Genomic DNA, 72,089 nt, shown 5'->3' with positions numbered 1-72,089 from the left:
CCTCCCATGTCCTCTGCCTCCTGACATCCATGCAAAAGTCCAGTGACTCAACCACAGAGTGGGCAATATTGGGACAATAAACTACCATTGATTTTGATAGGTTGCCTTCTACATGGATTGACTGCATTAGATTGAATAACCTCCCTGAAAGAATCACAATCTCGCTGCCAATCCCTAGAGACAAGGAGGCAACAAGCTGCAATTAATAAGTGATCTATTGCTGGCCCATTTCTTCATGGACAGAAGCCATATATATTACCATTAGCCATCTCTCTATTAAGTGCTTAGCATTTCATCACCAAGGATGAATGAGGGATAATAGGCATCCCCGTTATAGTGCAACCCAAGAGCGGAAAGAAGCATTGGGACCTCATTGACTAGAGAAACAAAATTAAGATCTTTGACGTATCCATTCACCCAACCAATCCCCTGATGCCGATGCTGGTATTGGTTGGAGATTAGGTTAGTGTGATTTCAGGGTGTTACCATACTAACACGTTGGACATGTTGGCATCCCAAAACTTACTATGAGAGGAGCGGGGGGATAGAGAGGGCAAACAGGCACAGGTGGAAGAGGATTAGACCGAGGGGACAAGTAGACAAGGGAAAGTAGGATAGGACAGGGAACATAGGGGAAGGGAGATGAATTTAGAGAAGAAACAAAAAGAAAGAAACAAGATGAACACCATCATCTACCATCCATCGCCATCCACTAGTGGCCACTATTCATTGACTGAATGCCTCACTAATGCCCTAGATTGGCCAAGAATTTCCTTATTCGACCAAATTAGGAAGAATGAGAGGGGAAAAGCATCATAAATATCACACCCCATATCTGTGTTCCATCAACCCATTTGCAAGGGCCTAAAATCTTGTGTGAGTCGGACAATAAGTCATAGGTCCAATCTAGAATGCCTAGAATGGACCAATACTAACCAGGTTCTCGAACGCTGATCAAAGATAAATATGAAGTTCAATTGGATGAGTTTATTTTAAATGCAAGATTATACGCCTTGTGGCTCACTAGGTAAAACAATATTAGGTAAAAAGATTTAATAAAATAAAGAAAATAACCTCAAGTATTAGATGCCCAATTTGCCTTTCCACCAATATCCTATTCCGCTAAATCATAGTCATGCTAGAGAGCAAGCTTTGTCGTATCGATCAGTACTGTACCATACCAATACCAAACTGGTATGTAATCTCGTACCATATTGACACTAGGTATGCCTCGTCACTTCTTACCATACCACAGGCACGTACCAACACTATAATAGGATGGTACCAATAGGGGTTCTGGTACCGAGATGGTGAACTTTGCTAGAGAGCCTTAGTGTCAAGTTATCCACATCAAAACTCTAAAGCTAGCAAGGACTCCCATATATCTATTATCATTTCGAAAAAGGTGATTCCTAAAGTCCAATATCATTTTCATGAGTATTTCAAAACCCTTTTTTCGATTAGAGATATTTGTTGGTGAGAGTTTTTTTTTTTTGGCTCTACAACTAAATTGAAAAATTGTACATCGTGCATCAAAGTATATCGTACTGTAAGTAAGATCTTGAACAAGCAGAATGTCAAATATGTTCAAATATTTAAAATCTATCTGAGGGAATGCATTTGAACAGATTATTAAATGGAGCATTTATTTAGTTAGACTAGCTTAAAGTTAGGCAGGCAGACATCTAAGTTGGAAAGTTGCAAAGTAAGATCCATATATTCAAAACAAGACTTTAAGTTTCAGCAAAAATTTACTACTTTTTACTAGTTTCAGCATTTAAGGATTAAACATATGTGCACCCATAAGTGATCAGCCATTTATGAGGGTTGATCTGGAATCTTAGCCCTGCTTAACAGTCTAGCTAATTAAATTAGTACAAGGCACATGGCCTGAATATTTATGCCATGCAGTTCTTTCCAGTTTGTTTAGCTTTCTTCTTCTCACTCCATTTCTCTACTTACCTTTGATCTTCCATTGTTCTTTATTCATTATTCTTTTATTCATTTGATCCTTTCCCTCCATTCTCCGTAACTGTCAATCTCGATGGCTTGAATAAATCAAGGATTCTGGAGATCAAGATTGCAAATGGCTACCTCTTGTAGAAGCCTTACAGACTTGATCAAATGTCCTATGTGCAAGATGTCAAATCCGTCCAACTCCAAACAAAAAGAACCCAATCATCATACTGAAAACCCTGAACCTTAAAGATTAAGAGTAGTAGTACCAGAACTAGAAATTGACATCACAAATACCATATCGAAAAAACTAGGAGAACACTGTCTTCCAACTTAGCTAGTTCCTTTTGTAACGACTGCTTCTATAGTTTGCAGGTTCAGATGGGTTTCCACCTCCAGGTTAACCAATAAATAAATAATCAAAATAAAGAAAACACCCAAAACAAGAAGAACCAAGCTGAACAAAAAGGCATCAAAACAAGCAGCAAACAACCCTAAACTCTAATCTCATCCGAGTCTTTAACCGAACTCTTCATGGCCTCCATATCCTGTTGAAAGTTCTCTTGACTTTTCACTTGTGATGTCCATGCCCTGCATTCTTAGAACCTTTTCAAATTCCCCAAAGAGATCTCCAAGATATTCAAGGTAGTTTCTGCATTGCCATATTTGAACAACCATCTTCAAGAACTTCCGCATCTCAGCAAAATACTGTTGCCTTTTAGATCTCCAGTCTAAAACCTCACGAAATTATCTCAATAGATTTTTGAAGAGCCATAAAAACCTCATAAGGATCGTGTATGTGGATTATTTGACTGTGCATCAGCTAAGAATCACAGGTAATGATGGTGGCCCTAATTCCAGTCATCCATCAAGATTTCAGGATTAAACTTCTGTTCCAAATGCATAAACAAAATAGCCAAGCTTTCTTCAATTAATCTTTTAGGTAACCGCATGAAAAGAAAAACACCGGCTGGAGGTCAGGTGACAAAATCCATACCTAACTCCAGGTAACCAAAATGTCAGTCCCAGTTCCAGTCTTTCATCAACCTTTTCACAACTAGCTTCTGTTCCAAAGACCTAGCCAAAAACACTAAAATTTCTCCCATTACCTCCTTTTCAGTATGACTTTTGAGCCTACGTAGCCAGGTGAAAAGGCCAAACTAGAATGAGGTAACCGCAAACTTTAACTTCGCTATTGACAAGCAATGCATTAACAAAAGAAAACAGCTTCTTCAAAGGCAAAGGCCCACTAGGCAATCATTCTAATTTCTAGAAGCTCATACTGCTGATCTTTCTATCTTCTGCCATTTATGACAAGAGCCTCTATATTACCAACAATTTATTTGTACTAGCATCATCAAGCTTGTAGGCAAAAAGTAAACAAGAACGTGTTTATTGGGATGTCATTTTTACTCCTTTCAATGATTTCCCTTGAACAGTACATGTTTCATGTTAAAACAACAAAAGCAGCATGTAAACCAAAACCTGGTCATCCTAAGTATCCAACATACAAAAGGTACATTTAGACATTCAGTAACATAAAAGTAATAACAGCAAGAAGATAGCAATGCCAAGACAAAGACAGACCAACAGCTAAGTAGCAGCATTAGAAAGCCATAAGAAGCAGGTAACAACCTTCATCTTGTTCCATGGCATCTGCTTCATCTTCAGAAGATGTCCATCCCCCATGCCTTCTGCTTGAAGAAGCTACATCATTCAAGGCAGTAAGAATTGCTTCCGCATGAGCAGATTCATCCAAGCATTCATCAAAAGCACAGTGTGGTGACAAAGAACCTACAAAATCAAGAATCTCATTATGTTGCTAGTTAAAAAAATTGTGTTATGATAATATAGGTTAAAGTAGATAGGGCAGATGGAATAGAAGTTGCACAGACAAACCATCATCATCAACAATCATAGGGTGATATGGTGTCTTAGGCTCAGTGATTTTCTGCCTTACTGGTTTATTTGCTTCAATCTCATCCAAGTTTGTCTCATTCCATCTCACACGACCCCTAGTAAAGAATAATCATGAACAGAATAAACTGATTACTCACATTGCGAAATTAATATAACATTATAGATCATAGTGAAAAGCTCTGAAATATGTCTAACGATAGCAAAATAATGCAAATTGCAATTTTATGGTTCCAGTCAACTATAAGCATCTGCCAATAATGAAGAAGTAGCAAATGTTAACGTTACAATAGAAAAATGGCAAATATTGATTTCAAGTATGACAGTAAACGGGGGAAAAAAGAAATCCCAGCTAGTCTACTTATGTCATCCTTCATCATATGTTTTTCATTTTTCTAGTCTAGATCAAAGTAGTGTATGTTGTACTGCATTGAAAAAAAATAGAGCATACAAACTGCAAAAGATCAACCAGCATAACAAACATTCTAAATAGAAATTCCTGTCTTCAATTATTCCAGTGTTTTGCAAATGCACATCCTTTCTCCTTGAGACCTATCATATTACCACACAACAATGTAGTATGCTGTTCATTGGTCAGTTTTCTAGGTATGAGTCCAGTTCTGCTTAGATACTAATATCAGATATCACACATTAGGAATAGGTATATGTGCGCATATTCACATTTTTTTGGAATAGTTAATAGAACACACACAGTTATATTTCTTGACAATTTACCATAGTAGAATTCAACAGAAAGACGATGTAAAATTATGAAATGTTGTGATGGACTAGCGTAAAATACAACATAGTTCATCCATAAGTAAAAAATATGTCTCATAGATGCAAGTGATCCATCAAAACAATAGATCTACATGTCCGCTGAGCCAAGGCATTCTATGGCTCATAACTAATTTTGTGTTTTAAGTATGTCAAAAGGAAAGTTGAGGGTGTCAGATTTTTGCAAGTGTTATCATGAGCAGTCACCTAGGAAGTCGACCTAAGAGTTTTAATGCAATAGGCCATACCACCATAGGCTGCATAATTTGTGATAAGGAGTCCCCTAAAGGTCTAACATGGATTAACAAAAGATGAGTGAATAATATAATCTATGACAATGCCCTTAATTGTTTATAAGCTACATATTCATATGCTCTGTTACTGGTCAAATGAAAGTTAGTGGATGGCTATGCACTTAACCAGCCAAACATCATCCAAAAATGGGGCAAAAAGTTTGCATGATTAACACAGCAAAATATCCTTAAGTAAACAAACTTATTTCACCCCTAACTATTGAACTCTCTTCTCCCTCTTTTTCACTTTTCCCCACAACTTATACTGCTAACCCTCAAACTTCAAACAAATAAGGGATAGTACAAATCCACAGATAAGTAGTTAAGGAATGGTTAAATGGAATTAAGAAAGTCCACCCACTGGTTAGCTATCCAACATCTAGTGCTAAAAAAGGATTGCACATAAGTATATCCATATTTATGTCCATTTTTACTTGTTGAACACAATCATGGGCATGGATATCAATAGGATGCTAAAATTCATATCCATATTTGTTTTAAATAAATATAAATACAAATCAAATACTAATAAGAGTGGATAAAAGCAGATGTAAACCAAGTAGTCAAACTTTATGACACAACAAATAAAAGATAACATTGTTGAACATAAATAAAGTTAAAAACATGTTAGAACTATTACTCATTTTCCGTTAGAATTCATTAAAGCTACTGGGGACTTGGATATAATCCGATAGTGTTATACACATTTGTATTCCATTAATCTTTGATGGATTTACGAATATGGATATGGATGTTAGTCGGTTGTTAAAATTATATAACTTTGGAGATCAGTTTCATGACTCGACAAGATTTTGCATTATCACGCCATCAAAAATACCAAACTGTCAGCCTAAGACAACTTGGAACTCTAGAGAACTACCTCAGGACATCTAGCAAATTATTGTGTTAGAAGTTCTTAAAATCCATGCTAAATCAGGGGTTTAAGCCCAATTTGACTCAGTCTATCCTCACCAAGGCAGATGGGGACCGATGCACCTCGCCACTTGAGACAGTTTGGCATCCTAGTAATTCATTAGGACAACATTTTAACTTCTCTTCTTTCTTGATTCTAGCATTTGTTTATAGTTTCTTGTTATGTCATTTAAATTCATCACACTTTTTGTTCCTGGTGGTGTTTCATTAAATATTATTATTTTCATTTTTTCTCAATCCACTAGAGCTCATGCCAAAATCCAACGACCAGCTCAAAAAACGTACCTTGACATGCAACTTCTAGAAAAATCTTAACCTTTTTTAAAAAAAGGATGTACTAGTTAATCACTTGGACACTGACCTATCCCAAGTGTCAGGATAGGAGTGCCCTAGTTTCAGCTCAACTCAGCCCTAGATCAGCAAGGGCTAGAGTCTGGGATTTAAACCTTAAACCCCAATAACTCTGATTACAAATTCAATCATTGCTAAACAATAAGCATATATAAGCAACAATACATCAAGACCTAGTAATCAATGCTTGCATTAGAATGCTACTTACTAAGTTTTGGAGAGCATGAGAACACATGATTTTCTGCACTATCAAGTCTCAATATGTAGTCCTAGATAATTTCAAAACAAATAGTCAATATGAACATCACAAACATAATATACAGGTTACAAAGTCACTCTTGCATGGTCTCATCAAGGTAATTTCATATACCACTATACTGCAGGTTAAGTTGGTCGATAATGTGTGGAACAATATTTGCCATACCACCCCGACCTCAGTATGGAGCATACTATACCATATTGTGTTGGAACCAGCACGAAAACACTATTCAGATCAGTACAGGCCCTGTACCGCCTTATACTGAACCGTATCAATTGGGACCATGCAAAACCAGAGTGTGTACCATACCATACTGACCCATGTCAATCCATGCTATCCAATTTCAAGTGATACCATGATAAAAAGTGACAAAAAGGGCTTGAGAGCTGTCTTGGTACAAGATGCATACTGTACCATACCAATCCATACCGTATCAAATCAGTAACATATCGACATAGTAGCTGGTATCGAGATTGCTGACCTTACCAATTATTATATAACACAAAATGCAACCTATGCATTAGTATATAACAATTAATAACTTTGGTTAGATGACAACCAGTATTGGCAAAATATAAGAGAACAACTATAGATGTTGCAACTAAGCCTTTTGAGAAGCAAATATATACTAACCTCATTTTTTTTGGAATTCTGGGTCACCCTAACCAACCAGAACTCCCACAGTCAAAGTGAAATCAACCTACATGTACAAAATCTTTTGTTAGTTTAAAGGTTTTGCCTCTTGATGCAATTATATGGGCAACTACTTTTATCATTCACGAATTACATCTGTCTTGAACGAAAAAATGTCAAATAATGAAATTGCAGAGTAAAAAGATGAATGGAGGTCTATACCACTGCATAAGAAAGATAAACATATTTAATTATGAAAAATATAAATAATTTACATAAACAACAAAGAAGACTAGTAGAAGAGGAAAAGAATTAATGTACTTGAGGAACCTCTCGAGGTAATTTGGCAAGAGAAATCCAATTAATGTCAATGGGTGTTTGTCTTTATTTATAATAATCAAACTAATATATAGTAAAAAACTAAACATATGATGAAGCCACTATGTTGTGATACATAGTAAAAGATAGTATATCAAGTTCTTAATTTCTGTAGGAATCCTACAAAAATAGTTCTAAACTACATGACTTAGTACATATAAATTTTTTGTATGAATTCTGTAAACTTGGCAGGAGCTTGATATCTATATATACTAGAATATGCCACATGAGTGGCATGTGGTGTGGGGACGGATAACACTAGAGCACAGCCTCACCACACCACTCAGGAGTTAGCTTTTAATAGTGGAATAGATGCCTCCATCTTTTTTCTAGAATATTTGCCAATATAGGTCTGAACTTCACACAAATCACTTAAGCAGATTCCATATTATAGCTTTTAATGTGCACAAAGATATTAATCCTTTTTACATCAGAAAGCTTATCTAACAAAGAATGAATTTTAATAAATGCAATAACTTTGTCACTATAATTGGAAAAACATAAAACTTTAGCTTGTTGATTCAAGGTACACTTGGACATGAAGTTTGATCACCGAAAAAATGTTCTATTCATCTTTTATTTTATGCATGTTCAACCAGCAGATGGTGATTGGAAATGGTGAAACTAATTATATTTTCACCTCTAACCAGCAATAACACTCTCCAACCTTCAACGACATCCAGGGTTTGCTTTTAATTCCTAGCCATCCTATATCAATCTTCTAAGCAGTTGCTAGCGCACCTAGAACTCTTCTTGAATCTTCCGTCTGCCAATCTAGATTAACTTGAGCTCAGTTTCGATTTCCAGAACCAATTCTAATAGTTCTGGGTCTTTCATATCTTAAACCTTTCAATAGGGACTACTACGTTTCATATAGACCCACTAGTATCTGTTCTGGTTTTGCAGGATTGAAGGAGTGATCCCCATTTTTGTGCAGTTTTCTGCCTGCAAATGCTTATCATAAAACAGAAGATCGATATCACACAGAAGACCCGATATCAGCCTATTTGAAATACTAATCCAAGTTATAGTACTTTTTCCTCAAAGCGATTGAACTATCCTTTTGACTAAATAGATATGAACGTAAAGAATCCCGAACTACAGGAAAAAAGGAGAGCAGCAGCCTCTATTTATATATTAGCAGGTAGGTTTTTCTTTTTCCTGAATTAGGCCTCGAACTGCTCAAGTTTAGAATCCCCTCATTAAATCTAAAATATTGCACTTTGGGGGGATTGTTATATGATTATCTCATTTCCACTTTAGTGCATTTTCAGTAAAATATTACACTCTCTTCCAATTTTGCTTGTACTCCAAAAATTTTATTTTTGTATTGAATAGTCTTTGTAACTCATTTGCATTATCAATAAATTTTACAAACATACTTTTTAAATGTTATTAAAAGGAATATATGGCCCCAGCTACCTTAAAACTATAATAAAATAACCCACTATCATCATACTCAATACCCCAGCTACAAGGAGACATGGACACAGAATAATGGACAAACCAGACCCAGGCCAAAAATTACTCTACTGATCATATGTTTGGCGAGCACCATATCCTTTGATTAACATAGCTTAAGATTTCATTATATTTACTCCACTAGATCCATAGTCACAAACTCTTCCTAAGCACAAAATGGAATAGGCATATTTGTCAGTCAAGTCGCAACTTAAGTTGGTGGAAGTGTACCCACTTTTGTGGCTTATATTTCAACTACCTCACCGTTACTTCCCCTAATTTAGGCACAAGTGTGCCACCAAGACTGTTCCATGTCAACGTCCTTTGTTGTTCTTGGCAATTCCACCATCATCTACATCCATTGTTTATAAATTATCTTTGGTTCATGAAAAATTCTCTCAAAGGTAACTATGATCAAAACTTCATTTCAAAAATTCAACTTAACCTACACCAAAATTTGAAGGAAAGGCAAACATCTTTGATTGAAAAGAATATAATTTCCATCTAAACTTTAGACAATTAGTGCAAAGTACAACTTCCAATCAAATAAAACTAGTTGTCAATAGAAAACCCTTGGTTAAGGGTCTAATTTTTTGTATGAGTTCTAGGGTAAAAACAAGAAGATTAAAGGTTTTCTTGATTTTTTTTTTTTTTTTTTTTTTTTGCATCTAATCAGACAAAAAATTGCACAAGATGATTTTTTTTACGAGGCTCTTTACCCAAATATGGAGAAGGAAAAAAAAACTTAAGACATGATTCCAAGAAATAATTGAAAGCAACCATAACAGGTTTGTACTTGACCACCAAATCTTCTAGGAGTCATATTGGATTGCATAAATGGTGATTAAGGATAATTTACGTATGGGCTAAAAATTTAATGCAACTAGACTTGTATTGGTAAGCCTATCACTTAAAACCAAGGATTGAGAACATATGGATGACAGCCCTACTGACCAAGAACCAGTAGACTGCGGTTTGTTACAACACATTTTTGGTAAACCAGGCTGAGGTGCCTCATATTGCACCAGACCAAGATACAAATCTAATAAGTCTTGATAACTTTCTTTTTAATTTTTTTTATTGCTGCTTGGGCATACTGAACCTGACTGAGGCACATAACATAGTAGCTACAGACTGGTACAGTTCTGTACCTTGATGATTTCTAAATCCTAGTCTACAACCAAAACTATGCTTTACTAAAAGAAATAAAAATCAAGCAACCACAAGCCATTACAAAATACAGTTCCAAATTTGCAACTTAAAATTGTATTGAACAGCTCTTCTTCATATTTGAAATCATGTGGAATTAGCAACAACTTTGAGAAGAGTGGTTTAGCATTTCATGCCCTCCAAGCTCGTGGAAACTCCTCATAAAATGTCATGCTAGCATGTACTTCTTGCTCCAATTCATGATAGACTGGTAACACACAATGCATCATAATTCATATAAACCTTTTATTTCATATGAAAGGAGTAAAGCTTTTCTGGCTTCCAGATTAGTCAAAAGTAAAAAGTTATCAAATAGTCAACTTGTGCAGCAGTAGGTTGTTTTTGACATGATGAACAACTTAAAATAGGCCTATTAGAAAACAATCATGGAATTTTTGCCTAGAAAGTCAAGTAAAAAATTTGGTATCACAACCAAGAAAGATGGTAAGGAGAAATAGTTTAAAGAAATGAATAGTATGGTAAATTAGTACATCCAGAACAACTATGAGATTTTTTTTTTCAAAAAAAAAAAAGAAAAATATAAGTACGCCATGCCACATGAGACACATATCTTGAAAACCTTGTATAAAATCCGTGGATATATTGCAGCAAAACAGAGTATAAATTAAAAACGCCTTAAAATCGACCTTACACCTCACTACGTTCTCTAGAAATGCGCCCTACAGAGCTATAGTTCTACCTAACTTACCAGAAATTATTTGCTTCTAGGCCATGATCCGCTAAACCAAGAACTTAATGAAAGTTTCTCATGAACACCACATGAGCCACGGTTTGACTCCAAATCCTCCAATAAAAACCAAATCCCTATGCACTCCATAAGTTTTAATCAAGACCATGGCCTTAAAAAGAAATGTAACCCTAAATTATGCATTAATTTCGTCGAAAGCCATCTTAACATAGGGTGGTAGATAATTATTTTATTTCAATTGACTTAAACAACAAAAGGAAGACCAATCTGGATAGGTTCATATCCAAGAACACAGATAGGGGGGAAAACAAGAAATTGAACTTACTATTCTGAGGACCAACAAGTTTTTATTGTTCGGTAAAATTTAACCAATAAATCCATGCATTCTGGTCCTAAAACCATCTTCATAAGATGGAATCCTAGGAATCGATTCTACCGCATAAAAACCTGGTAACCATGCATCTGATCATTTTTTTCATCATCAAAATACGAAAAATATGCTATGGAATGCACCAGAAGCTACAATTCAGGAATAAGAAATAGATAGGGAAATTAATAGCAATCGAATCCAGTAATTTTCTGTGCTTACCCGAAATCAAAGAGCCGAATAGAAATCGCACAGAGAGACGAATTTTGGGGAATTTCTTTAACTTCCGGTACCTCCAGAAGGGGCGAGAGGGCGACACAAGCGATGTTAACGGACCGGTCGAGCGGAGACGCGTATTAAAACTTCGAGGACGGAACGGATTCGCTCAACGTTTGAGACATTGGACCGGGTTTTCTTTTTGTTTTCCTCCCGACCGGGAGAACAATCACAGGGTCCACTAGTGCGGGGCCGTGGGCGGCCCGGCTTACTTTCCGTGTGAGGCTCACGTTGTCCGGTTCGGTTTTTTTCTGGACCGGGGGCGGCTGACGGGTCAACTGCAACAGAACTTTAGATGCTGGGAGTGCATGCTTATCTATTTATTTGACTATTTGAATGGTTCAAGTTGCCAATGAAACCACGTAGTGTACTGTTATTTTAGATTGAATAATTTAATTTTTGTAGCAGGTTGATGACTCGTATGCACAGACTCCTGTCGCTGGATGCGTGTTAGATTGAAATCCAATATTTATCCCCCACCCACAATCCCAAAAAGAAGAAAAAATTGAAATCTCAACCATAGTCTTAAAACTCTAATTATATCAATGAAAAATGAATGACAGATATAGGACAATTTAGCACCAGCATTGCTTTTATTTTTTTTTATTTTCTATTTTTAAAATATAACTCATAGAAATTGAAGGAAAAAAATATATATATGTTTGATACTATCATTTTTATTTCTTTCCAATGCCATATTCATTATTTCTAGAAACAAAATGAAAGTAAGTAATTCCTACTTTCATTATTTTCAAAAATAAAAATTTTATACTTTTTGATACCACCAACATTATTATTATCACCACCATCATCATCTCTCTGCTACCACTATAGTCATCACCTCCATTGTCATCACCGCCATCACTTTCAGCATTATTGCTATCTTTACCACATAATCACGACCATCATTGTTGTCTCTACTATATTACTAGCATCAATAATATTGCCATTACTATCATACCATTATTATCATACCATTGTTGTTGTCATCATCAACTCCACCATGCCATCATAGCCATTATCATCACCTAGGCCACATTGGTACCGCCACTACCACCACTACCACCATAATTATCATGTTGCTATCTCTATTATATCATCATCCTTGATATCATTTGCACCTCCATTCATTTGATCACTACTAATATCATCATTGCTACTATCACTGTTTATATTTTTAAAGAGAACTAGTTATATCAAATATATTTATATTTTTAAGAAGTTAGAAAAAAATAAAAATTTAGACATATATTGCAATAAAAGGTTTTATAACTGATTAAGAAATATGATGTTAGACCATCCTTAGTTGAACTAAGATAGTGTTTAGTTGCATAGATGGTGGATACCCCTCCCAATTCTCCCACTTATTCTGCCAAACATGGTTTGGCAGGCTTGGAATGGGCTTATCCCTTGATGGAGGGATATCCCCCAATCTTAGGGTATAAATCAATTTTGCCCGAAATCCATATTTGATCTATGGTATAAAATTGGAAAAAAAAATTATTCTACCCCATAATCATTTTATGCCTAGTAATATAAAAAGATATGCTAGTGTTTTCCTTCCCTCCCTCCTCACTGCCTTCCTATCTCTGCTCCCATCTTTCGTTCCTCTCCTCCCAATCTCCATTACTTGGAGCACCATTAACCACCATCAAGTGAGGATATTGGATATCTAATTATGGCTATTGGTGCTTTTGGCTCTTCTCTGAGCATCCTCTATTCTGTCACCTCCGATGTCAACTCAAGATGTTAGATCTGAAAGATTAATTAATATCTAGCAAGTCAATCGCATGGATAATGCGACAGAATTTTTCTATGTTATTATCCTACTAATATATATGATATTGATTATTTGATAATGATAAAAGGCATGTGCTTCATCATATTCTGTATCTTACTTTGTTTATGACTTAATTAAGATTATGATAAATCTCATAGATTATGATAATAATTTTAAGATCATGATAAGATCATGCCAATGATACCTAAAACTTTGATAGCCCTAATCTAAAAATATTTTTAGTCATAGGATCATTAAGTCTGAGATCAATGATATCGATAAGACTGGTATATCCTATATATGCTCGATGGAGAGGGTGATTAATTTCACAATCACTTATATAAGAATAATAATATAAGGATATGGGTGCTCATTGGAGAATGACTTTATTGAATCAATCCGCAGGAACATCATTTGATAGAGTCTTACTAGCATGTTAAAAGGTAGTTCTTTAGTGAAAGTAATGCAAGTGATCCTTAGATCGAAATTACTATGATACCTTATGCATATGGATCTATGCTTTGATCCACACCGTAGCATGACTCTCTGAGATATCTGTGGAATGTTCTGGATATAATAAAGTGTGCATAAAAATTATGAGTGATCAATGAAAAATCAAGCACTTCTTATAAGAGGAGATAACATCCTATGTGATCTTATAAGATGATAACTTAGAAAGTCTTTGGCTAAAATAGAATAAAAATTAGAAAAAATATATAATATTTCATCAATCGAGTCATTGTCATCAGATCAAAATATATATGGATAAGTATTTGGACTTGACATGATTATATCTCTATGGCCTATTTGGAATGTTGTGTGATCAAAGAATTGAATTACACAAAACTTTCTATGGAAAGATGTTTTGATTATTCTATCAAAATTCTACATTTCTGAATAGTCATGATATGTTGCTAGATGTCAATCTTGACTTATAAATTTTTATAAATTAAAAAGTATAATTTAATAATTAATTAGAAGAGTTCTATTTAATTATAACACATAGACTTAATATGTTTTGGGCTTAATAGATTAGAAGAGTTCTAATTAATTTAGATGCACATGAGTTTGGCTTACTGCTGGCTAGATGCAAAATCCAATGGATCAGGCACAAAAAAAAAAGATCAAGGGCTTAAGATTAGGCCTTGGAAGACCTAATTGGATTTATATGAAATCCTAATGAAGGCCATAAGCATGTTAGTATATATAAAATTCTAACTAATCTCTCAACTACTTTGATTTGCCAAAGATTGACATGTCAAAGTTTTGATACATCAAAGCTTGACACCATCAAATCTCCAAAGCACTTAGACTCCTAATAATCTTTGATAGTCAAAGGTTGATATGTCAAAGAGTTTGACACCAAGTGGAATATCGCCCTAAGACAAGTTGGCGTGAAAGAGGTTTCATACCTCATATCTCTCACATCTCGCGTTAAAAAGAGAAGGCAAAACTCTTTATGGGTTGGTTCATGCCCCACATGTCCTGACACCTAGAGAAAGCCACAATCCTTGGAGTCACGGTGTAAAAGGGCTTTCACATTCCAAATGCCTCAAGTCCAACAGTTGAACAGCCCAAGTTTCTCGGGTTTCCACGCTAAGAAAAGTTTTTGGTAAAGTGAGAAAAAAAAGAAAGAGGGCATGCTGATTTTCTTACGAAGGGAATCAAGAAAAAGAATTAAAGGAGAGTCTTTGATTCATTCCTATATAGATCATCATTGGAGGACATATGTTTGGATACCTTAAGAAAATCAATCAAACAGCGAGCAATCCAAAATCATTTTGGTGGTATATTTATTTTTTCTCTTGTTTAATTACTATTTAATTTATATTTGATTGTAATTATTAAGATGATTTTAGATTCTGGGGTTCGGATCTTATGTAATTAATTATTGATGTATGTTAAAATTTTAAAACCCCACCTTTTACTGTGCATCCAAATCCCAACAAGACCATTCTGAGTTGAACTAAGGCATGAATATGTAGTCATATATGCATAGAAGGGGCTAGGTGCAATATATGGAGGATAGGTTCTAGTTGTATCTTTCGTATGAGAGAATGATTCACATTCTTTTAAGATATCAACTATTGGATTACACAAAAGCCACTTCAAGATTTATATAGATGGAGGGAGGGAAGATGTTAGGGTGCTTTAAGAGCTATGCAAGATATAATTCAATGGTTAATGTTATGAAAAAAAGACCAATCATTCATTTGCATAAAAAATCCAACACGAATCCAGATTGGATGCTAATAGTCATGCCAATATTACTGGACCTGATGGTCCTGTACTCCAAAAATTAAGTAAATATTAGGTTTAACAATTTCTTTAAAAATATTAATTTTAACAAAATCATTTGATAAACTTGGGCTTGCCCCAATTTTTATACTTCTTTGCCCGAAGGTTTTGGATGGTGCATCATCCATTATTAGGTCATCCGCAGATCTTCCATCCTCTCTCTCAAAAAAAAAATGTTGCTCCATGATATTTTTTTTGAATGATGGCTAGTTTTTAAAATCTAACAACTTTTCAACTTCAATAAGAATTCTCGAAAATCATTCCATATACATGTCAAAAACTTCTAGATCATTGGATTTAGAAGCTATCATACATCAATTATGCCAAATAGTTTAACTTAAGGGTTATTCGGCTCACAACTGGAATCGAAATCAAAATGAGAATGAATTAGAATTAAAATCAAAATCGAAATGGCCAAATCCTCCAAAACATTTGGTTCGTATCCAATATCAAAATTGAAATCAGAATGAAAATTTGAAGTAGGATAACAATTAAATTTTAGATAGATTGAACCATTCTCATTCTACTCCAAAAATAAAATCGAAATAAAACCCCTCCAACCAAATGGTTGAAATAAAAGTCGCCCATTTTCATTTCCATTTCGATTCCAGATCCCGACTCCTTCCAACCAAATACCTCCTTGATTACTACCTAACTTGCATTCAAGTCAACCTACATAGAAATTGTTGGACCCATTTAGAACCCAAGTATCTAAGACAATTAAAAGAGACAATGGTTATCCAGAGCCATCCCATTCTTCAGCTCAGTATGACTTTAGAATGTTGAATCATAAATCAAAACTTCTGCTCTTAAAAACAAATTAATTATGTTATATTCATGGAGCAACAAATTATCAAGCCATGTTGAATTTGCACCAACGTAGAGATATAGTCAATAAATTTACAATCCATCCCCATTAACCGCTCCGACATCAACCGAAAAAAAATTAATTTTAGATTGATTGATAATCAATGATCAGCTACTTATCCTAAAAGGAAGTCAAAAGCCCACTGTCCTTTTGAAAGAGAGATATCCCATACCATTAGATGACAGGAGCATATCCATCATTTTATTATGATCATCATCATCATCATCATCGTCATAGTATTATCATACTATGAACAATTTTTTTGCAATTGTCAACACAATCTAATTGTATGACCAGATATAAAGAGTCTTTCCTACTTTTATGTTATGATTCCATAGAACTATTTTATTTGATGGTTCTTGTATGAACATATATGTACATAGATACATATATATGCACATATACGCAAATATATATGCATATCAGATATGTGCATTATGTTAATAATGAAAGATTCATGAATTGAATCAAAAACATCCTTTTAACTCACAGATAAAGCAACACCATGGTAAGACGTAAGTCATCAATTAAAATCCGATAAAAAACTTTTTTCACCAAACTCAAGATTTAGTTTACAATTTTCAGCAAATAATTTTTTTTTTTTGGAAAAAAAAGGAAGAAGAAGATAAACACTACTGCAACGAGTTCCGATTATTATGAGTTACAGTTAGAAAGTCGAACATTTATTTATTATCATAATAACTAATTATACTTATTAGAAGTAATCTATCCTATAATGATATAATAGTCCTCTTCATATATCATTATTCAAATTTTCGGTCCTCAAATATAAATATTCTAAAAAATTCTAGATATTTCAGCACAGAGAGCTGCCTGTTATAGTATACAACAAAGGCATTCTGTTGTATTCGTTTAATCATGGTTTCCTGGTGTTTGGGACCACCAACTCCACCTGCAGCTAAAAGAGGAAGTAATTTCGAGATAGGGGCACAGAGGATGCCGGCTCACATTTGAGAGCTTCACCATCGGCTGTCACCATGTACGTCTCAGGGTCAACGTCCATCTTGGGTAGTGCATCATTGAGCTTCATGTCCAGCTTCGTCAAGCCGCGCACATTACCAACAGCTTCCACCCTTTTTTTGAGGCCATACTCATTTGCAACGCCCAAATCTTTTGCAACCTGGAATCAGTAGCAAAATCCAGATGAGGTCATGTCATGCACAGATTACTGGGAGTTCAGTTGATTAAGAAACAAGGAGAAGCTTTTTTCTTGGACAGTCTTTAGATAGGCAAGGGCCAAAATGGCAAAGTAACCAGGTGCCATTGCCTATGGTGCAAATGTTTATTGTGTGGGTAAAATCTTTACTTCAGAGCCAGTAAATTTGAAGACACTCTCCTTGGCTAATGATTGTTTGCATATGGAAAAGAAGAGCCAGGTTTAAACACACTGAGCTCAGTATGTTTGAAGACACTCTCCTTCATGTGCAAGTTCGGCAATGCTGGAAACGTTGGATGCCCTACTTGGTCAACCTACTAGTACTTCTTTTTGCAACTTATGGTAGCATAAAAATATTCAAATATCGGTATATGTCAAGGCTGTGGGAAGAAAAAAAACAAAACTCTTGTTCGGCAACAAAACTCTTCAAACAATTTACTCATCGGGTAAAGGAGAGAGGTTTTCAATGACTTATGTTGAAGGACACCTTTAGAAATGAGAAGGCATTAGACTTCCCACTTGATGCCATTGTCAGGGAGCTCAGAACAGGCCACTAATATCGGTTTCCTTGTTGGAATTGATTATGGATGCTCGTCTATGTGATAAATGTAACTTGTACAGGATTTTTTCTTTTTTAGAAAAAAAAGGGCAAGTCAGATAACTTGCCTTGCTCACAAAAGCAATTGAGTTGGAGCTGGCAGCTTTCCCAAACGCACCAAACATAGGCCTCATCATCACCTGTATTAACAATCACATCAATTTTTTGATACAAAGACCTAAGAAAATGGAAACAGAAGTCCCACTAACAATATCATCTTAAAGTGGAGGTGTGAATCTGCAAAGAATCATCTGCTATGCATCATCAAAAAGAAAAGAAAGTTTGCCACCCATCACGTATTGGGTCCAATAATATGAAAAATTGGAGTGTGCTATTAGCACATGGTATACAAATTAAGCAGCAAAGGAGACTGTTGTTTCATAAATATCATAATAAGGGAAAAAAATAAATTTACCGGTTCTGGTGTAGGAATGCTAGCATTTGGATCACCCATATTAGCCCATGCAATCACACCACCTTTAATCACCATTTCTGGTTTTGCACCAAAGAATGAAGGTTTCCAGATGACAAGATCAGCAAGTTTCCCTACCTGTTCACAAACAAAGTTAATTGTTTAGAGCCTCCAAACTTGATATCCTAACCAAAGGGATCTGTCATAGGGGGGGGGGGGTTGGTTTGCGGAGAGAGAGAGAGAGGAATATCTTCTATAGAACAAATATATTAGATTTCCCAACACTTGCCAGTAACTTTGCTTGAGAATTCACATGTTTTTTTTCCTTGCATGCTGTTTTATTTGAAAGTTATCCTAACTTATATTAAATATTATCTTCCCTCCGTAGTCTTATAACCTTCAAGCAGCTATACAGTACAGTATAACATGCCAAGCTAGTATGTGCTAGCCATTGACAAACCACACATTTCAACACCATTTGATGTCAAAACACATAATCCTGTGATAGTAGGTGCCTTTGTGGAAGATGGGGGAATGTAGGAAAAGAGAGAAAACTGACTGATGGAGACAGGCTTTTGGACTTGAAATGTCTATAACTTAGGGAGAAGATAATCATCTTTTTAATGGAATCTAGCGCCTGAAAATTCAGGGATCATAGTTTCCCTAGGTTCTCTTGATCCCACACTATTTCCCTCTCCACGCTACCTCTCCTTTCCCCTTCTCACCAACATGGGTATTATTAGGTTAAAAAGTAAACAAACATCCAAAAAGAGCCTTCACATGCTAGATTAGAGCATCTCATTCAGTTGAAATAACATCATAGGTGACCTCAGATAGGAATTCCTGGTGTAACGACTTGGGCCTAAATCGGGCTACCCAAGGCCGATAAGCCTAGAACCCAACCAATCTGCTCCCAAGCTCCTTCTCCCCTTTCTCTCACATGGGCAACCCTCCTATCGCCTCACCTTCCAACCCACCCCACTTGCCGCCTCCTTCCATTCTTTCATTTCTTCCACCCATGAGCACTCACCTCACCACCACCTTTGCCTCTCGAGTGTTGCTGTTAGCCAACAACCTTTCCACCGGCTTCCTCCTCCTCCCTCAATCTCTCCATCTCACACTCACTCTTCTCCTTCATCTTGCTCACCACCCACAACCACCCCATCTCTCCATCTCTCGCAATCCATCCTCTTTCTCCCACCTCTTCTCCCATTCCTCCTATTCTTAAATCTGGTACGCTAAATACTCCTCTCTCTACCTCTCTATTGTGGTTTTTATTCCCCTCAATCTAACACTAATATAGTTTTTAGTGTGTTGGGAGAAGAGACCACCACATTGGACAAGAGAGTTGGCTTTGAAGCCCGTCTTCTAGATATAGGCCTGATTGATGTAAACCCCAACTCTAGTACATTTAAATTAATGAAATATTGTAGATTTGTGGTTACGAAAAGCCACCTCCATACTTATATTGCCGGTCATCTTTGGTGAGTTTCCGGTGACCGCCTACAGTCTTGGAATCTTCATGCTCTAGGGATTGCAAGAATCCTAATATTATAAATTTTACTAAAGAATTTTTGATAATTATGGACAATTTCCTGCAGGGAAAGCCTGAGCCTAAAATTGGATCCATCAAGACCGCTTGATTTGGCCAAAGGTAAATCTGCTCTCCTATTTATTTAAAATGTTCTACACTAGGTTTCATAACTTTTGGAGTTTTACTTTGTTTTAGTTGTGAAATTGTGTCTTGCATGGACTTATGAAGGTTAATTGGATTATAGAAATAAAGTGGTTTTGATAGGGTACTTGGGCCTATTAAAGGACTCCAGAAGCTACATTTTAATGTCTAGATTGTTTATAATTGTTAGCTATTTGAGTATTGTGTTTTGAGTAGAAGGGCTCTTGTCTTTGACTTAGCATGTTTGGTAAGTTGGTAAGTAACCTCAGCCAAACTAGTATGTTTTAGCTACATATTTCTAAAATATATTTTTATGTTAATGGCCACAAAATATATTGTGAACTATATATTCTATATTATCCAACACTTCTTTGAAATAAATTGCATGTTTCCCTATCAAATGCTTAGAGTTTCAGACTGTATCGGTCCAGATTGTGCCAAGCTAATGCGGTGCCTACACAAGCATGGGTTGGCATGAGATGTGTAGCATCACTAGCATACATCTGTGCTAGTGCTCTCTTGTCAAATGCCATGCTTGTTACAACACATCATGATATTATTAGCCATTAGCACAACACCAAAACTAGATTTTCAACCTTGGTTCTGGCTAAATGTTCTTTGTATAAATGTAATTTGGATCAAGCAAGATAATGCTATGATATGGAAACTCTTGGATATCTTTGAAATTTATGTGCATTCACAGTTATACACTACTGTCATGTTTGTAAGGAACTATTAGTATTATTGCAAACCTTTGCATGAAACCTTGAACCTAAACCTTGAACCATATATTTTTGGAAGTGCTTGATATGCTTCTTTGAAAACCATGCACAAATGTCAAATATTTGGAACTCTTTGGATAATCATGCACAGGGATAATGCGCCCTCATCCTATGGATTGATGAGCTGAGAAACTGTTCTGTAAAATGGTCATAAATTTCATGTTGAAAGTATTGACATATAAAACTTTTATTTGTGTAGATGACTTATATAGTACTCTTTGGAGTCATAAGCAAAATCCTGATTCACAAATAATTTACAGCACCTTGGAATTATATGTGCAATTTTGATCATGGAAATCCCATTTTTGTTAAATCCACATTCTTTATCGTGCACCCATAAATTGTTCAAAGTTTATTTTGTTATGCTTGCTTGATCCCTTTGGTCATGTTTGTTGGTCTTTCTTTCTCTTTTTTAAAAGCCCGAGGCATAGGAGATGATAGGTAGTGAAGGGAAGTGAGCTTAGAGCATAGTTGGGCCAACCATGCCTCAAGAGTTCTGTTTTTGAATCCTTTTTGATATTGTGGTTCTGTATAGTTTTGTTTTTGAACCCTTTTTGATATTGTGGTTCTGTAGAACCAACTGGACCTCTTAAATATTTTAAGAAGTGGTTATGTTTACTAATTTGTAGTTCTTCCTAAATGCTTGAATTTGTGGTTGTTTTGGGCTCGGTATGTGGCCAACTCAAGTTTTGGAAATCTTGCTAGTTCTAGAAATTTTATCCTGTCTATCTTGTTGGATAGATGTTATTCCAAGATATTGGGGTTCATCACTTGGCACCACTAAAACCTTGCCTTCAGAGAATTTAAACGCTTATAAATAAGCCTAATAATGGGCCCAATGCTTGACAAGGTTAGGCTATTGTCTAACCAAATTTGATCATAGATTTAATGAACTTTAGACCTAGGCTGGACCCTAAGATTTAGACCTCAACTGATGGTGGGCCTGGGTTGCCTTAAGCGTGACCCAGGCCAATCCAAGCCTAACTAGAGCCCAAAAGTATGAATAATTATACCTTCTCTCAAGTATTCACTCTCCACCAATCCATTGATACTCCTATCTTTAATGGATAGATACGTCATTTAGGTAAGAGCAGAAGCAACTCAAACAACGAAATACACCAACCAAACTTGTGGTTTACTCACCAATGTACATAAATAACCCAAAAAAATTCACAATTTAATAAAATAATAGACATCAAAATCCCTTCATCTGAACTATGCTCTCCTCTCTTCTCGTCTCTTCTTTATCTCTATTACTACACAATACAACTACAAACACTGCTTTCTCCCTCTCCCTGCCCCCTCCATCCCCCATCTCCCAACGAAAAAACAAACCAACAAACAAACAAACCAAGCAACAAATAAACCAACCAAGCAAGCAACAAACGCACCAACCAACGAATGAACCAATAAACCAACAAAACCAATGAATGAATCAACCAACCAACCAACCAACAACCAAACAAGTAAATAAAACTTTCTTTTGCTTCCTTCCATTCCAAACTCTCTCTTTGGTGCCCAATGGCAAGGTTGGTAACCCACAACCAATACAGGTTGGCCTAGATTAAGGTGTGCCTACTTGAGCCTGGGCCATCAACAAGCTTACTCATAGGGCATCCAAACAACAACACAGATAATAATAAAAATCATCTAATGGTTGAAAAGGATAGGAATTTTTGATCCATCACAAGCATTGTTCATAACTCTTTAATTAACTGTATTTACAAAGTAGCAGAATAAACTAGTTACTATAAGCCATTAATAAGGCAAACCATCATCATGCATGACGAATAACATAAAAAAAAATTAATCTCGTTTAACCATGCATCCTTGTCGACAATAAACAGCAAAAAGTCTAGAATTTATATGAAGAGTATTCAAGTTTCATATTTACTTAAGCTTGAGATCAGCAATTTTTCCAGCATGTCGAAATAGAAGTTTTATGTGTCTTGCATATCAAAACTTGAGACTCCAAGAAGAAGGTGTATCATAATACTTTCTTCCAATTTACCATTTTCCAAAATCCCGGCAAAGTAAACTTACTTAGGGTAAAGATTCATCTTCATTACTAATGGAAGTATAATTAAAAGCCAACTGCTACCTATCACATTCGGTAACCCAGGTGTTTCACTCATGTTATATCATTTTGACTTGTCTTGACTTCATTTTACAATTGTGCCAGTTAATCCCTCCATCATGTTGGTATTATGAATAAAGTAACTTGGACAGGGGAACATGCCAAGCAACTATATATTGAACCATAAATGGTAGATCAGAAATGTAAATGATAGTGACTTACCTTATCCCTATCCTTGTCACTGACAATACATAAAGAAAGTTGAACCTTCAAATTATTAGATTTCATATCCCTAAGGGCTTGAGCTTAGCAAGTCCATGCATCTTGAATAAGATGTAACTAGAATGCATGATGACCCTAACTTTTAAACTCTAATGTTGGGCTATAAAATTATTAATGGAGGGAAAAAGGAAATCTTATTCAGTAGAATAGGCAAATTAGATCTTGTGGCAGTCTTAGAAAAATTTGTTCCACCTAACCATATCCGGAAAACATGCCACTAACACCCATTGCATTGAACATAAATAAGAGTTATACAAAAGCCAACTATCATTTATGATAGTAAAAAAATAATTTTTGTTCACACGGATGTTTCTCTTACTCATTATATCATCTGAAATTTGTTTGTGAAATGATTCGCCATACCACCCAAAACTGCATGGCTTGGGGCATACTGAACCGACAGGGAACCGTGACAGTTTCTCCTATTGGCTCGGTAAATGGGCCGAACCAACTCAAATGGTGGTGGGGGCATGTGCGCTCGTGATTACTGGGAGCACACCCCATTGAGACTTGATGCTTGCCCTCTCCCGCTTTCCCGGCACCACCGGTGAGCATTCTCTTCCCCTCTGCCTTAATCCTATGGCCTAGGGTTCTACCCCCCCAATGGCAATGAGGACTTTCCAGCCGCATGCCAAACTAGTCACCAGCTGGTACCCCTTCCAGTACCAGTTTGAAGAACCTTGGTTTGTGATTTGTCCTGAATTTAAAACATACACTTATCAATCAACAGCTTCCAACACCTCCCATGCTATACTAGCATATACTAGTAAATAGTTATTGACAAACAAGACTTTTTAAATGTCTGGCTAGAATGCAACACAGCAATCAAGTCTCACACTCTGAGTCCTTGTCCCACTAAACGATACATAAAATTCAAAAGCAGTTTAGGTATGAAAGATGTGTAATCTGAATTACATATAATACAAATTTGTGTCCATGTGCACTGTTGTGTTTGTACTTAGTTTTAGAAGCAGCACCGACCACTTGATACAGCTGCTTCTAATCTAACATCATGAAAATTTAGAAATCAAACTTACCTCAATGGAGCCAACGTGGTTAGAAAAACCATTGGCTATGGCTGGATTTATAGTATATTTTGCTATGTATCGCTTGATTCGGAAATTATCATTGTTGGACCCACTGGATTCAATTGATCTTCTTCTTTGCATCTTCATCTTATGAGCAGTTTGCCATGTCCGAGTAATCACCTGACAAGAACAGGGAAGCAACCTAAACCTTGAAACAATTCAAAATCAAAACACAATCACAGAAGCAGATATCCCTATGACAGTAGACATCCCTAATATCTAGACGAAGTTCTAGACCATATGTGTGGAAGGAAAGAAAGAACTACGTAACATATATAACAGACATCCTGGCTGGGCACATAATTAACAGAAATCAGCCGAAGAGGTTTATTGGTAACTCTATTTCAGTTTTATTTTACATCTAGATCCAGATTTAAAAATGGACTAGATTTCATGTATGTGCATTTGAATCTAAAATTGATTCGAACTAATATATAATGCACCTGTATTCAGCTTAACAGGATATGAATGTAGAAATGAAACAGATGCAGTCAGCACCATTTACATCCATACTTGTTTCATGTAACTTAAGCATCCCTTTGATTCTCCAACTCTATTATTGTTATCAACAGAGTTTATTCACATCTTTAAGAAGATTCATTGCTCCTCACAGTTTCAGTATTTATAGGGCAAACCCTTGATCTATGAACACCAAAAGTTTCATGGAAGTAAAAGAACACACACATAAAAAAAAAAAAGGAAGCACAACATGTCTGAAAGTTTCCATAGATGATTATGCTCATCATAGAGTGTATATATAGGGATGCACTATGCTCCTCTTGAGAGGAGAGTATATCGATTCCTCTCAGATCCGAAATCAATTATCGGCATCCACATCGAAAATTCACATCATTAATCATGATCTACATTACAAAAAATGCCTATAAATCAGAATTTTTTATGTGTTTTGATGTTTTCTAACATATGAATCAAGTAGACCCAAAAATGGATAGTTTCCACCGTGCTAGTGTGATAAAATACATGATAAAATATTTAAATTGAGAATCCAACTCCAATCATGGTATGCACATGTTAAAACATGCATAGATTGAAAGTCAATAGGGCAAACCCTTGATCTATGAACACCAAAAGTTTCATGGAAGTAAAAGAACACACGCACGCCCAAAGAAAAAAAAGGAAGCACAAGATGTCTGAAAGTTTCCATAGATGATTATGCTGATCATAGAGTGTATATATAGGGATGCACTATGCTCCTCTTGAGAGGAGAGTATATCTATTCCTCTCAGATCCGAAATCAATTATCGGCATCCAAATCGAAAATTCACATCATTAATCATGATCTATATTACTAAAAATGCCTATAAATCAAATTTTTTGTGTTTTGATGTTTTCTAACATATGAATCAAGTAGACCCAAAAATGGACAGTTTCCACTGTGCTAGTGTGCTACAATACATGATAAAATATTTAAATTGAGAATCCAACTCCAATCATGGTATGTACACATGTTAAAATATGTATAGATTGAAAGTCAACGAACAGACGGACGGACGGACGTACGTACGCACATGTGTGTGTGTGCATGTATGTATATGTGTGTGTGTATATATGTGTATATATGTATATACATATATACACACATACATACATACATACACACACATACGTACGTATGTCTGTCTATGTGTATGTATGTGTGTGTGTGTATGTATGTATGTGTGTACACACACACACATATATATGTATGTATGTATGTATATGTATGTGTGTGTGTGTGTGCGTGTGTGTATGATTGTATGTATATCGTACATTTTTGCACCCACTTGATGTAAGGGTTGGAGACTACCAAAATATGTGATTTTTGACACACACACATATGTATGTATGTATATGTATGTATGTGTGTGTGTGCGTGTGTGTATGATTGTATGTATATCGTACATTTTTGCACCCACTTGATGTAAAGGTTGGAGACTACCAAAATATGTGATTTTTGGGTTCTAGGCATTTTTGCTAGTGTAGAACATGATCAATAGTGTGGATTTTCGATTTATGTGTCTAATCATTGATCCTTGATCTAAGAGGGTAGATAGTGGCTCCTCTCAAGAGGAGCACAATCTATACACATTCATATACATGCCTATACATATGCATGCACATATGGGTTTGTATACATATAGAAAGATAGATAGACATAAAATTGGGTAACCAAATGCTCATTTTCATTTGCAAGTGTGTTCCACTTATTTCGTTGTATTACTTCAGCACACCAACTTTTCTTCTCATGGCAAAGCGAGCAAATAGTACAAGTTATCATTAGCAAAAGATGGAAAGTATATCAATAAGCAAATGTGGGGACTTCACAGACCTCACCAACACGACCCATAGCTTGTGAATCAGAAGATATGATACTGATGGCCCCCATGTCATGCAAAATGTCTTCAGCAGCAATTGTTTCGGCCCGGATCCGAGACTCAGCAAATGCTACATCTTCGCAAATGTTCTTATCAAGGTGATGACAAACCAGCTGCAAGAATTCATCTTCAGTTTAGAGGTGAATTCTAAGCAATACCTAGTGGTAGAAATAAGATCCATCATACCAGCATGTCGAGGTGCTCATCTACGGTATTTGAAGTAAAAGGTCGAGTTGGATTTGTTGATGAGGGTAAGACATTTTTTACACCACATACTTTAATGATATCAGGAGCATGACCACCACCTGCACCTTCACTGTTTATATGACTTGTGAGATACCCATTCAAAATAGCTCACAAGGAGTAGATTAAGACAGATACTTGAGATCTGTACAAAGATATCATCATATATTTTCTTTTTTGCATATATATCAAGGTCTTGATGATATTACCTGTATACAATTAAAATTTTTAAGCCAATAAATATACAAATCATGGTTTGCAATCTTGGACCATACCACCTGTTGCTGCCAATCCCCGATTGCGTCTGACTCTGGCGAAGAACAACATGCAAAAGAAGTCCACTGACCGGAATTATATCCGACAGAGACCCTCCGATACTTAAATCAGTGGGGAATAACGAACAACAGATATTTTAGAATTGAATCTGATAGAATCTAGTCCAGAAGTATCTTACCCTTGCTGTTCCCTTACCTTCCCTTTATATAGGCAATCTGGGTGTAATTGTTTGCGATGGTTCGGCACGTGAGGTCCCACTTATTCCGATATTATATGATCGTGGGGTGGACAGTTAATCTCCACCAATAATCGTGGTATGTAACCGCTACATGCTCTTTGCGTTGGCGATTTCTGATATACCGACTGTGTCGGTGATGCGAACGTACCTACTGTATGTCGGTGCTTGTAGTATACCGACTGACCATCAGTTTATGACTCTGATATTCTGACTGACCATGGGTTATGAAGTCGATCGAGCCATTATGGTTGACTTGGATCCGCCAAGAAAGTCGATTGGGAATTACCGACTGTATGTTGGTGTATCGACTGATAGTCGGATACCGTGTCCATGGTGCCGATAGAAAGTCGGATGATGGACCTTGTAGATGTTGTAGTCGAACCGAAACTCCTTCAACGATCTGGCTTTGACGGTTCTCTACAGCATACCGACACATATTCGGATGGCTGATCGTGAATTGACGGGAGCAGATCCGATTGGCCCAACAGTTGTCCCCCACTCCAAAGTCCAAGATGGCTTGACACGTTGGATGAAGAGAGTCATCACGTGTCATTTCGAGCTTCGATTTTGCGATTGTTTCGACTGCAGGCATTAATGATCCCCTCAAAAATCAAAAGGTCGCTAGCCATTTTGTCGTTTCGTTGATCGTGCAATCATCATTGGTATATCGATTTGAGGCGATAGTTATTTAATGTTGCAGTCAGCCAAAGCAGAGCCAGCTACTGTCGAAGACCAGGAGACCAGAGCTGCGACAGAGAGACCGAGCAATGATCGGAGTAGATATCATAGGCCTTTTTTTTTGTTATTGGACTGTATTTCGATTTTTTCCTTTTTGTAACCGGACCTTGGTCCAATTTTGTAATCCTTTGTTGATAAATGAATGAATGAAAATTTTTCTAGATGTTAAACTTCTTGAATGTGTTATTTGTCATAGATAATTGTTGCCATTGTAGACGAACATCTATCGAACATCCGACTATTAGTCCGTATGCCGACTAACAATCGGTAGTTAAAGTTGTAAAATTTGCCTGTTAGTCGGATATCAGCCGATTAAACTTTAAACATAAATTTTTTCAAATATTTGATATACTGAGACTAGTCGAATATCCTTCGATTGATCAGAGTCAAGTTGGTATATTTTTCGCTCGATCAGAGTTGAGTCGGCTTATTGTTCCACTCAATCATAGTTGAGTCAGCATAATATTCCACTCAGCCGTAACTGAGTCAACGTAATGTTCCGCTCAACCGTGGTTGAGTTGGCATATACAGTCGTCTACTTGGCGTTGACATGTAATCATCCAACCAGAGTTGGGTCGGTATGCATGTTGGCCGATGAGTCGTCGGTCAGACATTACATTTGTAGATAGTCGAATATTCAAAGAACATTGAAATCTGATCATATCATTTCAAATATGTCGTACATGTGGACAACTTTATTGAGTACATTCGAAGATTGTCGGCATTCCACATCTGGGGGACAGTCGTTCCATCAAGGATCTCTAATCGGTATGCACCTAGGCGAAGTGTTTCGGTCATCCTGTAAGGTCCTTCCCAGTTTGGAGATAGTTTTCCTTCATTCAAAGATTTTGAAACTTCTACTTTTTCAGAACCAAGTCACCAGGACAAGATTTTCGGTTTGACCCTCGCATTGTAGTATCGGGCCACTCTTTATCCGTATGCGCTATTCTTATTTGAGCTTGCTGCCGAACCTCTGAGAGCAGGTACAAATCGGCTCTTCAGTGGTCGGAGTTGCTAAGCTCTACATACTATTCGACCCTCATTGATGGCAGTCCGATCTCCAATGGGATCACTGCTTCCGTTCCATATGCAAGGTTGAATGATGATTCTCCTATTGAGATGTGAGGAGTTGTCCGATAAGCCCCATAAGACCGGATATAATTCTTCTATCGACAAACCTTTGGCTTCATTCAGTTGAGTCTTGAGATCATATAAGATTGTTCGATTTGTCACCTCCGCTTTACCTTAGATTGTGGATGGCCGATAGAGGTTTGTTGTGATATGAAGCTTTGCACAAAATTCTCTGAAATTTTGATTGTCGAATTATCGATCATTTCGGTGGAGATGGTATGTGGCAATCCGAATCTGCAAATAATAGACTTATGAATGAAATCTTCCATCTTGCCTTCAGTGATTTGCGTCAGAGGTTCAACTTTCACCTATTTGGTAAAGTAATCCATGGCAACACCAAAAACTTCCTCTGACCAGTCGTTGGAGGGAAGGGTCCAAAAATAACGATTCTCCATTGTACGAATGGCCATGGTGCAATAATCGATGTCAACTGGTTGGCCGATTGATGCTGTATATTGGTATATTTCTGACATGCCTCGCACCTCTGAAAAGCTTAGCTGCATCTTTCTTCATGATGGGTCAGTGTATCCCTATCACAGAACTTTATAAGCCAATGATTTACCCCCAAGTGATTTTCGCAAATCCCTTCGTGGACTTCTCGGAGAGCAGAGTCAGCTTCGATAGGTCTCAGGCACTTTAGTAGAAGAGAGAGGACCGTTAGTATAGTTGCCCATTCATCAACACATACTAAGAAGCCATCCATCTTAGACGTTTGGCTTCTAATGAATCTCCGAGAAGAGTACCGTCGATTAAGTACTAAATGATCGGATCCATCCAGCTTGGTTCATCATTTATTTGATCACTTCATCAACCTTGTCGATACTCGATGGTTCGAGATATTCGACGAAGTTCGATCGAATAGTGGAAGTAGTCGTCAGTCGAGATAGTGCATCGGCACGTGCATTTTCACTTCTCGGAATGTAAGAGATCTGGAAATGTTGGAAGACTTGAATGAGATCCCTCACCTCCAAGATCTCTTATCTTCTGAAGGTACTTCATCATGGTCACATCTCGAACTTTAAATTCGACCTTAATCTGACCTGTAATCAGTTGTGAGTCGATGAAGACCTTCATGTTGTTTGTACCAAGCTCTTTAGCAATCTTCAAGCGGCTAGCAAGGCTTCATATTTGGCTTGATTATTGGATGCTTTGAAATTGAACTGGACTTACTCAGTTACAGTCCCTTCGGAGTTGGTAAGGATAAGCCCGACCCCACTCCCTTGGACGTTGGACACTCCATCAACATGTAACACCCATATCGATTCAGATTCGGCCTCTGAATTCTCAACTGCTCTGACTTATCATCGGACTTATGATTAGGCCTGTCGTCGGGTACAATGCACTCGACGACAAAATGGCCAAGACTTAAGCCTTCATTGATGGTCGTAGGCAATACTGTATGTCAAATTCACTGAGTTTGATCATCCACTTTGCCATCCGACCATAAATATCTGATCGATATAAGATCACCTTCAAAGATGATCCGTCAAGACAATTATCGAGTGAACTTAAAAGTACGATCGAAGTCGTTGAGTTGATATAATCAAAGCGTAGATCATCTTCTCTGTCTCAAATATCTTATCTCGACGTTGTAGAGTATCTTATGGTGTAGTAGATAGCCGTTGGATTCGATTTTCATCCTCCAGACGAGGACCGAACTAACTGCTTCTGATGATGTGACTAAGTAGAGGTACAACATTTCTCCCTTTTTGATTTTGTTAGTAGGGGAGACATCAAATACTTTTCAAATCTTCGAAGGATTGTTGGTATTCATCCAACTATGAGAAGTCCTTCGTTTGCCGTAAAATTTTGAAGAAAGGTAGACACCTTTCTACCGACTTCGAAATGAATCGACTGAGTGCGATAATCCTTTCATTTAATTATTGTATCTCCTTCTTGGAGCTGGGATGCTTCATGTCGATAATGGCCTTTATCTTCTCCGGATTGGCTTTGATTCCTCATTGCGACACGAGAAATCCGAAAAATTTTCCGACAGTCACTCCGAACGCACACTTAGTCGGATTCAACTTCATCCGATATTGTCGAAGTGTGTCAAAGGCTTTCTCTAAGTCTGGACATGATCATAGGTCTCGATGCTTTTCATCGACATGTCGACGTAGACTTCCATATTCCATTCAATTTGTTGCTTGAAAACTTTGTTGACCAATCGTTGGTAGGTCGCTCCAGCATTTTTTAAATCGAATGGCGTCACTTTGTAGCAGTAGATACCTTTGTTGGTTGTGAAGATTGTGTACTCCTCATCTTTGGACGCCATTCGGATCTGATTGTATCCTGAGAAGGCATCCATGAAGTTAGAAGTTTGTGCCCAGATGTCGCATCGACTAACTGATCGATCTTCGGTAGAAAAAAAACTATCCTTCGAACATGCTTCATTCAAGTTAGTATAGCCAATGCAGATCCTCCATTTTCTGTTGGCTTTCCTTACCATCACGATGTTGGCTAGCCAATCTAGATAATTGACCTCTCTAAAGAAGCCCACCGCAAGAAGTTTGTCCACTTCTTTGTCGATGACCTTCTCCTTTTTGGAGCAAAAAATCTTTGCTTCTGTCTCATCGATTTAACCTTTGGGTCGACGTTCAACCGGTGAGTTATTACTTCTGAGGAATCCAGGCATGTCGACTACCGATCAAGCAAAGACATCGACATTGGCTCTCAATAGTTTTACCAGTTGCTTTCGCTCCGACTCAGGTAACTGTGATCCGATTTGAATAGTTTTAGTCGAATCACTTTTTCTCAATGGGATTGAAATCAGTTGTTCAACCGGCTCTCTCCTTTCTTCAGGCTTGCTACCTTCACAGAAACCATGAAACAGCGTCAGGTCGGTTGATGATCCTCTCGCATCTCCCCGACTCCTTCCCTTGTTGAAAATTGGACAAGGAGATGATAAGTCGATACTACCGCTCTCAAGCATTAAGTTCCGATTATCCGAGTATAGCATTGTAGGTCGAAAGGACTCGAACCATCGTAAACGTTAAGAGGACGGTGCTTTATCGTGGATCTATTCTTGCAGTTAGAGGGAGTAATTTTTTCCTCCACACTGACCGCATCTCTAGTGAAGCCACTAAAGGCGTAGAGATTCTTTGAGTCGGTCAGTCGGTAGTCGTATTTGGAAGAAAGAGAGTAGAATAACACATCTGTAGAGCTTCCATTATCTACAAAAATTCTTTTTACATCATAATTTGCTATCATCGTCGAGACGACGACAGTGTCATCATGAGTTTGTACTCCTCGAATATCATCATCCGAAAAAAGATTACATTATTATGTCGTTGCTTTTTCGACGACTGTTCTTCGAAACTTGCCCCCCAGTCTCTCGATCGTCCGAAAATCATGTTGATGACTTCCGTCATTGATCGATTGTCATTTGCTCCCTCAGGTTGACACTGAGGTTATTGATCAGCAAGAGGTTAATCGGACGATCACGTCGAAACTTTTCGAGATAGCCTCATCAAATCAGAACTTTTATTTCATCCCTGAGTTGAATGTACTGTTCAGTGTCGTGACCATGATCACGATAGAATCGACAGTACTTCTTATCGCGACTCCTCGACTGTGTTTTCCTTAGTGGAGATCACAGAAGTACTCTTCTCCCTCGATCTCCATCAGAATCAATGCATGAGGGATAGAAAGAGGAGTGTAGGAGTCATATTTGGAACCAAAATTATTCGGTCTCGGACTCCGTCGGTAGGATGAAGCTCCTTTGTTGGTTGATGTCCGACTTGGCTCAGTCGGAGCTCCACTCTTTTGTTTCTTCTTCTGACTTTTTCTTCCGATTGACACCAAGCAATAATGCCTTCATCCACCGAATATACTTATACGCGCGCTCAAGAAGCTCGACATATGTCCGAGGAGGTCTTATTCAAAAAATAGGTAAATTGGATCCTCTCAGATCCCTCTTCATGATCGAGATGGCCATATCTTCAATGAGATCCCAGATCTCGAGTGTGGCGGCATTGAAATACACCACGAAGCTTCTCAGGATCTCTCCTTCATTTTGCTTGATGGAGAAGAGACTGTCGGACGTTCGTAGCATCCTCCTGCTAGTGCTAAAGTGGGCCACAAATGACTTTCCAGCTGCTCGAAGGAATGGATGCTTTCCAACTCGAACAGCCTTCCGAATGGTGGCCGAAAAGTCAAGGCATAAGAGGACGTCGGTTGTCCCCTGAATCATCATGAGAGCTTTGTAGCTCTCCAAATGATCGACGGGGTCAGTGGAGCCGTCATAAGGCTCCATTTGTGGCATCTTGAATCGAGCTGGGATCGGTCGTCCAAGATGCATCGGAAGAAAGATAGAGTGGTGTGGATGCCAAGATCATTGGAAGACCCTCGACCATCCACCTGAAGCTGGTTGAGTCGGCGATCGATTTTTTTAAAGTTGCGCTCATAATCATCGAGCCATCTGCTGAGAGAATGTTGGGGTAGAATCCCCTGAAGAATTTAAGGAAGAAAAAGTAGAAGGTGAACGCGGCCTCTTCCCCTTCTTGATGCTATAACGGAAAGAAGACCGTCGCTGTCGGCGGATGGCACGGTGGGAGTACTGGAAAGGTGGTGGCTCGACATGATGGGAATGTTGAGCTGATCGTCGTTTGGAGACAGAAGGAGATTGTCGAAGGGCGCGATGACTATTCTTGGATGGCACTGTACACGCCGCCGGCTCCTTCGCCACCGGTTGTTACTGTTGTTGCTGTGTTTGTTGCTACTGGAGCCTATGCACTACCTCCGTCAGTATTATCATTTGCTGCATTAATACACTGAATTGTTGTGCGTCCATGGTGACGATTGGAAGTGAGGAACTGGACTCTGCCGATAGAGGTGGAGATGAGAGATCTTCTCACGGAAAAGTGCATCGCGGAGCGGATAGAATTGTTTTGAGCACTCATTTTCACATGACTGAATTCATTTTCCTACTACTGGTACGCCAATCTGTCGCAGCCAATCTCCGGTTGCGCCTGACTCCGATGAAGAGCAACCTGTAAAAGAAGTCTACTGACTGGAATTATGTCCGACGGGGACCCTCCGATGCTTAAGTCAGTAGAGAGTGGTGAACAGCAGATATTTTAAAATTGAATCTGGCAGAATCTAACCCAGAAGTGTCTTACCCTTACTATTCCCTTACCTCCGCTTTATATAGGCAATCTGGGTGTAACTGTTTATGATGGTTAGGCACGTGGGGTCCCGCTTATCCCGACATTATGTGATCGTAGGGTGGACAGTTAATCCCCACCAATAATCATGGTATGTAACTGTTACGCGCTCTTTGCACTGGCAGTTTCTGATACACCAACCGTGTGTCAGTGATGCAGGCGTACCAACTGTATGTTGGTGCTTGTAATATACCGACTGACCATCGGTTTATAACTTTGATATTCCGACTGACCATCGGTTATAAAGTCGATCGAGTCGTGATGATTAACTTAGATCCACCAAAGAAGTCGATTGGAAATTACTGACTATATGTTGATGTTGGTATACTGACTAATGGTCGGATACCCGTATCCATGGCACTGAAGAAAGTTGGGTGATGGGCCTTATAGATATTGTAGTCAAACCAGAACTCCTTCAGCGGTCCGGCTTTGATGGTTCTCTACAGCGTACCGACACATATTCGGATGGCCGACCATGAATCGGGGGAGCAGGTCCGATTGCCCCAACACCACCCAATACAGGACATACCATACAGTATCGGTATAGTGCCGAGGTATATACCATGCCAATGCTCAGTATGGGGTGCATCAGTTAGGCAAATCACAAAGTGCAGAGTGCAGACCATTCTAGAGAAGCTTTAGATTTATGCGGTGAGAGCATATTCAGCATTAGATGCATCAAAAAAAAAGGTCGTTCCTTTGGAAAGCATGTTTTTGCAATCAGAGGCATTCAGAAAATGCTCTATTTTGTGAGTAGCTTTTGTGAGTGTATGTGGCACTCACTGTGAGGCAATCTGATTTTCCTCCCTGGCACCTCCTTCTCATACTGTTTAATTTGTTCATTTATAAATATGCCTGTCACTCAGCAGAAAGTAAGTTACAGGGCGACAGAAGCAGAAAAATAGTACAGAAACAGTGAAATGAACATGTCTTGAAAAGCGAAATGTACACCTGTTGAAATCAATGAGGTAGCATCTATAATATGGGTAAGTATTCCGTTTAAATTGATACACAATGTTAGTGAATTCTGGAGCATGGCTACCTGTGATAGGTATGTATTGTCCTATCCTTAAATGCAGCGATTGTGTGTTCCACACATCCCGATTCATTCAAGGTGTCTGTGTGGATATTGACCTGGTCAAATTAAACAGGGGTCAAAGAAATGAAGCCTGGCCACACTCACATGACTTGGAAGGAAAAGAACAAGTCAGTTACTTGAATATCAAAAGCTTCTGCAACTGTTAAACAGTTGTCTATTGCAGCAGGAGTGCTTCCCCAGTCTTCATGCAGTTTCAGACCCATTGCCCCTGATTTTATGATCTCAATTAACCCATCTGGTTTTGCACTGTTACCCTAGTTAATTCATCAGGAAGAATGATCAGTCAGAAGGAATGGTCATTAGTGAATATGTTATAAACATATCAATCAGTGCTTACACGTGATTTGTTGCAGAACTTCAGATAAAAATGAATATAAACAATGAACACAAAATCATCAAAACAACACTATTCAAGTCCCAGTGAAGTAATAAAACCTATCAAATCCATGGTGCCAGATGCAGTAAAACTTGTACAATAACGAATAAGATAGCATATCCATTCTAAAATTGGCTCTGACAGAAAGAAAGTAACCATGCGAAAAATAGTACAGTTTATAACTTTTCAGAAAAAATTATAATACCTTGCCTGTGAAGCCAATATTGATTGGCAAATCATCAGTTGACTGCAGCATCAATTGCATTTGGAATGGTGCAGGAGTACAGGTGGTTGCACGAGTTCCATCTGCTGGTCCTGTCCCACCTCCCACCAGTGTTGTGATACCTATACATGATATCGAGTTGTCCAGTTTTTCAGTGAAATAAGTCCAGCAGAGTCCATTTAGAATGCACTTAATAGATAATTGTTAAGAATCTATATATCCACTACTTCCATATATGCTCTATCCAAGGCTCGCCGTGCCAAAACTAGACCCCATGCCAGTTGGCCAGCTGGTACGATTCATTACGCCTCTTGCGGTTCCATACTAGCCTTGCACCAACACGGCAAAGCAGGGAGAGGGAGAACCTGAGAGAGATAGAGAGAGAGCAAGGGGAAGGGAGAGAGAGGAGCGAAAGGAGGGGGAGTAGGTGGGGAGGCTTCCGCCCTCACCAAGGCTCACCGTGTCAAAACTAGACCCTATGCCAGTTGGCCAACGATACGGCTCAATATGCCTCTTGCGGCTCCATACTAGCCCTACACCGACACGACAAAGTAAGAGGGGAAGAGGGAGAACTTGAGAGAGATAGAGAGCAAGGGGAAGGGAGAAAGAGGAGCGAAAGGAGGGAGAGTATGTGGGGAGGCTTCCGCCCTCCATCTCCAGCGGCCACCACCAGCCTCTCCACCCACTCCCCTCCTGCTCCTCTCTCTCTCTATCTATCTCTATCTCCTTCTATTTCCCTCTCTATGGAGGACGACAGAGCTTCAGAGGACTCGATGGGCCTCCAGCGGCCTCTCCGACCTTTCCTCTCCTTCCCTCTCTCTCTTTTCCTCTCTTTTCTTCTCCTCCTCACCGTGTACCGATTTTGACACTAGAATAATGTCGATCAGCCGCCAGTACAGTTTGGCATATCCCAAACCGGCCGGTTCAGGATGGCTCGGCAAACGCTGGTTGGCTCTATCATTGACCAATCCAAAACATGCAAAATGTAAAATAAGCCAAGAGACCGAAAAACCATTTGTTTTGAACCGTACATTGTAAACTGAAATCTTGTTAGACAAGTGAATTATTCGCCCACGGGGGGGAGGGGGTTGGTAGGGATTCGGCAACCAAATATATCTTAAAAATAGTTATCATATGAAGAATTTTTTTACAGAGTACAACAATTAATTATCAGAGCTAGGGATGCATACGACTTGGGCTTAGCCCGACAAATATCTAAAATTGTTTCAAGGATTGGCCCAGCAACCTAGTCCAAGCAATGCAAAATTTGGCCAGTGGGTTAGACATTCATCCTTAATTAGATCTCTCTTTTTTTTGCCTTTCTTGATATTTATTTGCAGATCCAGTTCATGGCTGTGCCAATAAAACCACCCAATACAGACATTAATGCCTCAAAAGTCAAAACCATTAAACCAAGATTTGCTTAACCGATACCGCCGGCCATATCGACCGGTCGATGGTACGATTCGTATGATTTCGTACCGTGCCAAACCAAGGCGAACCGATGAGGGAAACGGGAGCTGAACCGGGAGAAGAAAAAGAGAGAAAGAAGAGAAATAGAGAGAGAGGGAGGAAGAAAAAAAAAAGGAGGGAGGGGTTGGGGCCGCCGGACGACTGGCCACTGTGGCCGCCCGACAGTGCAGTCCGCGCAGGCGGCGCCGCGGGCGTGAAATAAGGGCATCAGCCCCTGTTTCACAGGTTTTTTTAAAAAAATCGTGAACAGGTGAAGTCAGCAAACCAGTTGCTGACTTCACTAATTTTTTTTAAAAAAAAATCATGAAGTCAACAACTGAGTTGCCGATTTCACGTCTTTAAATTAAAAAAAAAAACCACGGACCCTATTTTGTTTCGAAGGAGGACCGACGGAGCCGTGGAGACCCTCCTCCCATTCGACCACCCTCAGGCCTGTCGACGTGGGCTCGCCGGCCATCGAGGGCCTCGCGATGGAGACAGCATCCGTCCGGTAGGTCGCCCCCCAGGAGCACTCTCTCTCTCTCTTTCTCGCTCTCTTGAAAGCCCTATTGGGCGATACGGGGCTCAAAAGCCCTCGACGGCCGCAGCAGGCCACCGCCAGCCTCCAACGGCTCCCGCCTCCCTCCCTCTCCTCCTCTCTCTCTCTTTCTCACTTTTCCACTCTTCCCTCCCGATACTGCAGGTGTCTCAAATTTACCGACCGAACCATATCGGTTCCCTGCCGGTTCGGTACGATACAGGATGTACCGGTCGGTTCGGCATGGTACGGAAAACCCTGCATTAAACAATTGGCCCAACCAATCAACCCTTGGCATTTAGCTGTTTCCTTGTCAGATTATTTAAGTGTGGGCATTTAGCTGTTTCCTTATCAGATTATTTAAGTAGATAATTCATAAATACAATATGCTAGGATTTGTAATCATCTAATGAAACAAAAGGACAAAGTCATGAAAAAAAGACCAGACTTCCACGAAGTGTGTGAAAGTCAAAGGATTATATTCCAGGGTTTTTCAGTTGTCAAATACTAGTCAATTTTAGCAAATGGTAAAGAAAAGGAAAAAAGAAATTGATCTAAGTTTTGACATATAGGCTCAACTCCAGGACTTGTCTAAGTGGTCAACTTTCATGCTCAGGAAGTAAAGGAAGACCTGACCACTTGATATTGCCTCTTGTGCTAATTGAGGGCATATGAAGTGGATATGACAATCTATGCCTCCGCAGTTACAATCATGCCCTCTGCTGCAATAACTTCAGTACCAACCTGTACCCAGTGATAATACAGTTTGTAAGTATGCTGAATTTATGAGATCTATTATTACCCATAAGTTGAGCAAAAGGAGATGAGAAAAGAGGTTACCCCCACAATCATGTTTTGCTGCACACCATCCATGACATCAGGATTCCCTGCCTTCCCAATGGCAACAATAAGTCCTCCTTTTATCCCAACATCTGCCTTGTATATTCCTGTGTAGTCAATAATAACAGCATTTGTGATAACTGTGTCTAGGCACGAGGATGTTGGATAGCCTGTAGCCTGTCCCATTCCATCACGTAAAACCTTTCCACCTCCAAATACACATTCATCACCATAAACTGCAAAATCCTTTTCAATTTCTGCATATAGCTCAGTGTCACCAAGCCGTATCTTATCGCCAGTAGTGGGTCCATACATGTTTGCATAGGCTTCATGTGAAACTTCAACAGTAAAGCTAGAATTTCCTCCAACAATTCCTTCACTGCAACAAAAATTGAATTAGTTTACAACAAAAAATTATCAGAAGCCAAATTTAACTGGCTTGAATGTAGTTGATCTTTGTGCCTGAGTGCAATGAATATGCCACAACCTTGCATCTGGCTGATGTTCATTCCCCAAACCTTTTACAATCACATCTTCCATCACCTTTTCAAGTTGGGAAGCATCAACAGGACCATCTGCAATGCCATTTCCACCTCTAATAACTTTGCACCCCCAATGCTGACAAGAGATACACATTTGGCATCACCTGGCTGCAAAATTTACATAAATTAGAAAATGGATGGAACGTGTAAAATATCATTTCCAAAACAAGGCAAGAATACTCAACGCGTTCATCTTCGCCTTAGAATATGGAATCTTTCAGGGGCAAGTAGGCATGCAAAATTTGCAACAAGATGAGAGCTTGTCTCTTTTAGGTGTTAAAATGGTCCAACTTACGATGGTATCAGTGAATGTCTAATTTCAATGTCCTTCCAAAATATGAATGGAAAAGAAAGAAAGACAAATATAAAGCATAGGAACCTTAAAATAGGAGTCTCTATGTAATGAAATATCCCCATTGAGCAGCACAAGAAGCTGTGTTCTCAACTGTTAAATAGTAGCAGTTATCAAATTTACAGTTTAATATTTAAATACTGCACACAAAGTTAGAACCTAAATATTGTTTGAAGGATGCAGTTTTGCAGCAAGAAAGATGATATAAAATAGTATAGTCGTCATTGGGAAGAAATATGAAGTTACAACATGTCTTAATGTTATATAAGTTCATGCAGTGCCTGCTCTTGACTGTTTCACAAAAAACATAACCATCCAGCCTCATGCCAACTACTTAGGGTCAGTTTTATGGATCCTTGTTCACCAAGCATTCCTAGTTTTGGACACGTCCGATGTTATTTCCAGCTTTTCCAATTCCTTTCTCACAACCTTCATCCATGCAACCTTAGCTCTTATTCTCGATTTTTTTTTATGTTTCCTGTACGTACCACTAAATTAAAAACAGCAAGCATACAAATATACTGTAATATAGAAGGTAAATGAAAGAAAACCCCAACCAAATCTGCTTTTGATATCACATGTGGAAAAGGACATCCAAGGAACTTTAAGCAGGTTATGGTGTTGAAGCATGGATACCAACCATGAATTGAGTTAGAACTTGATAGTGCTATACAAAAACCATTTATTACATTTAAACCATCTCAAATTTCAGAGAAAAATGAGCTAAAAATCAAGAAAATTATATGAAAACCTTCTCAAAAAACTGGAAAAAAAAAGAAACTTGATAGATGTTATGATTATGAGTAGTCTAAACCAAAGATTTAAGTCCCACGGGACAAGGGCCGTCCGGCCGTCCTGTCCCGTTCCTTTGAGAATCCAGCACAGGGATGGGTGCGGGACCCCGAAACTCATTTCCGGCCTTCATCCTGCCGTTCCATCTTAATTCCGATCGGAATGGGCACCGATACGACCATCCCGGTCGTGCCTTAATTTTTTTCGTTGTCGAATGCAAACGAGCCATTCATCATCGGAAGGGGAGAAGAATGAAGGAAAAAGAAATACTAACCTATTTTCCGCTGTGCATCGGCCTCGGTGTCGGCGTCAATGCCGGAGGGAGCACAATCTTCTCCCTTCGATTCGGTTTTTCGAGAACATGGTATGCCAATAGGTAGCTCATTGGGGAAGGGGAAGGGAGGAGAGAGGAGAAAAGGAAACCGTCGGATTTTCCGACAAGGAGCCCAACCTAGAGGGAGGAGGGAGGAGGAAAGGGCGCGGGGCCTTCCGAAAGGCTCTCAGGGCAAATCCCGAAGCATTTGCACAATGGAGAGTGCGCAATCGGAAATTAGTGACATAGAAGGGAGCGTGGCATGCTATCGACCGTGGGATTTGATGTGGTCCAATTACGCCAGGCGCATGCAATAAGGAACCCAAGCCCACGTCCGATCTCGCGCCTTCCTCTTCATGCCCGCACCTCTTTACACTTGCCGGGATGTCCGATCGGGCCACTGAAATGGGACAGGATGTGGGGGTTTCATTTCAGACAAAATCGAGACGCTCCCGTTTCACGGGATTTAAAATCTTGGTCTAAACAACAACTGGCAACATTTCCTAAATAGTAATTAGTTTCGATAACTCTAAAAGAGTTATACTGAACCACAAACTTGGTTTAAAAAAAAATGCAGGTCCACGTACATATGGACCACAAGATGTTAATTTTAGAAGTAAATTTGCAATGCTACCAAGTTAAGCTGTAACGATTAATGGGAAAAAAGGGGCAAGACTACGTAGTCTACAAATCACCATATGCCTTACTGTTGTTCATTACTTCATTAAGACATAAAAAAGTAGTACAGAAACTTTTAGTCAGTCACTAATACAAATCAGATATATAGGGTCATCACCTCAAATCGTGTAGCTGCTCCAGCCAATATGTTTAGTCTCATACCATAGGCTCTTCTTCTATCAAAAACCAAGTAGGGGTTCACTTCAATAAAGTGATAATGGCTCCCGATCTGCATAGCAAAACTTTATGTCAAAATAATCTCAATGTGGAGAAAAAGGATATCCAGAACAATTGGAAGTTTAGGATGGAAATAGTCAAACAACTTTAAAGTTGCCCATCTACTTTCCTATATTGATTCCGATCTTTGTTATAAATGTGATTTGAGTTCATAATTCATACTCCTAGCACTTGAAAGATTCTTTAGCTAGAAATAATATATTTTCTTTCATTCCATAAATTCCAATAGTTAGAATTAGGCATGTTAGGCTTTCCAAGCTTGGCCTCTAGATCCTATACTATGTGTGACTCAATGATGCAGGACCAAGTAGAAATTATATGCAATAAGTGGAGGATCTAAAAGTGGAGAAATCCTAAGGTTTAGGCTCTTATATGCATGCTTGTTGTCCCAATTCACAATCTCAGCCCTCCATGAATCTGAACAGCTTTGCCTTCAGATCTGATTTTTAAAGCCACCATGACCTCCCTTTAGCCTTAGAGGGTTTGGGTCGTATCTTTCACGGAAAGACTAATTGATCTTCTTTCACGATGTTGACCGTTGGATCACACCTGCACAGACCTCAAAGCAATGATGCACGATCCAACTGTGGATTTGTGCAAAGGGGAATCCTTCTTTTGCACAAAAAATACAACCCTGTCCAGCCTTAGAAGCTGATATTCAATGATGACTGCATCAATTCCCCCCACCCGCTTAAAATACCCAACCTCATCGAGTTGGGAAAATGGCCTAGGACGCCATCTCCTGATAAGTCACAAGTTGAAGAAGAAAGGAAACCTCTTGTCTTTTTAAGCTTCTTCACCGGCATATCTCTAACTAGCATATACCGCATAATGAGGTCTCCATGCTGAAAAGAATAGGTATTCGCACAGCCACAACATGTACCTTGTGATCAAAAAGTCATGGCCTACCCAACAAGAGGTGACACACCTTCACAGGAAGCACATCCTTTACACTATATCAAGAAGCCCTCCAGTGAAATAAGTGACCAAACAGCTCTCACTTTGAGATCAGTGTTATTCACCCAAGCTATTTCGTGAGGACTTGGATGAGGCTCTATCTTCAACTTGAGATTATTATCTGCATCCTACAACACAAATTTGTGTTGCAACCTAAGTCAATCACCATCGTGCACAATTTTCTATTGGACTTCAGACAAGCATGGAATATATTGGTCCTTCCCCAATCTTGTTGTCACCTTACTGATGTGCAGTCAATAACGGTCTCAAACAACACAATGATGTACTGCCTCCTCACAATTGTCCTCACTCTTGTCATTATCACTTTTTGGTTCTGATTCTAATACCCCAATTTTTTTTTCTCTTGCCTTCTCCTCAGGACACACAGGAGCAACAAAGGCAGAGTTGTCTGCAAAAGTAACCAATTAGGTGGGGCATTAGGCTGGAAAATGACCAAACGCTTTGCATGTATAGCACGGATTGCAATTCTTGCTTTACAATCAGACCCTGAACCACTATGGACACCAGCAGAAGAAGAAGAAGAAGATCTAACTGTTCTATTAGTAGAAGCAATATAACCAGTTTGAGACTTCGCTAGGCACAAATCTGCAACAGACTGATCATCCCTTAAGGAAATTTGAGAAAAATTCATTCTTGCTGACTTTTTTCTTCTGCGCTCCTTCCATTTGATAAGACACCTAAATTGCATCAGCCATGGTGCATAGCCCACTAGTAGATAACCCCAACATGATGGAAGGATTTAGCCTTTGGTGATACTGGAGATCATGACAAATACATTCCAAGGAAATTCTGAACATGTTGCCAAGCTATAGAATTTAGTGGTGTATTCCTCTACTGTCATACCCTTGCACATGTTGTAAACTGAATATGTTGGTTGTAATTTGGACAAAGTGGAAACTCATGGTTGTCTCCATGCTATCCCATGATCTAACAGCTGCATAGTAGGTTTGTTGGTATTTTATCCACCAATCCCTTTCTGCCCCTTTAAGATTAGCCTCTGCAAGCAACAATTTTCTTTCATCCTTGAGCTTAGATTATTGAAAGAAGCCAAAATGTGCAGCCAACCAAAAAAATGCCTCACGGTTATGATCTCCATAAAAATCAGAAACCTCAAGCTTTGCTCCTTGGTCCACATTGACAGAAGCTGTTCTTCGAGCAGTCAAAACTGAACATGCTAAATAGAGATGTGCCTTGTACATGATGGTCATTCAAAGCTGTTGAATGCTCTAAGGAGAGATGTTCTTTTGCATCCAGAGTGGTTTTCAGATCAACAATTGAAGAAATCAAGGACGTCATCTCAGCCATCACTGTTGTGATTTCTGCTTTCACAGTCATCATGCCATTTTGTGATTGCTCATAGTCTCGAGAAAAATTCTCATAGCAACCATTGAGTTCTGAATCGGGTACCATTTTGGAGAGAGAAGATCAGGTTGATGTGAGGAGGAAGAAAGGAGGGAAGAACAAGGTGAAAGAAGATTGAAAATTGAGCAGGAATTTCGGCTCTAATACCAAATTGAAGCAGGATCAAATAGGAAATGCATGCAATGAGTGGAGGACCTAGAAGTTGAGAAATCCTAGGGTTTAGTCCCTTGTGTATGTTTGCTGTGCCAACTCACAATCTCAGCCCTCCATGGGTCCAAACAGCAATCTGATTACTTTTGGATCCAATTTTTATAGCCATTGTGCCCTCCCTTTGGTCTTAGCAGCTGATCTTCAATGATCACTGCATCACTCAATCAAAACACATACAGAAAATTCAGATCATTTTCTCATAGTATATAATAGAAATGAAAAACTCTCCTCTCTTATATGTAGATATAGGCAGACAATCAAGCTTTAACTTGAGGAAAATAAAAAGGATTCAATAAGCAGTTTGCGGATATTACAACTTATCAGAATGAAACCGAAAAAGAATTCAATAAGCAGTTTGCTGATATTACAACTTATCAGAATGGAACTCATTCTTTTGATACTAAAGTCATTGACACATTACTAATTAAATAAGTATCATAAAATCCTGATAACTTAAGGTTATATGGTTAAGTGGGAATGGTAACAAAAAAGAAGGATGGATTAAATTGGCCCAGATATCATAGTTTGTATAAACTTGCAATCTATTAAAAATAGATTTAAGCATATATTTTAAGCTTTGCTTACTAATCTATAAACTGGCATGCAATATATTTTACTTTGTAATGGAAACATAAAAATCACTATTCAAGCTACAGGAGAGGCCAGATCGCCAATCAAACTCTATTCCAGGTTGAAATTCAGGCTTGGTTCAGGCCATTACATGCCACAATAAATGAAATAGAACAACAAGACAAATAATTTGAAATACAATAAAATCCTGGGTTTTGTGCTTCTTCCCTCAACAGAAACCTTGCTGATAATACACCCTGCTAGAATTTTGATGTATGCATATTGTCATTCACACTATCAAGAATTCAATAGGTGGAGAAGCTTCACCAGTGTAATGAAAATTTTCTAAATCACGCCAATGTAAGATCCAAAATACTAGATAAGCAGGATTCATTTACATGACAAAGCAGAATTAAGTACTCAACAAATGAAATAAGAACAAGGTTATGTAGTAAGAAATTCACCTGAATGGGCCTATCTGCCTTGTTGACAACTTTCAGTGTCACAGTCTTCCTTCCCATATTAAGTATGATTTTCCCAGATCCAAAAACTATGACACCAGGATGGCTATCATCTATATTCTGAACAAACTTATCAAGTGACGGGACTGCAGGAAAAAAGAATGACAAATAGTTGTATTAGATGAAGAATGAAAATCTCATTGGCTCATTGCACTTAAACCAGCATTGAAGTGTTTCCCCATTAGACTCTTATATTTCTCCAGTATAGCTCTTTTAAGTAGATAATGTATAGCATACATAAGAAATGCGAGACATTCCCTACAGCAGTAAGGAAAGTTGAGTGAAACAAAATCCTTCAAGTCTTTCCTTGGTTGGCAAGTTATAGGCAGCTTCTTGCAGGGATCATGTATGATTGTCAATATTGGATATCCACTATTTATGAGGGCATTCGACAGTTGATGAGACATGATACCAAGGTACTCATACTGGAAAGATTTCATAAGAAAAGGGGAAATAACTAAATTATGTAATAGTAAGTATAGGAAAATATTACAATTGATATGAAAATTAGCTGGAAAAAATACAAAGAACGATAATGTACTCAAGCACCTTGCACCTAATAGAAAACTGCAGAACTTTGAAACACCAATGCTAACCAAAATAAGGTCATGGTTGCAGAACCCAAGCCTCTTTATAACACGTGTCATCTAGATCATAAAGAGAGAAAACATTGAATCTTAAGATAATGCAAGCTTACAAATGATGAAGGCCCCAAAGAATTTGCAACTCCATCATTTGACTAAATACTAAATTTACCCTTAATAGTTAGATTGTAATGTAAAACTTTCAACTGACACATCACATTTTCCAATTGCCTAAGTGCATCTAAAATCCTTTTTTTTTTTGTCTTTTCACATTACACACCCAAAATTCCACTAGAAAGGGAAAAAATAAAACAATCACTTAAAGCCTGAAGTTTGTCTTTTACTCAAGATATTTTCTTGCTCCACCTGAAATTCATTTTTAACACAAGAAGAACAGATTTCATGGAAACCATAACAGAAGAAAATCTGTAATCTATATATGTGCAGATTGCTAATCAAATATTAGATTGCTGGCCACCTGAAACAGAATCTGTAATTTGCACTCTCACAACGCTATGGTATAGGTGATTTTATGAACCTAAATAATATCAAAAACAATTGCAAATATAGTCTCCAATCTAAAATAAGATCAGCAAATATTTGCCAAAAAATAAGATAACCAAACAGCAACCACATAGACTCTTGAATTTGATGCAAGAAAAGTGAAATCAATGCTGTGACATATTTGACAATTTTGAAGCTCAACAGCCAATGAGTTGAATAGATAGGAACAGCCAAAATGATGGCATGTATGCACACAAGCATGATATCCAGGTACAAGGTAATAATATAAAGTATATTTCCAAACAAATAATTAAGTAGACCATGAATGAAACAATATACTAGTCATCATGAGGATAAAAGAAAGCTAAATCCAAGTCTCTTAAAGTCTTTGCATATCTTAGTTCAGCTATGCTCCCAAAATCAGAATCTAAATTTAAAAAATATGCGTAGGAAGAGCTATCCAGAAACCTTAGGTAAATCATTGTTTTCAAAAGTACTACCTGATCAACAAAATGCATGTCACATGAGAGAATTTATGGATGTATATGACAGTCTAATGCATTCTTCTAAAAGTTGCCACAAAAAATTGTGGAATTGAATTTCTCAAAAGAAAAAGAGGTCCATTGGATATTCTAGATGAAGTTCGCAAAGAAAATTAGGAAAATGTGATTAAGCAGAGACTCTGAATATTCTAGATGATCATCCTAAAGGTTAATGTCCTTTGCTCATGTGGTCCAAGCAAAACAAGGAGCTAACCTCAAGTAATTATGTGCATTTGTTTTCTCTCAAGTCTCAATAAATCATTTACCCATGTGGAAAGACAACAGTGAATACTAAATACCACCTTTCTATGTGAAACATTCTTCCTATGCAAAAACACAAGCAACCAAATGAGTCTTTTGCCCCTTCAGTTATGTACAAAATGTGTCCAAGTATTTTAGAGTCACATGCAGATGGCTGGAACCTTAACTATATGAAGGTGAACTAATATGTCAAAATACATTTGTCCTAGAGGGAAGCCAAATTCCACTTTTGCTACTTTAGAATTAATGAAACACTTCATACTCCTCAGGCACATAAGCATAATACAGAACACTCAGAAAAACATACGATAAGAAAGAAAAAGCTAATGGAGACAACATTTTCAAACTCACCAATATGAAGCAATACAGTCATTGTAAGCCACGGGAAATGGACATTCAATGGGTTGGCTTTACATTAATCAACATTACTTTGAAGTTCTGGTTCCTCTATTTTCTTCTTTAAAAAAAAAAAAAAAAACTACAAAGTTTGAAAGAAGGTTCAAAATGTTGCAGTACAGAGGCGTATCAGTCATGTACTGACAGGAAATGGACATTCAATGGGTAGGCTTTACATTAATCAACATTACTTTGAAGTTCTGGTTCCTCCATTTTTTTTTTCTTTAGGAAAAATTACTATGAAGCTTGAAACAAGGTTTGAAACCTATCAGTACAGAGGCGTACCAGTCACATAGCAGTACTATGTGCAAACCATGCAAATCGATATGCCAACCACACACCCCCCCACCCCCCGGTCAAAAAAAAGGGATAAAAACCACCACCACCAACCCACAGGTATCTACCCACCATTTTACCAGCATGGACAATATATCCATGTCAATATGGATCAATATGGGTAGATAGGGTGCATGGAGTATGATGCGCTGCATAGTAAGCATTTCAAAACTATCTTTGAATGTATAAAAAGAAAAGAGAGAATTACAAAATGAAGAAAAATAATAAAATAAATAAGCTACATTTAGACATTTAGAAAATGGGCCTATTCGGAAATAAGAGACAAGCGGTATGAATTGGAAAACAAAATGAAAACTGAGTTTTAGGTAGAAAAAGAGACAAGGTGGTAGGAGGTATGCTGGTTTTCACTGATTTGAACAGTAAAACAAGCTGCAGATCAGAAGTTCCATTCAAGATGATCACATAAGCTATACTGCTCAAGCGCATGCATGTACTTCTAGTAAATATGAACCAGAAAAAGAAAAATAATATTAGATGCAATAAATTGAAACAAGAGTAGAGTATAAATGTTCTCACTTCTCAGGTCTATGAACCATTTGAAGGAGGAAGAATGAAAAGATTTGAAGAAAGATAAAATACTATTGATTGTCAATCAGAAAAAAATAATAAACAATTGACGCCAGGGGGAGAATAAAAAGATTTGAAGAATGATAAAATACAATAAATAATTGATGCTTATGATTTATAGAACACTTGTAAATTGTAACACTCTATTACTTTTGTATGGTGTTGGAACGTTTAGAAGAAATTGTAGTGGTTGAAAGAAAGGTCATCAAACAAAAATAACACAAGACTGTTCGAGGATATGGATCATAACCTCGTTACTGCTTAGGACATAATAAAAGGAGTTCGGAAGGTTGCTGGGGGTTGGTACCCGTGGTCAGGGTTCAAGTCTCACCTTCATTGTAATAAAAAGGAGAGGCTTAGTTCTGGCCCCGTCAAGTTAAAAATAAACTAAAATATATATATATATGTATGATTGCTCAGGACTTATATGCTTGCTTATATATTACAAGCAAAATATCATTCTATATTTCCAGGCTGATTGGGCAAAGAGTAAAAGCAAGCGCCAACACAGGTCATATTTTAGCATAGCAGTATAGTGGCTAATACTATGAAGGACATCTTACTAGATATTAGGATGCCAAACAGAGTGATCTAGCAACATTTGAAGTGAATTATACTGGTCGAAATCAAGGTTCTAAGATTCGATACAATACTTTTCTAGGTACCAAGTCCCAACACTCGGTACAGCAGTCAAAGAAGTACTGGTTCCCCACCAGTAAGGTAGGATACTCCCCATATCGACGACTATAGTTTGGCACGTAAAAACTTGGAAATATATCATCATCCAATATGGTTGAAATAAATTCATAGATCAAATGTCGTGTAAAGAGAATGCTGTCTAGAAGCCTACAAGTTTAATCAATCCAAGATATACAAGTTTATGTACAATAACACCAAACCAATTCCTACTTCCCCATACAGAACATACAAATGTTATATAAGGTCAACATCTAAAACCAAGTTTTATAGCTGTTATCATGCATGGATGCTCCTACGTAGTTAAGATAAACATAAACTTGGTCTAGCAGGGATGTCATACCTGGAAGGAAAGAACCATGTAATGCAAGCTCCAGATTTCCATCATCACACGCAACAGGATCATGTATGGTGATTAATTTTGTCCCATCCTTGAAGGTTCCCTCAACCTAGAAAAAGAGAAATACCAGAAACATAAAAACTTAAAATCTGGAATGGTTAAGAAACATAGTAGAACCAGAGCCATGCAAATATCAGAGTCTTTGGTAGAATGGTAACAACTAGAAAAGACAAACATGTCTCAACTACATGTGACGAACATAGAAATTCAACACAAATGACAAACAAACAGGAATTCATATTTAAAAAAAAAAACACTATGCGTTGGAAAGTAATCTACTGTAACCTATCAAAAGATGTAAAGTTAAAAGCCTCCATTCTGTCAGGAAATGTCAATAAATAAGAAGGTAGGTTCAAATAAATATAGATGAAATCAAGGTTCTACGTCCCAACGGGACAAAGGGTGTCCCAGCCGTTCCGGCCCATTCTGTGAGAAAATGAGACCAAGATGGGCTCGAGACTCCTAAACCCATCCAAGGAGAGAATAAGAAAGAGGAAAGAAGGAAAGGAAAGAAAAATGAAGAAAAGAGAAAAACAAAGGAACGAAGAAGAAAAATGAAAAAAAAAGGAAGAGAGAAGAAAAAGAAAGAAAAAGGAAAGGAAAAAAAGAAACATGATTTTCAAAACCGTCCCAAATCGAACGGTTCAGGGCATACCGAATTGGACCGACGAAGAACCGGGATGGTTCTGGCTTGGAATGCGGCACACGCCAGGGGAGAAAGAGAGGAAGAGAGGAGGGGAGGGAAATGCCGAATGACGCTGTGAGAGGGCGGCACTGGCCCGCCGAGACTGTCGAAGGGCCATGGAGGCGTCCGCGCTCGATGTCGTCCAATAGGGTCTTTAACCCCGAGAAAGAGAGGGGGGGAGGGATGCTATTGAACAGCATGGACAGCAGCAGAGAGGGATCTCCGACACTTTTGGATGACCGTCATGGCCGTCGGACAGCGAAAAATGCACAGACAGAGCCACGATCGCAGAACAAGGGTGACTGCCTTTGTTCCTTGCTTCATGTTTTTCAAAAATCATGATGAATAGTGAAGCTGATAGTGGGTTTGCCGGCTTCACTCAAACCCACTGCCTACTTCACTATTCCAATTTTTTAAAAAAAATTGAGAAACAGTGAAGCCGACAATGGGTTTGCCGGCTTCACTATTTCAACATTTTTTAAATAAGCCCAGAAACAGGGGCGATCGCCCCTGTTTCACGGCCGCGGAGCCGTAGGTGGCGTTTATGCCATCCAACAGCCACGACGGCCAGCCAGAGACCCTCCAACGGCCTCTCCACCGACCCTCCGGTCCTTTTCTTTCCCTCCCCCTCTCTCTTCTCTCTTTTCTCTTGTGGACGACATAGAGCCACGATGGCCACCGCGGCCCTCTGGTGGCCCATGCAGCCCTTCGATGGCCACTGGTGACGTCTCCGCTGCCTCAACCTGCTTCCCTCCCCTCCTCTCTCTTTCTCTTCCTCTCTTTTCATCCCTTTGTCGATTCTTCAGTTCGGTCCAGTATAGGGCCGTACTGATTTGTGTCATCGGCCAATCGGAACAGTGTCCGGTACCGATTTTGAAAATCTTAAAAAAAGTTAGAAAAAAAAGAAAAGAAAGAAGAAAGAAAGAAAGGAAAGAAGAGAGGGAGAAAGATGGAGGATATCCATCTGGATGCATGACCGAGATCAATATTTTAAATCTCATGGGACGAGGCTATCTCGATTTTTTTATAGAACAGGACACATCGCCGTCCCATCCCGTTCCGACACTTGAGAAAAAGGATGATATAAGGCATCCTAATCTGGATGCTGAGATGCTAGCAGGATGGTAATGTCCCAACATATGGAATGGTACCGCATCCCAGTGTCCCACAGAATATCTCGGGACATCCCACTGAGACCTAAATTCTGACCGAGACTACTATCAGGATGGCATAGGACAGCAAGGCATCCCGTTCCATGGAGAAACCGGAGCTCCTTTGTCTCACAGGATTTCGAATATTGGATGAAATATATAAATGTATGCAAATCATGCATGAAAAGATAAATGTAGGCTTGATAAGAAAGAATGGTAAAGCAAATTCAGAAAGACATATGGAGTAGAACTAGTTGGCTTTATAGCATTTATAAACCATTTTAGAAACGGCTCTGCCACTTCGTAATTAACTGGATAGTGAGCAACACCATGAATCAAATTCATGCCCAACGTTTCAGAAAACTAAAATATGGCACATCAAATGGCATGTAGAAGCACAAACTCAGCATAATGGATCACAAAATAAAATTAAAAAAAAAACTTCTAAGTTTCATATTTCTCGAGTCATCGAGTGCAGCAATCAAAGAATTCTTTAAGGAAAATGGAAAAATGTGATCAGAAAATGAAATTTATTTTGAGTTCAACATGGGAGTTTTCTTACATGTCACAGGTTGGTGTGAAGTGCATGTCAGCACAGGCAGTTCGAGCTCTATACTATTTTTTCCATTGGAATGGTACGGCATTGATATCGTACCAATACCAACCATATGTACCACAACTGAAAACATCAAAAAGAATAAAAAACTGTCAGTACCGAGTGGTACTGGCCATATTGTACCATCAATATGCAACAGTACGGAACAGTATGGTGCATATGTATTTCTAGCCTTTTTATGAACAATTACCATCAAATCGTCAATGACTCCCAAGAAACAAAAAGTGGAGAACGAATAAAGCCAATCGTATGAGGTTAGGTCAATAAAGAGGTTACCTAAAGGCAAAATGATATTAATCAAAAGAAGTCAGGTAAATGTTGAAATATATGAAAAGAAAAGCTAAATGTCTTCATGTAAGGACTGCCTGCACATATCCATGTAGATAGAGGAGGAAGCATGGAATAGCAAAAGATGCAGAATAACATGTTCAGATCCTATCATAATGGTTTACGTGCAACTGCACTGTAGACCAGAGATGCAATGATAAAAAAGGCTGATGAAATTGACAATTGCTCAGCAAAGAGAAGGAGACATATAACAGGAAACAAGCATTGGAATTTGGAAGTTTCCTTAATGTTAGAGGACACAAATGCAAGAAGAGAGACAGTAAAACAGGAATTAAGACCATAGTGCCAAATGGATTGAAGGAAATATAGCCACCTAACAAAAAGATAAAGTCAAATCATTACATATTTTGGATATTCATTCCATCAATTCTTAGTGAACTTTGAGTAAAGCATGTCCAAAAAATATATATATGCATAAGTCAGTCCATGTACATCACATTACAGAAAAAAGAGTTATAATGTAGTACGCAACAAATTCTAAAAAGTTGCTGCAAAGGCCAGATTATACATTTGATAAGCATCATATAACCTGCACTGATCAACCTGAAATTTTGATGAATGATTTTCCCAGTTGTCAAGGTTTAAATTTGTTGTTTATGCTTCAACGGTAATGTCCATTAAAAAAGTGAAAAAAAGACATTTATGTTAACTGAATATGTCTTTTTTGTGCATAATATATCAACCAAAAGTTGAGCTCAGTACAAACAGAATACAAAAGGATCAGGATTGGGGCAATAGCTTTGTAACAGAAATAACCTGTACAGTATCTAAAAGGTGTGGAACAGCTGGTAGAACTTGCCGCCTGATAACAAAGAAATGGAACAGAATACTTAGGTGCTATAAGACTTAATTAATATGTCTGCATCTGCAAGCCATAAGTAAATTTCAGAATACAGAGTTAGGAATCTAAACTCAAAATATATGAAATGCCACAACCAAAAGATACATTACTACCAAACAGTTGTAAGTAGAGCTTTTAAGCCTTAGCCACACAAAATAAGGGCTTGTTCTTTCTTCACCATTTCTTCCTACCATGAGTACATAATGCTGATCTATAACAAAAATCACATCCTCTTTCTATTATTGGCTTATGGCCGACTTCATATCCCCACTTTTAGCATCCAGTATCAGACTGAAATTGGAAATGGTCACCTGCATTGTCAAGGAGTAAGTGCTACCAGAGTTGGTTAGAGTTTATAGGCAGGTTCATCTATAACCATGGCATGGATTATGATATATGTTATGTCCATGTGACCAAGGTACCATGCAGAAGCAAATCTTCATGGTTGATATTGCAAGGGCATGATTTACTTGACTATTCTTAACTAATGCTCTAAACTTGTTTCTTGATCTAAGAGGATGACCGGATCTGTATGGACCACTTTGGCCACTTCAGCATGTATGAACAGGGCCCAGGAGCAAGCTCCAGCACATCGTGGGGCCATTTATGCATCAAAACTTCGGCAGAGCATAACTTTACAGTGTCTTCTTGGAGCTTTTTTTTTGAAATTGGATAACTTTTTGACATTTACAATATGGAGATCAACCAGTAGGCTCATCAAGCTCCAGTAACTCTATTTCAAGGTCATTTAAGGCCACCAAAATGCACAGCATGACTAAAAAAAAATTTAGCCATTTTTGGAAACTTTTGACCAGGTTGTATCTTCCAATCTGCAAGGAATTAGGCAATGCGATTGAAGCATGGTTGACGTAAAATTTGAGATCTAACTTCAAGGAGATTTTAGCTTTTGCATGATTGTTTCCACTACTCATGACTATCTAAGGAAAGTTATGAACTCTTTTAATTAGAAGAGGAATCCAACTCATATTTTGTGACTTGGACATCACTAGCATGAATAAAGGATCAAAATCAATTTATAATGAATTAATGAAAGAAAATCAAGGATTTAGGTTAAGCAGGACATCCAATGGGACACTGAGATGAGGTACCATCCCATATGTCGGGACAGGGCATCCCGCTAGTATCTCAGCATCCTGATCGGATGTTTTGGACATCTTCTATCCCAAGTGTCAGAACAGGGAGGACGCGCATCCCATGTCATGAAAAATCAGGACAGCCCGTCCCATGGGATTTAAAACCTTGAAGAAAATGGGACTTAGAATCTTATGTTGCAATTCTTTATTTTTGTTATTCTCTTTGTGAGGTCCGAGGTGACAGATTGAAGGAATTGCTTCCTCTCACTAATCAGATTATTTCTTCACGACAGATTATTCTAGCGATTCCCATAAGCAACATCCTCACCTACGTGAACAAGATCATCCACATGTCATCACCTTTGTCATGCATGCATTGATCTCAAAAGGCTCCTATTCCGATTTGTGGAGTCATGCATTAGATACTGAATTCACTAAGAACAGTTAGCTAGCTCATTCTCTTGGACATTATTCATGCTTGAGTCGTCTTCCTCCATGGGCACTTGATAGTGATAATGCTTTCTAGATAGTTCCTTGCAGTGGCATTGTTGGCCGTAATTTAAGGTGACAATCACTTCTGTCTCAAGAGTTTTAGTGCTACGAAAACAAACATATTAAATGTGATCATCTTACTAATTCCAAATTTGAATGCTTTTATCACGATTCATTTAAAGCCTCATCTCAATGAGTGAATGGAACTAGATTAATAGCACAGGCACATGTATTTGTGTGTGTGTATGTGAATGTTTGTATATTGCACAACACTATTGAATTTAAAATTCTCCAAAAGTCATAGGACATCTTAGAATAGTAACATGTTTGAATGCCATCCCTATACTCAAAATAACATACCTCCCCAAAAGCTGTTTCCCAGTGTCCATTAACTCGGAAACGGTTCTATCTCCATCACGAACAAACTCAAGAATCTATGAGTCAATAGACAAGAGTAGATCTTCTTTCTTTTAGATAAGGACTTGGGAAAATATTAAGAAAATATACAAATAATTGAAATTGGCACATGAGCAGAAATCATATTGAGTTTTTCCAAAAGATATGGTTAATTTTAATATGAAGGCAAGTTATCAAATTACAGACCCTGAGAGTTTATTACATCAACTATTTCTCTCAAGAATTCATAGCTTAAAAAAAGGTAAACATCAAAAGTTGAAGGCTGAATGCAAACTTAATAATCAAAACATGAAAAGACTACAAGAAAAAATCAATATCCATGAATGTTGCAGCATGATGAACAAAAAATGCAAAAACAGAAGTATTGATGTTAATGCAACTTAATCACTGTACTTCTATCATATGCATATGGTATTTGATTTGTTCTATTCAGTACAATTACTTCCATCATGACCACTCCATGCATGCAAATCAAGCTATAACCTTCATAAGATAATTGATGTATTGAATGCTTCTTCCCCACCTTTTTTTCTCATTTACATGGCATTAGATCTCATCATTGGTTTTGGGTGAGAACTTCATGAAATTTTTATAGAGGGCTTGAAATATTTCTTTTCAACCTTTTTTCTAAACTTTGATCCTTTACATGCTCATATTGATGGTAGATAGATTCATTAGTTTACTAGAATTCAGAAAATGAAACAGTCAATCAAGTTGAGTAATAAAAAATCTCTCAGTCTCATGGAAAGATATCAAGGTTCATAAACCATGCTATGATGAGTTTTGCCGATACTTAGAGTCCTCCAAGGACATGGGACTTTTCGATTAGGGATCATTTGGTGCGCTGCAGGTCCAGCTGCAAGGTGGGTCGACCCACTTGTTTGACACCCTGCAGTTGCGTGTGCAATGTGTCTGCATGTAAGGCCCTTCGGTACCGCTCGCTATTCAGTCATCCAAATTGGCCACAAGATGACCACAAGCCTAAGGTTCTCAGCCCCACACACCATCCTGTCAATTTCTCCACAGCCCTCAAAAAAAATCCTAATTCCTCTTGTAGTAGCCCCTCCCATCTAGTCGATTTCTCCATGCCCCCTCCCTGGCTCCTCCATGAGCAACCAGCCTCTGCCATGCCCCTCCATGTCCCTTGCCCTTAGTGTGCCCCTCTCCCCACCATACTCCTTCGCATGCTCCTCCCAGGCCATGCCCATCTACATGCTCCTTCATGCTCCACGTCTCCACATGCTTGATGGAACCCCAATACCTATCAATGAAATGTTTAGCAGAAAAATAGGGAAAAATAGAAGAAAGAGTTGGAAGAAGAGTTGCTTGATGGTTTGATCACTTCAAGGGGATCAAAACCTCCAAAAGCCTATAGGCAATTATATTCTATCAATACTTGAATCCCTTGCCCAGCAGCTGGTGAAGCATGAAAGTCATTAAGCAATTTTGACTTGAAGGTAGAGTTGTATGATAGCACAATCTGTCCCTTGTAATGGAAGTCCATAGTTCTCATGCATAATGCAGGCAGTCATATGATTATATTGCAGTTGCTGAACTAGATTTTGAGTTACTGTATCTTGCACCGTTCTCTTCGAATGTCTTCAAGATCAATGTAAGAAGCATTGATATGGTTATAAGAATAGCTGTTTTACGAATGCAAGACAAAGCATCTGCCATCATATTTTCTAAACCCTTGTCATAAATAATTTCATAACATAGCTTAGCAGCTTTCTAACTCATTTATGTTGCTCCATTGAAGAAATTCTTTGGTCCCATAGATACTTCAAGCTATTATGATTAGTTATTATTTGAAAATAGTGTCTAATAAGATATGGTCTCCATTTCATAACTGCGTGGGCAATGGTAATCATCTCTTTATCATAAACTGAGAAGTGCTGGAATGCAATTTAGTGACTAATAAAGGCCAAGGGTCGCCCTTCTTGCATAAGCATTCCTCCAATACCTACTCATGATGCTCACATTCAATTACAAACATCTTGCTAAAACTGGGTAAAGCAAGGACTAGCATGGTTGACATGGCTGTGTTAATCACTTGAAAGCCTCTTCCACCTCTACACTCTACTTAAATGCATCTTTTTTCAGCCATGCTATGAAAGGTGCATTGATTTTGTCATAATTCTTCACAAATTTTCTATATAGCCTATCAAACTAAGAAAGCCATGAAATGCCTTGATTGTCTAAGGTGACGCCACTCAATGATAGGACTTTCACACTTATAGCCTAAAAAAAAATGAATTAATCCTCCAAGTACTAGAGAACTAGAAAAAACTAAAAACTAAGAACATTAAAAATAGGGGGACAAAGGGATGTGGAAGATTAGAGTTGCTAGTGGCTTTGGGTTTCCTATTTAAAATAGGAATCGTATAGTGCTCCTCTCACTGCCAAGCCCCACCTCTCCACGTGCATCTCTCCAAGCCCCAACCATCATGTCTCTTGTCATTGCCACTCCACCCTTCTCCTCCACCTTCAACACCTCCAAATGTTGGAGCTAGACCACCCCCTCTCCTTCCCCTTTCCTCCTATGGCTTTAACCTCTCCCACATCTTGCCCCTCCCCTTGGCACTGGACCACCACTCTGCCTCTTCTTACCCTTCTCCTTCTCCACTGCTCTCCCCTCCATCCCCCCCCCCAACACGCACACAAACAACCTGCCCCACTCCTTGTCGGCACCGAACCACCACTTCCTTGCCACCTCTTGCCAGTCTTCTCTACTCTACCATGGCTGCCCCCTCCATCTCTACTTACCAATCTCCTCCTCCTCCTCCACCTTCCCCTCTCCACCTCTCCTTCTCCCTACTACTTTCTTCCTCGTCTTCACCTCTTACTCTATCCAAAAAAGGGGAGATAGAGCCCTGTAGATGGAACTGTAAGCAACTCAAGTTGCATTGTAGCTTAAGTTGCGGTGCAACTCTATCTGTAGTGCTCCACATAGCCCTATAGTTCGAACATATTCCACTGAACTAACTCAAGCGGGAAAGAAAAACATTAGAAAGTAAAAAATAAGCATGACGTTTTGTTTAGGCAAAAAGGGGATAAAAGGGCATATGGCTTTATCCTCACGAGAATTATACGAGGGGGCACGAAGGGCTTTGGGAAGGTTAACAACATTCCAAGTCATAGAATCAATAGGAGTATGAGAAATGCTAGTTCTGCATTTCAAAAAGCAAGGAAGAAAATTTTTAAAAGAATATTTAGAGATGAGAAGAACTTGAAAATTTAGAGTTCTAGGAATATCTCCAAAAAAACACCATTTTTCCTAGAAACTTTCTTAACTAAACTTAAATCAACATCAATACACCAAAACATGTTCTAGAGCTAAAGTATAAATATAATTTCATGGCAGTTTTCAAAAAATGAAATAGAATATACTACATTGAAACAAATTCCAATGCAAATAAAGTTTGCAATCACGCATTCTCATCTCTAAATTATAATTGAAAAGGCATCCAAAACTAAGCATGCATTCTGTCTCTACGATAAACATAAACCTAGATCAGTAATATGAAGGATGTTGTTAACTAATATGTGTTTATTTTTGTAGTTTATAAAACAGATATAGCATCACTCTGAATAGACATAAGATCCAATCTGGAGCATCTAACCAAATATTTCCTAGATGATGTATGTTCTATCTAACATTGTTGCTGTCACTACCATATGCATATATACGTATATAATCAACATATAAAAGTTGCTGATAGAGATGAAAATCAAAGAACAGTACCTGAGTTGCTATAAGGGCTACTGCCTCGGTGTAATTAAGTCGCAGGCCACGAGCCAGACGTTTCTGTGCTAGGAAACCAGCATTGTGCAGAGCTAACTTCTCAACCTCTCTTGGTACCAGCTTCATTTTTCAGATTGATCTGCTGAGCACCCAGTTCACAAAAATATTAGCTCGAAATCACAAGATGGAGTATTTTAAAAAAAACGTAAATACTTCCCATTTCCTTCTTTTAATATATCTATATCTATATCTATCTAGCTATCTATCCATATATGTGTATGCATAATGAAAAAAAATGCATGAAAATGTGACAGATATAATATTAGTGGTCTGACGATAAATGAAAAAACCGTACGTAAAACGCGCTGAAGGGAGAGATCGGCTAATCGGAAGGCGAGAAGATCCCAAATTTTCATCAAAAATAAATACGAAGATGGGAAAAATATATATATATTCTTAGTTAGGGTTTTTATGGTTCCTAATCCAGCATGCTGCCAATCAATGATATTGCTCCACCACTCCTTTCCCCAATAAATCATGCATCAAATGGAGAGAACCTACTGTGCTAATTGCATGAGGATGGCAAACGGGAGTAGCAATAATCGATCCGATGGAAAACATATAAAGAATTAAGGAAAAAAGGGAGTTCTTTTCTCTTGGGTTCTTTGAAAGAAGAGGGAAGAAGAAAGACAGCGTCCGGAATGCTCACCGTCGTCCGCGACTGCTGAGTGCAGTGTCAGAAAGAAAGCGGGAAAAAGAACGTCGTCGCTTTCCCCCTCTTTGCCGGCCGGAGAAGAATTAAAACGATGGAAGACTTGGGCCGTTCGGCTTACATAGTAGTACTGTGATCCTTACACGTGTCCACTTTGACTATCAGATTCGGCCGTTTGGTTCGGATGTTGGTCCACCAGCAGCCCAACAGGGTTTGAAGAGAAAACGGCCGTCGTAACGGGGTTTCAAGCGTGGCTGTTCCGTTGTTATTCAGTAACAATCTATACGGCACAATAAACTGGTCTCCGTCGTCGCCTTTCTCCCCATCATTACGAATCTGAGGATTCCTCAGATGCGTGTGTTTGTTTTTCTTCAAACCCTTCTCGAGCCCTAGCAAACGCCCACCTTCTCGCCGCCACCGCCTTGCAGAGCCCTCGCGCATGCCCACCACTTCCCGCATGCCCACCTCTTCCCTACTGTCTTAGCGGTCACCCCCGCTGGTCTCCGTCGTCGCCTTCCTCCCCATGATTACGGCGTCGGCCATCCTCTCTCCAATCTTCCTCGAGTGCGTTCTTTCCCACAAATCTCTTTAACGCTGATCTCCTCTCTGCTCTCCTCGCAGGTTTTGCTTTTTAATTTTTCCATCTTTTCTTTGTTTTCGTTGATTTTTTTCTATATTCTTGCTTTTATTTTTTTGAAAAAACAAACACGATGAATTTAATGATAAAAATATATGGCGATGAGATATTAGAGAAAATTGAAAAAATTAATAGGTAAGAATTTATAGTTTAAATCACTGAATATTTTCTTTCTTTTTACTATATAATCTGAATATTTTCTTTTCTTTTTACTATATAATCTGAATATTTTCTTTCTTTTTACTACTCTATAATCATACCGATGAACACAAACTAACAAACTAACTGCTCAGGTCAGGCTGGTTTGGGATCAGCTTCGCTTTCCTTTCCGCAACTGCTCTGCTCAGGTCAGGCTGGTTTGGGATCAGCTTCGCTTTCCTTTCCGCAACTGCTCTGCTCAGGTCAGGCTGGTTTGGGATCAGCTTCGCTTTCCTTTCCGCAACTGCTCAGGTCAGGCTGGTTTGGGATCAGCTTCGCTTTCCTTTCCACGGTTCGGTCTTTGCGGATTCATCTTGCGGTCTTTCCACCAAGAACACCAAATTAGCAATTTGTCTTTCCACCAAGAACACCAAATTAGCAATTTGAAGAACATATGCATCTTACTCTCGAGTTCGGGTTATCTCTCTAGCACTCCCTCTCTTTGTTCCATACCTGTTATGCCTTTTCTTATTCTGTTGTTGCAATCAATTCCAATCTCTATGCTGCTATTCTTGTAAAAATCTCATTTTTCATCCTTTTCTGATTTAGTGGTGGCCTTGAGCTTCTTTGCAACTCTGTAAAGATCCATCACGTCGATGTCGACCTTAAGACCGGAGAAGATAAGGTATATTTCATCAACTTTATCCACCTAATTGACCTACCAAGTTTCTGACCTACCAAGTTTCTAGATGCTCATTCTTTAATGTAGGATTTTGATAAGTTGATTGGTTGTAAAATCCTTTTAATTGCATGGCTAGTTATCAATGAGGGACCTACTGACTTGGATTAAGACCAATTTGATCAAGGAAAGGCCGGAGATGTTCGTGAAAGGAGATTCTGTGTAGGTTTTCGATCCTTCATCAATAAATATAGAAGAAATATCGGATTATGATTAGGATAAATGTTTAAAGTTAGGCTTTTGGCTTATCGGTTTCTTGATGGTATGATACTCTGGTTTTTATTTTTTTTAAGCAGGAGACCGGGCGTTTTAGTGCTTATAAATGACTGTGACTGGGAACTGTGCGGTAGTCTCGATGCGGTGGTGGAAGAGAAGGATATGGTAATATTTATATCTACCCTGCATGGTGGTTAGTATCTGTTTGAAGAGTGATGTCTATTAGTAATGCTCATGTTAGCCTGAGCTATGATGAGGTTGGAAGCTTTTCACAGCACTATTGTACTGGATCTAACTATTTAATAGAGTTACAAATTTGAGATCATGGTGTCTGTTTGTGGTAACAATACTACTTTTCCATCATAACTTCTTGTATTCAGCCCCAAGTGTATCACATATAAGATAATGAGTGCATAGATTTCTTATACATTAATTCCGTGTCCTCCAAACATGTTATTTTTGATATTATAGTGAAAGACACTCTTTTAGTGTACATACATTTTTTTGCTCCTAGATGGATTAAGGCTAATTGCAGATAAAGCATTTTGTCCTCTGATAAATTATGCCAAGAGTATATGCATTTCTCTTGAAAATGGCCATCATTTCTGTTAACTAATTGTGCTAAAACAAAACTATAGTATCACAAAAATTCTTAGGAAATGCATCATATTTGTTATCTGATTGAGGCAAATATTTTTCCACTTTCATGACCTAAATGATCAATACACAAACTTTTCCTTTTCTATCTGAAAAGATATGATAAATACTTCAGTGATGCTCTGTAAACTATCTTTCCAAAATGGATTGTTTTCATTCTACTGGTAGATATTGCAATCTTCATCAGTTATCATGTTGGTTCTAGGTTCTTACTACATGTGCTATAGAAGATGGGCTATACCTTATCAATACTTTTTTGGGGAATTGAGATCAGTTGTTGCCTGGAACATACGCATTGTGGGCCCATGGATTTTGGTCTTGGAATCATTGCAGAACCTGAGTTATAGTAATGTTGTTTTCGATCTGTAAATTAGCTTTTGGCTATGATTCTTTCAGTACGGAACTATGGATTGGTACATCTGCTTCTGCAGTACCTTAGTAATGTACCCATGAATTTGGTAGGGAAGCAGGTAGTGAATGGACCCAGTAAACAGCGAAATCATCTTTTGGTTGTAGCCCATTACCATCACCTTTTTTGGTCCCAGCAAATAAATGGCATGAATTCCAGATGATGCAGAGGGACAAATTCATGACTTTGATTTTGTCAGTTAATCTGGATACGTCTGTGAATAATAATTTATTTCATGCAATGACCAGCCTAAGTCATGAATCTAGTATGCCATGCAAACTGAATAATGAGGTTAGTGCTGAACTTTGTGGAAAATCCTAGTGGCATACTACCATGAACTCTTTTTATGTTTTTTTCTTTCCATTTGATCTACATATCACTGCCACTGTAAGTACTTAGTGAAGAAGAATGGATGGGGACGGGCTGTCAACTATCTGGTTTGAACAAGAGAGAAGCACATCTATGTAGTTGGACGTCAGATCATTTTGTTTTTGTTACACTTTCTGTTCATAATGTTGTTGTATTGCTCATGTCTGAATGCATGAATTGCTAATTATTCACATAGCCAATGAGGGTCATTGATTTTGTCCTGGAGCTTTGTAATATGCAATTCTTATGGGGCTTTCGTTGGTCCCTGATGCAGAGACTATGTAATTAGCTTTTTCTTTATAATTGTTTCTTTATTATTTACTTTGAGCAGTGAAAGGCTAAGTGGATGATCATGTTTTCTTAAGAAGAATGTGCAATATTAGCTTTATAAGCTTATGTTCTGTTTCATGACAATTGAATAATCATGGGACTTCCAGTTTGGAATTTGTGTTAACTCATCTTTTGCTTAAATACTTTGAAATTATCTCTTAATGATTTTTTCAAAGTTTGTCACACTTTTGAATCTGTTTCATGCATTGGTTCGAAAGTAATTGCAAAAAGAGTAGCTTTATCATCTTATAATATTTACAATTATCCTATACAGACAGTTCCTTGGTGCTTCTGTGTATTAATTTTTATCTTCCATGTCCTGCCTTCGCACCAAAATACTGAACTTGCTCCATGTGAAGGTAATAAAGGGAAAGATCATGTTTTTGGTTTCTTTGTTTATTATTAGTTCCATTTCTTTTTTCTTTTTAAAGAACAAACTCTTGCTGGTGGTTAAATTTCAATGAAGTGCACCATCTTCATAAAGGGCTCTAGATTTTCCTCCAAGCAGAAGGCAATTGTTTTTTAATGTTTTTTTTTTTTGTGTGTCCGCCTTTTAAGTAGTTTGTGCTAGGTGTCCAGATAAAAAATGAAACATCCATGTGGTGTCTTCTTATCTCGAGACACACAAAAGCCTGAAGCCTACGTGATTTCAATGATGCTTAAAAATGAGTAGGTTGACATTTTCGTTATTGATGGTTTCTTAACTGAGGGGTAAGATTGCATTCCAGGATCATTTAGAAGCTTGGGAGAGGGGGACTGCCTAGATGTAGTAGCATCCAAGAATCCTTAGTATTTAGGCAGTAATAGTTCAAACAGTTTTGGTTTCCTTTCAGTTTGGTCTTACAGATTTTAAGACTGGATGTTTGTTCATAATATTTTAGCATTGATGTCAAGAAAGCAGTAGGCTACAGTCTTTTTTCTTGGAAAAATAATAAAAAATAATTAGTACAAAAGAAATTTACCAATCTACCTGAATCTTGGATCAGGATGTAGAGTTTATCAAATTTCAGTTATCTAGCAATCTGATGCATGATTTGGCTTTGTTAGCAATTGTTGGTGCAACCAATGACTAAGAATGAGTGACACTAACAACTAACTTTTTAATATAAAAACTGGAGTATGCTTAAACAGGTGTGATAGCTTCGCAATTTCTTTTCATTTACTTCAGACCTCAATCAGTTTCTGGTCAAGGGCAATGTATATTTTTTTCTCCTCAATGAAATCTACGTCCAGGAAGTTAGCAATGAAAGTTTAAAGTCTGTAAGCATCTTTGAAATTTTAAGGAAGCTAATTGAAGCATTAACCATGTTTATCCCCCATTTTATCTTCTCTTTTATTCTGTCACCTGCATTTGTTATGTTACAGACTCCCTCTCCATGACCGCATCCTTATCTTCTTTATGTTCCACCACTCAGAGATATATTGCTTCCATCAGCAAGCTTCTGTACAAGAGAAACCTTGTCTCCTTTCCAGTTGAACACATTGAATGCGAATTTCCCCTGCCAATTTTTCTCAAAGGTCATGGATTCTGACTGGAGGATGGCTGTTCTCTGTGCGAGGATACTGTAGCTTTATTGGTGCATTCACTAACCAATCGATGATGCATCTTAGTCTGTTACTGATGAGTTGTAGACCCTTAGCGTCTGGATGATCCAGGCCTCTGCAATTGATCTCAACAGTCTTAGTTCTCTGGTATTGGTTTTGGTATTATTTAATTGGCAAATATTCAGGGTAATTCTCCCTTTTCTTCTGCTCCAGTAACCATCATTTCACATCTTCCGTGGTTTCACCCTGTTCATGCTTCTCAATTTGCTTCTCTTTCCAACTGAAATGGTTTTCACCTACCCTTTTATCTGAATGTGTAGGTTCATTAGAGATCTTAGTAGGCATGGAACCATAGGATGATCTAGTCTTACAATATATAAAAGGCATGGTGACTGTTCCGTTGAAATTTGCCCAACCTAGTGATGAGAGATCCGTTTTTAAGGATAGGTATCTAAAATCACCCCAACATCATGATCCTGGGATAAAATTTTGAGACAATCTTAATCCTTGATCTAGTAGATAAGTATCGGCCAAATCCTCGCATGTTGCATCTAAGAGACTTCAAGAAAATGCCATCTAGAAATGAGTTGAGTATCTACGGGGTTAAACTTTTGCTTTCCTTTTGTCTATCGGTGTAAAACCAAAACTTCTGATATTGGGGTCAAGAAAAATATTGCCATTTGCAATTCATTGTATCCGAGATATATCGTATCTAGAACCAGAATATAATCTAATTTTCTAGAGGTAGTAGGTACTAAAAATAGAGTTTATGACAAAATAATGGTGCCACCATAAGAATCAAAATATTTTATTATATTTTTTATTTATGAGAATTGAGAATATATAAAAACATCCTTCTGGCATATATTGGGTTCAGGATGTACTTTCATGCGAAAGAATGATTTTCATGATTTGCATTATTGGATTGCACAATAGCCGCTATAAGATCTATGCATGCAAACAAATAAAAGGTAGAGTTTGGCGTGCTTTGAGCTGTGTGAGGCATGATCTAATAGTGCATATCATGAAAAATAATCAATCATTCTTTTCCTCAAAAGATACAATTTGAATCTATATATATCATGGATATTTTTGATATTATACGATCAGTGATTATGGATTCTCATGACATATCAAATAGATTACTTGTAGATATTCGGAGATCGTTAATCATTAGATTATATTATACTAAATATGATGATTTTAGATCACTGGATGTCAAATTATTTTAGAATTAGGATCATTAATAATCTTAGATCATCATGATAATCCCATTGGGTTCACTAAATGCCTTGTAGGTCATATTGATACTCGAGCTAATTCTATATCAACCAATCTAGATCTTGTAGTAAGATCCTTCCTCTGGTAGTAAACCATCTTAATCGATGCCTTCCACAATGACCAATCCTCTTCGAAAAACCACTAGACCCATTTCTAAGGCATGATTGTTTTGAGCTCTTCCGAGTTTTCAATCCCAATGCCACCATTTGCAAACACCTTTCTAGCTTACAAGGCAATGAAAGACCGACTGAGGTAGCCATTTCCTTCCCAAACAAACAAGCTCCTAATTAAATCAATTCTCCGAATCACCTTGATGCAGGCCAAACCAAGCTAGTCCCAGAAATAAAGCACCGAGGTCAAAAACCCTCTTGATGGTAAATAATATGCCATCAAAACCTAATAGACAGTGGCACTAGCTACCTTTAAAGGGCATCTAAATCATAGCCGCCTACTGTCTCTAGCCCTTTCTCCAAGATGGACTTAAAGTCTAAGATAACCAATGATGGATCTAATCACCATCAATTTAACAAACAATGCCATCAATGGTGTTGGCAAGATTTCGTTGACAGATTGATCAACTTTAGAAGTAGACTTCTTATAGGAGGTTGAGAGATGCGGTATACCTTACTTTAACGAGTTTAGAAGTATTTTTTTTTATTTTTCTAAAATTATTTGGGGAACGCATATGCCATCAAAGAATAATAGCATCTATCGTATTATACTATTAACTAGTATAGTGGTCGAGCGATGTACAGGCTTATTGATTTTGTATAGCATATGGGGTCTTTTTTTTTTTTTTTTTCTTGATTCGTGTGAAGTGTTCGGAGTTTTAAAAAAAAATATATTTTTTATTTTATAATTCATGCATGAAAAATTAACAGACGTGACCATACCTGTGACCATACATTCTGCCTTCGCCATATCCACGCCTGTGACCATACTTTTTTCGCTCGCCCAACATCCACTTTGACACTGCTAGCATCCAGACGCACTCCTTTAAACCCAGCTCGATCGTGAAGTATATGACTGTCTGGCCATTCGCATCCTCCGCATTGAGATCTCGTTCGACAGACTTATTGACAAGGAGGTTTTATAGGACAGTAGCGTCGGTAGCGTTCTACCAAGGGTCCGCCTACCTTGCATAAAAATATTTTATTTTTTTTTACTCTTTGCTGTCTCACGTGCACAGCACTTGTGTTCTAAATTTTTTTATTACTTCATGATTAGTGCGAAGAGGTCGGAGCTTCAAATTTTTTTTCTTTTATTTTATGATTCATGCATTAAAAATCAATGAAATCGCACGATGGAAAATCAATGCTCTATCTTCGCCCCACGTCCACTCCAGCGCCACCAATATTCGGATGCACTCCTTCGAAGCCGATCTGATCATGAAGTGTAAGGCTGTCTAGCCATTCATGTCCTCCACATCGGAGTCTCATTCAATGGACTCATGGCAAGGAGGGTTCATAGGGCGGTGGCATTGGTCTTCTTGGTGGCAGTCTATTAGGAGTCCACCCACCCCACATCCGCTCCAACCACCCCAAGCTTTCTAACTGATTGGGACACATGAGAATAGAAAAATAGAAAAAAAATAGAGGAATTAAAAAAAAAAATGAAACGACTCAAGAGGGGTTCGAAAAAAAAAAAGAAAATAATATATTGTGGGAACAAAAAAAAATATTATGGAGGTTTCCAATCTTGACATGTGGCATGTTGAGAGATCATTCTATAATTTTATGTATCAACACGAAATATCATCTTTATTATCTATTTATTATTTTACTATTATTTTGTAAATTACGACACTTTCTTTCATTACACTTTTTCTCTCCCTTCTATTTGACATTTTGATCATAAGATTAGAGGTCAGCACTTACTTATCATTTACTTATATAAATTTTTTTATTAAAAATAAAATAAAAGATAATATTTTTTTATTATTTCATAAAAATATTAATTAATTAATTAATTATATATTTTTATAAAAAATAAAATAATACGTGAATCATCATACTTTTAATTCTCAATTTGTCCATCCGTGCTCTATATTTAGTATTGTTGGAACCCTGTACTGGTGAAAATGAGAAGCATCTGACTTATTTTTTATTAATTATTTTTTTAAAAATCTTCTCTTTTATTCTCTTCCAAAAATTTTATATATTTAAAATTTTATTTTAGAGCATAAAATGTGATCTGACTTACCAATCTGAATTTGTATTTAGGCTAAAAATATTCAAATTACAAATAAATTGATCTATTTAATTTATTTAATATTTTGATTGAATTTAAATTTTAGATATTTAATCTATGTAATTTATTTATTATATTTAATATTCGAGATAAATCATATAATTTATTTAATCTATTTAAATTATTCAAGGCATATTTAACTTCTCTAAAATCTCCTTAATCTATTTTGATCAGTTTAATCTGATTGACTTAATCCTATTTAATCTATTTATTTTATTTAATAAATAGATTATAAATCAGATAATCTGTTTAACCCGTTTAAAAAATAGTTTGGGTTCGGGTTGGATAAATTTTTGATATCTGACCCGATCCGAGCCACCTTTGAGGTGAAAACGGGAAGCACCCGATTCGTTTGGTTTAATCGAAAACGCCATTAAAAAAAAAAAAAAAAAAAAAAAAATCCCCTCTCTTGTTCTCTTCCGAAGATCGCAATATATAGAACCTCATTCGGGATTAAGCAAGTGCAAGAGGACTCGCTGGCCGTCGATCTTTGAGGCATGGCGACCGGGGATCCTGTAGCCTTCGACCTCGTCGACTTCCTCAATGCTTCGCCCACTGCTTTCCACGCCGTCGGTAATTAATCTCTCATTCCCTTCACTTTCAACTGCGCTCTCAAAAATTCGATCTTTAGGTTTTAGGCGAAGGTTTTATAAGGTGGGAATTTATTTTGGAAGTAAATAACTTTGTAGATGAGGCGAAAAAGCGTCTGAAACAAGCTAGATTCAATCAGATATCGGAGAGGGAGGATTGGGTGCTGGAATCCGGGAAGAAGTATTTCTTTACGAGGAACTACTCCACCATTGTCGCCTTTGCTATTGGAAAGAAGTGAGTTCACCTTATGCTCTTGTTATTTTCTTTAAGAGGAGGGTTTAGAGAGGAAGAAAGGATTTTGTTCGCAATTTTTGGTAAAACTTGTCATGGTTTTGTTTGGATTGTGAGAAAGGAAGGTTTTTGCAATTCCAGCTCTTGCTATTTCTTTCTTTGGAGGGTTTAAAACTCAAGAAAGGATTTTGATGGCGATTTTTGGGAAGTTATTATGATTCTGTTTGGATTATAAGAAAGGAACGGTTTTTTCTGTGATTCTAGCTGTTGTTATTTCTTCTTTATGAGGAGGATTTAAAGCAAAAAAAAAAAAAAAAGAAATTGATTGCGATTTTTGGTGAAAGTTATGTTGATTGTTTTTGGATTACAAGAAAAAAGTTTTTTTTTGTGTAATTCTAGGATTTAAATCGCAAAAAAGATTTTGATTGAGATTTTATGATGATTTTTTTGGATTGTAAGAATGGAAGGCTTTTGTAATTCCAGATATGTTGCTGGGAATGGATTCCACATCATAGGAGCCCACACTGACAGCCCTTGCCTCAAAGTCAAGCCTATCTCGAAGGTATTTGATTCCATGATTTATATTTCTAATTTTTATATGTTGTTCTTTTTTTTAATTTTATTTTTGTGTAAAGTTTACTTTTTTTAATGCCTGTGTTTCGTTAGCATCAAATTTTTCTTCCATTACTCATGAATTTGAATCAGATAACGTTAATTGTTGAAATATATTAAACTAAATATTGAGCCAATAATTGATATTTTTCTCTTGAATAGACATCTATAGTAAAAAGGACAAGAAAGGGCTGACTTTACATCTATAAAGGAGAAAAGGAGAAAAGGTTGTTTACAAAAATGTAGTTAAATTATTAAATAAGTATGTTTTCATGTTTTTTTCAGGTAACAAAAGGAGGATACCTTGAGGTTGGCGTCCAGACATATGGAGGTGGATTGTGGCACACTTGGTTTGACCGTGACTTAACCCTGGCTGGTAGGGTGATGATAAAAGAAGTAAAGGATGGCTCAGTCTCCTACTTGCATAAACTTGTCAGGATTGAGGAGCCCATCATGCGTATTCCTACCCTGGCTATTCATCTAGATAGGTTGGTTTTATAATTTGAAGTTTGTACTGAATTCTAAGTTCTAACCGTCAGCTTGCATTTATGACTTTCATGCTGGCCATTAGCTTCTGCTTTGTGTACGTGACTAAATGCTTCACATGGATATTCTGAACTATTGCATGGTTGTCTGTGAATCAATATTTCTACCATGTGATCAAAGCACCTGCCAGTTTTGGACTTTTAGGGGTAATTTTTTGGCGATCTAACATTGCATAGATGATGTTTTGTATGACTGTTTAAGCTGAGGAAATGTACAATGTAACTGTTAGAAATTAATTTTTCCCTACAGTTAACGGTAGCATTTTGAGAGTAAAACATGTCTAATGTTATCATTTCTTCAGGATGGTGATTTAGCTGTTGTTTTCTATGTCTGGCCACAGGGGCGTTTCAGAAGGCTTCAAAGTTAATACACACAATCATCTAGTCCCTGTGCTGGCAACATCAATTAAGGTGATTTTAATTTTCTTCATCATTTTATGCAGATTATTTTTGAATAGTATGCATGAATATCTCTCTGCATGATTGTAAAAATTCCAATGTTTCATCTAATTTTCAGATTTTGTTGACAGCAGACTATGCTTTCTATTGGATAACCATTAACATGGTGCTGCCCTTGGTAGCAGGAAATTTCTATCTAGGGTAACGTACTTTTTTTGAAAACTCCTTGGAAGCTTGAACCTATACCCATTTCCTAAATGCTTCCTTGCTTCAAGAGTTTTTAAAATGCCCACTTTCTTGCACCTGCACCAGTACTCGCTCCTATAGCCATACCAATTCCTAATTTCGGCAACCAAGGTGCTGCCTTGCTATTCAACAGAAATATGAAGCCATGTACATTTTGATGACACAAGTTTATATTTTTCTGCCAATAGTTGTTAGCTTAGCTGATTGGCACACCTTTGAGGAGGTCCAGGGTTCAAGCCCACACCCTGGTGGTATCACATTACCACTATATTATTCTGAATGTTTTATTCTGCTTATATAATCTACCTATTATTGTTTCGCTTTTGTTTTGTACCCGATACTATCCATGTTCTTCTATAGTGCAGAGGTTTAGATGTTGCATATTTTCTGGCACCCATATGAACACCCATATGAGTGAAACATGTTGCATTGTGAAAGAGAATGCTAGTTATGCAGAAGCAGAAACTATACTCAAAGAATCTAATGTTTTCCTTTATTCTCTTATTTTTCCTAAAAAAACTTAGTTAAACATCTTTAAAGGGCGCCATTGCAAGGCTTGTGAAGGGTCAGATGTAGGTAGCCTTACCCCTACATCTTGAGAGGTTGTTTTCATGTTTTGAACATATGACAACTAGGTCACGGTGGAGCAATCTTTTCATTGTGCCAAGGCCCATCCTCTAG

General features: G+C 37.9%; 4 protein-coding genes across 14 annotated transcripts in view; 2 read left to right on the top strand and 2 right to left on the bottom strand.

Moving 5' to 3' along the window:
- LOC105051387 (protein phosphatase inhibitor 2) overlaps positions 1-11,670 on the bottom strand; it is a 17,113-nt gene extending 5,443 nt beyond the window's left edge. The window contains exons 1-4 of one of the 2 annotated variants that reach the window (XM_010931811.4): positions 11,466-11,670; positions 7,120-7,186; positions 3,856-3,971; positions 3,592-3,750 (exon numbers count right to left, since the gene is read on the bottom strand). In XM_010931811.4, the coding sequence (XP_010930113.1) occupies positions 3,592-3,750; positions 3,856-3,971; positions 7,120-7,124 (280 nt within the window). In that variant the 5' untranslated portion in view covers positions 7,125-7,186; positions 11,466-11,670. The remainder of the gene's footprint in view (positions 1-3,591; positions 3,751-3,855; positions 3,972-7,119; positions 7,187-11,465) is intronic. The other variant, XM_073243617.1, reaches the window with a different exon arrangement.
- A 5,456-nt stretch (positions 11,671-17,126) lies between these two features.
- Positions 17,127-60,348, bottom strand: LOC105051390 (urease). Its single transcript, XM_010931819.4, is given in 21 exon segments — positions 17,127-17,606; positions 18,309-18,380; positions 18,656-18,790; positions 24,506-24,676; positions 26,886-27,044; positions 27,118-27,247; positions 35,765-35,856; positions 35,938-36,075; positions 36,403-36,542; positions 39,047-39,112; positions 39,115-39,154; positions 39,251-39,629; positions 39,738-39,858; positions 39,861-39,900; positions 42,046-42,156; positions 45,749-45,891; positions 50,056-50,161; positions 53,669-53,714; positions 55,700-55,773; positions 59,502-59,643; positions 60,211-60,348. Coding segments are annotated over 20 exon segments (2,511 nt in total). The 5' UTR covers positions 59,628-59,643; positions 60,211-60,348; the 3' UTR covers positions 17,127-17,384.
- A 108-nt stretch (positions 60,349-60,456) lies between these two features.
- Positions 60,457-62,376, top strand: LOC105051388 (ubiquitin-related modifier 1 homolog 2). 10 transcript variants are annotated; one of them, XM_073243066.1, is made up of 6 exons: positions 60,457-60,777; positions 61,144-61,401; positions 61,435-61,465; positions 61,598-61,673; positions 61,807-61,889; positions 62,021-62,376. In XM_073243066.1, the coding sequence occupies exons 3-6, from the start codon at positions 61,443-61,445 to the stop codon at positions 62,139-62,141; spliced, it is 303 nt and encodes a 100-aa protein (XP_073099167.1). In that variant the 5' UTR covers positions 60,457-60,777; positions 61,144-61,401; positions 61,435-61,442; the 3' UTR covers positions 62,142-62,376. The 10 variants fall into 10 exon arrangements, with proteins under 10 accessions (XP_073099167.1, XP_073099166.1, XP_073099164.1 ...); XM_073243065.1 differs by having other exon boundaries at positions 60,463-60,777; positions 61,301-61,465; positions 62,021-62,268; XM_073243063.1 differs by having other exon boundaries at positions 60,463-60,777; positions 61,257-61,465; positions 62,021-62,268.
- Positions 62,377-69,197: 6,821 nt separating this feature from the next.
- The window catches only part of LOC105051391 (probable aspartyl aminopeptidase), a 17,347-nt gene continuing 14,455 nt past the window's right edge, over positions 69,198-72,089 (top strand). Inside the window, exons 1-5 of the mRNA XM_010931824.4 lie at positions 69,198-69,357; positions 69,474-69,609; positions 70,090-70,168; positions 70,504-70,706; positions 71,105-71,174. Of these exons, the coding sequence (XP_010930126.1) occupies positions 69,282-69,357; positions 69,474-69,609; positions 70,090-70,168; positions 70,504-70,706; positions 71,105-71,174 (564 nt within the window). The 5' untranslated portion in view covers positions 69,198-69,281. The remainder of the gene's footprint in view (positions 69,358-69,473; positions 69,610-70,089; positions 70,169-70,503; positions 70,707-71,104; positions 71,175-72,089) is intronic.

This window comes from Elaeis guineensis, chromosome 9 (assembly GCF_000442705.2).
Source record: "Elaeis guineensis isolate ETL-2024a chromosome 9, EG11, whole genome shotgun sequence".
NCBI classification, from domain to species: domain Eukaryota; kingdom Viridiplantae; phylum Streptophyta; class Magnoliopsida; order Arecales; family Arecaceae; genus Elaeis; species Elaeis guineensis.
Note: the sequence above shows the minus strand (reverse complement) of the source record. Positions and strands in the feature narration are given on the sequence as shown.

Bases quoted from the DNA above. Each gene is read 5' to 3' on its own strand.
- LOC105051388 (XM_073243066.1), top strand. From the start codon at position 61,443: ATGCATCTTACTCTCGAGTTCGG. The intron at 61,466-61,597 runs GTTATCTCTCTA...TTTCTGATTTAG, and splicing joins CATCTTACTCTCGAGTTCGG to TGGTGGCCTTGAGCTTCTTT. The intron at 61,890-62,020 runs GTAGGTTTTCGA...ATTTTTTTTAAG, and splicing joins TTCGTGAAAGGAGATTCTGT to CAGGAGACCGGGCGTTTTAG.